Source organism: Dendropsophus ebraccatus, chromosome 1 (assembly GCF_027789765.1).
Source record: "Dendropsophus ebraccatus isolate aDenEbr1 chromosome 1, aDenEbr1.pat, whole genome shotgun sequence".
In the NCBI taxonomy this organism is placed as follows: Eukaryota; Metazoa; Chordata; class Amphibia; order Anura; family Hylidae; genus Dendropsophus; species Dendropsophus ebraccatus.
Genome location: NC_091454.1, coordinates 43,635,934 through 43,708,022, shown reverse-complemented (window position 1 = coordinate 43,708,022; position 72,089 = coordinate 43,635,934).

Below are 72,089 nucleotides of genomic sequence, written 5' to 3'. Positions count from 1 at the left end.
CTATATACTATGGGGGAGCACAGGGGAGCTTTATACTATGGGGGAGCACAGGGGGCTATATACTATGTGGGAGCACAGGGGGCTATATACTATGGGGGAGCACAGGGGAGCTATATACTATAGGGGAGCTATATACTATGGGGTAGCACAGCGGGCTATATACTATGGGGGAGCACAGGGGAGCTATATACTATGGGGGTGCACAGAGGAGCTATATACTATGGGGGAGCACAGGGGGCTATATACTATGGGGGAGCACAGGGGGCTATATACTATGGGGGAGCACAGGGGAGCTATATACTATGGGGGAGCACAGGGGAGCTATATACTATGGGGGAGCACAGGGGGCTATATACTATGGGGGAGCACAGGGGAGCTATATACTATAGGGGAGCTATATACTATGGGGGAGCACAGGGGGCTATATACTATGGGGGAGCACAGGGGAGCTATCTACTATGGGGGAGCACAGGGGAGCTATATACTATGTGGGAGCACAGGGGAGCTATATACACTATGGGGGAGCACAGGGGAGCTATATACTACTGGGGAGCACAGGGGAGCTATATACTACTGGGGAGCACAGGGGAGCTATATACTATGGGGGAGCACAAGGGGCTATATACTATGGGGAGCACAGGGGGCTATATACTATGGGGGAGAAAAGGGGGCTATATACTATGGGGGAGCACAGGGGGCTGTATACTATGGGGGAGCACAGGGGAGCTATATACTATGGGGGAGCACAGGGGAGCTATATACTACTGGGAGCACAGGGGGCTATATACTACTGGGGAGCACAGGGGGCTATATAGTATGGGGGAGCACAGGGGGCTATATACTATGGGGGAGCACAGGGGAGCTATATACTACTGGGGAGCACAGGGGGCTATATACTATGGGGGAGCACAGGGGGCTATATACTATGGGGGAGCACAGGGGAGCTATATACTACTGGGGAGCATGGGGGCTATATACTACTGTGGAGCACAGGGGGCTATATACTATGGTGAGCACAGGGGGCTATATACTATGGGGGAGCACAGGGGGCTATATACTATTGGGGAGCACAGGGATCTATATACTATGGGGGAGAGCACAGGGGGGCTATATACTATTGGGGGGAGAGCACAGGGGGGCTATATACTATTGTGGGAGTGCACGGGGGGCCATATACTACTGGGGAGAGTGCACAGGGGGGCTATATACTAATGGGGGAGCGCACAGGAGGGCTGTATATAACTGGAGGAGCACATGAGGGTCTATATACTACAGGGACACCTTAAAACTATGGAGGCACAGAGGGGTGTAACTATGAAGGGGTACAGAGGGGTGTAACTACTGAATAGGGGTACAAGGGACCTAACTACTGTATGTGTTGGAGCCTAAAATATTTGTCTGGCAGATTCTGGAGAGAAGATTCACAGCCAGGAGAAGACTTCAAGGTGGCCCAGGCTGGATGGAGAGAAAAAGAAAAGGTGACAGACTCTGATCGGAGAAGACGCCCCCGGTGAGTCACTGGATGTAACTGCACTCTGTTATAGGGTTGTAGTGTTAGGGGTCATGATATGGCGGTATTATGTAATGGTATCATTGGTGATACTGTATCTTTCTGTTTTGTTTAGTGCAGTTTTAATGTAATATGTAATCACTGTATGGTGGAAATAGTGTTATAAGGTAACTACTGTATGTATTGGGGCTCTTGATACAGTGTGGGGGCAAATTCAGTACATTATACAATGTGCCGAAAGGGAAGTGGGGGGGCCCACTCTTGAGGGCTGTGCACTGGGCCCACCAATGTATTAAAACGGCCCTGGACTGGAGGTGCTGCGGATGAGTACAGCGGGGGACGGTACGGTACGGGTGACTGGGGTGGCTGCTGTTAGAGAGGGAGACAGTGACAGCTGCTGCACTGATCACTATCTCCCTCTCTAACTGCAGCCTCCGCCGACAGTGTCCTCATTCACTTCAGTTTGGCTGCGTTAGAAGCGCTAACCCAGCCCATTGAAGAGAAGGAGGACACGTGATGCCGTCTCGGAGGGTGCAGGCCAGGAGCAGGGAGCGTGTCGGGTTGGACTGGGATTTGATGATTCTATGCAATGCGAGGGGGTGAGTGCACCTAGATAAACAGCAAAACTGTGCAGAATCCATAATAAATTGATATTGGAAGGATGCAAAGCTACAGGTGGGCAACGTATTAATGCAAAAATAATTTGGGGGGGAATACCCCTTTAAGCAATTATTTATTTTTGGTGTAAATTATTTTTTTTTTCATTGGGAGGATGAAAAGCGATGCGTATGACTGTGACTTGATGTATTTCTTGGAGTTAGTGTCTAAATGAAATTTACATGTATGGTATTATAATATGTCATATATCTGTTTGCTAGAATGCTTAGATTCTGTCCCGGTTGTTTAAATGTCTCCAATTTTATATATGTGTTCTTAATGGCTCTTTCCTTGCTAAGTTCTGACTACCAAGTTAGTCCTGATCTCTATTTATGATGAAGCTAAATGTGCATTATTGATTTTGCCACCACCTATTGGCCTGTGTGACTATTTTTGTCACCATACATCACTCATAGTAGTGAACTTCACAAGGAATGTGTGTAATTCCTATGGCTTGGCCATCAGGGGGCGCTATAAATCGTGCAACAAATGGCTTTGTGTTTGGCTATGTGTCTGTGTTAGAAAGAATGCAATGTATATTTAATTTAGGCCAATGTCACGCACATTATGTTTTCATCGCTATGTTTGGGTAATAGCTAGTCCAGAAATTGCCATTAGCCTAGCACAGAACACACAATTGTTCCCCCCGCTACGCCCAGTGATGAGGTGGCGATCCTACAGAGAGGAGGCGTGTCGCTATCCGATACCATCCTCCCGCGGCGGATTGTGGGGTTGAATTCCCTAGTACTCTAATCACTAATATTTGTGTCTTAGACTATCACCACATGATGGGAGTAGTTGTACTGTGTATCCGACATCATGGAGGGAGGAGGGAGGGAGTTAGCTGCACGGGAAGCTCGAGAACCCACCCACATTAGTGACGTACTATTTTGTCATCAACATGGCCTCTAACAAGGACAATTCCTCGACTAGCTATTAACTTAATAAGCGATCAGTGTTTGCAAGAGCTTACTGTATTTTTCTTTTTTCTTTCAAAGGTCCATGCTCGGCCACTGCTATGGGACGGCCCTGCGCCTGGGTACACAAGCCCGCTAAGCCGGAGTGCCGCATGGAGGGAGGTTTCCCGGCTTGTGTACCCAGGTTGGGACAAGCATAGTAGATTACAGAAGTTAATCATTGTGTAAGATTGTGCAGTTATTTGCTATGTGTCATATATTCTGCAGTAAATACTTTGGTCAGTAGGTGGCAGCGAACTAGTAAACTGCCCATACACTGTATATATGTAGTACTGTATGTGAATGTAAATATTGTTTTCAGTTGCAAAGTATGAATATATGTAATTTCTGGGATGTTTTGGACTCCTACAAGCCTATCAGTATGCTGAAATTGCCGTTTTGATATCTTATATGAAAGATAAGTTATTGCATCATCACTAGCAGGAAGTGGCTGTGGTTGTCATGGAGATGCCTCCGGTCAGTTGGTGCCTATGCTGTGGATGAGAGAGGAAGAAATCCTGGAGCTGATGTTAAGGCTGCGATTGGGGAAAAAGAGACAGAAATAAGTAATGTTTCCCCTGAGGTTCAGAAAGAGGGGATTCTGAATGAAAGAAAGACCTCAAGGACTTGTGAGTAAATCTGTGCTGCATCCAAGTACATCACACAGTGCTGATATAGAGACTGACACCTCATCATTAAAGAGATTTATCTGCATAACAAGTGTTTCACTCTGGGAGCTGGATCTTTATAAAGGAAAGACTGCATTTACCTTAGGATTACAAGTTCACTGTTGGATTACAAATAGTATTGCGCAATACTTAGGGTGCACCCCAACAAGAGATCTGTCTGGAAGAGATTGTTATAAGAAGACTTGCTTTGGTTATCTGTTTAAGAGACTTTAGGAACATAAGGGTAAAATTGTTTGTTTGTTTGTTTGTTTGTTCTTATATGCAGTGTTATATTATTGTGCAGTTGTTTCTATTATCACTGTATTGCATAGATTCCCAGTCTTTTCTTATCACTTTACTTATTAAATCTTTTTACTGGGAACAAAAACGCTGTTGGTGTCTGTGTGGCATCGTGTACCTGCTGAACCTCGGTCCTCTTTCATTTGGCGCTGCGAGCAGGGTACATTGATCGCCATGCAGAACCCAACAGGGTCTGGGGAGGCTCCGCCAGTCACTCCTCCGGCCGTAGGAGTAGCTCCGATCGTGTGTCTACCTGCAGGAGCAATCTTGAATCAACTAGCAAGATTTGATGGACAAAATATGCTACTAGAAGACTGGGCCACACATCTTAAGAGCACTTTAGGTTATATAATTTGGGCCCTGACCTTCAATCAGATGTGGCACTGAACGCCTTGGAGGGGGATGCCAGACGCACTGTAATGCTGCGTCCTGAGGGGGAAAAAAAGACATTGGAATCTATCATCTTAATTCTTGAGTCCATTTATGGAGAAACATCCAGTACTGGTAGCCTTCGATCCCGCTTTTCACTCGCTTCCAGCATGACGATGAGACTATTCCCCAATTTGCCCTCCAGGAGATATGGTCACATGTGCAGAAAAGAGAGGCCAGTGGTGCTAATGTACTTGGAAATGGAGATCAGATCCTCCGGGACCAGTTCATTCTCAGATTGCGAAGTCTTCCTCTCCGTCAGGCCCTCAAGGAACGTATCCTGGTGGATGCTACTTTACAGTTCGTAAAGATACAGGCTGAGGCTGTGGCTAGAGATAAAGAAGAGGAATATGGAACTTACACTGTAAGGATGCAAGCTGCTGGAGGTCAGAAGACTTCTGATGGAGAAGTTCTGCTGGAGGCAGTGAAGGCACTTCGTGTATCAGTGGAAGAAATTCAGAGACAGTTAGCACGGGTACAGGCCCCAGTTCACTCTGTCCCCTGGGAAAGGGGTGCTTCTCCTGTAGCTTTCACACCATATCGAGCCCCTGTGGAGACTGTAACAGGAAACTTCCACACGCATCGACCCGGTCCATCTCCACATACAGTTGGACAAAGTGTGAGTCCTACTACTAATCAAAGGATAAGGAGTCCCCAATGTTGGATTTGCCGAAAAAGAGGTCACGTCTCCTGGCAGTGTCCAAGCAAGGACTCAAATCAAGAACCATTAAACAGGAACTTCCCGTGGTAGTGGGGCATACCGCGGGGGAGGTAAGGTGCTGGGATGCCCCTAATCACTCTTGGGATCTGATGGCTGAAAGCCCCTACTTAGAGGTGCTGATTGAAGGACAGTTGGTGAAATGTCTCATAGACACAGGATCGGAAGTAACTACAATGCCCGTGAACTTCTTTGAGAGAAACTTCGGCCATTTGATGAAACCTGACAAGGACACTTTGATCAAACTGACAGCAGTAAACCAGACTGCTATACCTGTGTTTGGAGTGGCTTGGATGAAGATCAAACTTTGCAGACAAGATGTCGGCAAGAAGGGAGTTATACTTGTAGAGAAGCCAGCTCGAGATGGAGCCCCAGTTGTATTGGGAATGAATAAATTAATCTAGTGAATAAGAACTAGATCGACTCATGTTTACAAAAGAGGGCCCAGGTTATTGGAGGAAGACAACTTCCCATAAGCCTACCCAGAGAGCATTCCAGCGGTTGATCAGAACATGTGGTATCCATAAAAGCATCCCTGCGGGAAAGCCCATTGGGTCAGTCTATGCTTCTTATGGAACTACCTGCACTGTACCTCCCCGTCAGGAAAAGATGATGCGTATGCCTATTGGAGGGCACCGGAAGTTAAATGGGATAGATGTGCTAGTGGAACCCCTGGGCCTGTCAGAAGCCAGCCGAAGTCCTGTGGTCGCCAGAACAATTGTGACAGTGGCAGATGGACAAGTGTTAGTCCGGCGTATCAATGTACACGATCACGAAGTTACTTTCCATGCTGGAGAGAAGGTGGCTCAGCTGTACATGTTGCAAGGAGAGACACTTGCAGGTAATCAGTTAGCCCTACGGGCAGTAAAAGGTGAAACCTGGACCTTGGCAGTGGACCAAAATTCGGAAGAGGAACCTACGCCTGGGTGGAATGGCAGACAGATTTTAGAGCAAATGGAGATTGATGCAAGCCAATTTACCACTGATCAAATGGAAAAGATTGAAGCAGTGCTGTGGGAATTTCAATCCACTTTCTCTCGGAGTGAGGAAGACTTTGGGTGCACAATGGCTATTGAGCATGAAATACCTACTGGGGATACTCCCCCGATTCGAGAAAGATATCGACAGATCCCACCTACTCTTTACCAAGAGGTAAAAACCATGCTGTCTCAGATGATAGACAGTGGGGTGGTGAAGGAAAGTCAAAGCCCGTGGGCTGCACCGGTGGTTTTGGTGAGAAAAAAAGATGGGTCTTTAAGGTTTTGTGTGGACTACCGGAAGTTGAATGCAGCCACAGTAAAGGACGCCTTTCCTCTGCCAAGGATTGAAGAGTCATTGAGAGCCCTACAGCGTGCCAAGTATTTCTCGACTCTAGACCTAGCGAGTGGCTACTGGCAAGTACCTGTTGCAGAGAAGGATAGGCAGCCTTTATTCTACCAATGGGACTATATGAATTCAACAGGATGACCTTTGGGCTGACAAATGCTCCGGGAACATTTCAACGTCTGATAAAACACTGCCTCGGTGAATTGAACTTTGAGTCTATTCTGATCTACCTGGATGCACCAACATTTGAAGAACATTTGAGGAGACTACGGCAAGTGCTTAGTAGGCTCCATAGCCATGGCCTTAAGATCAAACCAAGAAAGTGCCATCTCTTCCAAACTAGTATAGAATATCTGGGACATGTGGTATCAGCTGAAGGAGTTCGTCCTGCCGATAGTAAGGTGGACGCTGTGAGCAAGTGGCCACAGCCTAAGACACTTCGGGAAGTAAGAGCGTTTCTGGGGCTGTCCGGTTACTACAGAGGATTTATAAAAGGATTTGCGAAGATTGCTGGACCACTACATGAACACTTGAGAGGGACGTCACAGGGTCCGAAGACATGCCCTATATCATGGGAACTGCCACAGCAACAAGCATTTGAGAAACTGAAACAATCCCTGATTAGTACCCCCATCTTGGCATTCGCTCAATATGACAAACCATTCATATTACATACTGATGGAAGTTTGCATGGGTTGGGAGCTGTGCTAGCCCAAGAACAGGAAGGTCAGGAAGGAGTTATTGCGTATGCTAGTCGGTCCTTACGGGACTCGGAACGAAATCCGGAGAATTATAGCTCCTTCAAGCTCGAGTTGTTGGCTCTGGTCTGGGCTATGACAGAGAAATTCTCAGGATATCTGACTGGGGCACATATCCTAGTAAAAACAGACAATAATCCATTGGCCCACCTGCAGAACGCAAAACTTGGTGCCCTGGAACAGAGGTGGATGGCTAGACTGGCGAAGTATAACTTTACCAGCAAATACCGTGTCGGTAAAGACAATGCCAATACTGACGCACTATCCAGAGTTGCCTGTGATATCCCCATTGGAGAAGTTGAAGAAGAGGATGAAGGGACTGAAATACCTGATCTTGGTCGAGTGCCTTGACAGTCACCTGTGGCAAGCTCAAGTGGGGTGGCTACTGGTAGCACAGTGCTACTAGGGAAGACTAAAGAAGAATGGGCCCAAGTGCAGAATGATGATCCGGACTTACAGAAGATTAAACATTGGGTTGAAACTGAGACCTGGCCCAGAAGCTATTGCATCAATGGGATCGGCTGAGAATCCGAAATGGGGATATGTACCGAAGGGTGTTCCTGCCTACGGATCTTGAAGAGAGGTGGCAGATAGTAATACCTAGCGCTCTGGCCCAAAGAGTGGTCCTCGAAGGACATGAGAAGGGTGCCCACTTTGGAGCAGAAAAAACATACAAGTGGGTGCAGAGACTTGTATACTGTCCCCAGTTGGAGCAGATTGTCCGTGATGTATGCCAAAAGTGTAGAGCATGTGAACTGGCAAAACCTCCGGAGCAGAGCACCAATTCAAGTGATTCAAACATCTGCGCCATTAGAGATTCTGATGATTGATTACATCTTGATCGGACAGTCGGTGAGTGGACATCAATACTGCCTTGTGATGACTGACCACTTTACAAAGTTCTCTGTGGCAGTACCCACCCGAGACCAGACTGCAGAGTCAGCCGCCCGTGCCATATGTAGACACTTCATCCAGGTGTACAGATGCCCAAAGCGAATTCATTCTGACCAAGGAGCTTGCTTTCAAGGAAAACTGATGGAAGAGCTGTGTCGATTGTATGGGATTAAGAAGTCACGGACAACACCATACCATCCACAGGGCAATGGAGCCTGCGAGAGGTTCAACAGAACACTTCTACAGATGCTCTGCACTCTGGAGGCTGAACGTAAGAGACGTTGGCCTGAATATCTGCCTGAGTTGCTCTGGGCATACAATAATTGTGTTCATAACACTACAGGCTATACTCCGTACATGCTGTTGTTCGGTCGTCCAGGACAAGAAGTTGCTGAAATGAACCTCAACCCTCCTTACAATGAAGTGTCTAGAACAGCTGACTCTTGGGTGCAGGAGCACCGAGACAAACTGCGGACCATTCAACGGGTGGTCATTGAAAAGTTGCAAAAGCAAGTCCCTAAAGATCATACACCTGTGCAGACGGTACCATTGTTACCAGGTGACAAAGTACTGGTTCGTGCAAAGCGTCCCACTGAGAAACTGGATAACCGCTGGGAATCACAGCCCTACATTGTGAAACGACAAGTGTTTTCAGAAGACTCTGATGGACCGACTAGATTACACAGATGGACCGAAGTAGAAGACTCTGATGGACCGACTAGATTACACAGAAACATGCTCAAACCATGTCTTTCAGAAGGTCGGTCCTCACTTGATAACATAGGAGATGTTCAGCAAAGTCATTCAGACCCAGTGCGTCCAAAGGACACAGAGTGGTGGCTGTTCACTATGCCTCCTGTGCAGACTGAGGAGACACGTCCTGTGATGAACGGTATCCCACAAAGTGCGTTACCGCCCCGGGAGGAGATGGATGCAATTCCTACACCAGTACTGCAAGACACAGGCATTCGCCGATCGGAGCGCTCCACGGCAGGTATTCCCCCTCAACGATATGCAGCAGACGAGCTTATTTGGTAGAGTTGTCGGGACGCCAACCGTTTAGTGGGGTGGCATGTAAGATTGTGCAGTTATTTGCTGTGTCATATATTCTGCAGTAAATACTTTGGTCAGTAGGAGGCAGCGAACTAGTAAACTGCCCATACACTGTATATATGTAGTACTGTATGTGAATGTAAATATTGTTTTCAGTTGCAAAGTATGAATATATGTAATTTCTGGGATGTTTTGGACTCCTACAAGCCTATCAGTATGCTGAAATTGCCGTTTTGATATCTTATATGAAAGATAAGTTATTGCATCATCACTTTAGCAGGAAGTGGCTGTGGTTGTCATGGAGATGCCTCCGGTCAGTTGGTGCCTATGCTGTGGATGAGAGAGGAAGAAATCCTGGAGCTGATGTTAAGGCTGCGATTGGGGAAAAAGAGACAGAAATAAGTAATGTTTCCCCTGAGGTTCAGAAAGAGGGGATTCTGAATGAAAGAAAGACCCCAAGGACTTGTGAGTAAATCTGTGCTGCATCCAAGTACATCACACAGTGCTGATATAGAGACTGACACCTCATCATTAAAGAGATTTATCTGCATAACAAGTGTTTCACTCTGGGAGCTGGATCTTTATAAAGGAAAGACTGCATTTACCTTAGGATTACAAGTTTACTGTTGGATTACAAATAGTATTGCGCAATACTTAGGGTGCGCCCCAACAAGAGATCTGTCTGGAAGAGATTGTTATAAGAAGACTTGCTTTGGTTATCTGTTTAAGAGACTTTGGGAACATAAGGGTAAAATTGTTTGTTTGTTTGTTTGTTCTTATATGCAGTGTTATATTACTGTGCAGTTGTTTCTATTATCACTGTATTGCATAGATTCCCAGTCTTTTCTTATCACTTTACTTATTAAATCTTTTTACTGGGAACAAAAACGCTGTTGGTGTCTGTGTGGCATTGTGTACCTGCTGAACCTGTAAGCCCAGTCCTCGGTCCTCTTTCAATTGGTAAGTTAGTTAACCACTATGGCAAACAACAAACTCGACTCGTATGGTGACAAGACGCTCATATCTTACAAATGTCTGTACCTTTTTTGCTTTCAGCCAAACATGTGGAGACCAGGTGGTCCAGTGTGAGGGATAGATTCATCAGGGAGCGACGTGAGCTGATGAGGCGTGGGGCCTCACAAGAAGAACTTGGCTCTTTGCGTTTTGCAGGAATGCAGCGTTTCATTTTGAATTCCAGTAGATGGCGCCAGTAAGCGTGTGTCTAAATTGAATCTGTCCATGCTAGGATGAGATGATGGGAGTAGTAGTTCAGTGTCTTATCTGTGCAGACATAGACATGTGTTACGTATACCTAGATTATATACATCGAGCGTCCTGCAGGGGGAGCACTATATTTCTGTAACTGGCTACTAATAGACTTTTGTAAGATCATGCGCCCCCTGCTGGACACTCAATATTCTTTAGAAATGCAGCGTGGCATAACCGTATTTTGAAAGGATTTTGCTCAGTCCATGATCTAAGACATAATTGGACTTTGTAAAAGTTGTAAAAGTTCTCATAAATGATTACATATGACCTAACAATGTTCCACCCAGTTTGTAATTTTTCAGTAGGTAGGCAACGACAAATTAGCACCAGATGTGACTATTCAGATTATTGTATTTCAAGCCAACATTTTTTTTAAGGGCAACATTTTTGGGGAGCAGTGTGTGAATGTTGCTCAAATACTGTAGCTTCAGAGATAAGTTAAGGCTGACACATTGGACATATTGAATACAATATTCCCAAAACAGCCTGAGTAAGCTACTGCATTGGATGCATATTGGTTATGGCAACTTACAACCAATGTGACAAACATGTTTGGAATAACAGATTGTGTCCACTGTTCCTTTGTCAGCTGAGCTGAAGAAGCACCACAACCAGCAGAGGCCTCATCGGATAAAGATAATGAAGAACCTCATCTGGCGGAGGGCCGCCCCATGACTCCACCACCAAGAGGCCAAGAGGGTCCTGTGGAGCCTGGCGAGGGAGACGAACATCTGGCTTGACCTTACTAAATAATTTGTAGCCGGCCCGCAGTCCCTCTCCTCACCACCACCAACACCACCCCTTGTCTGCTACACTGTAGGGCCCTGGTGGCAACGTAGGATTGATAGGATGAATATTTTCTGCCAAGGTCTGCGACCCCGGCCCACATCAACCCCAGACTCTTACTATGTCTGCCATCCCATTGGCCACGGATGCAAGAAAGAGCTTGGGGGGATGTGGCTGTCCTTTTTCTGGGTGTGTTGGCAGCCTACAGTCAGGCTGGCTGTGGGCAGCTGCTGTGACACAGATGTGGGGTTGACATAAAGCGAACACTCCAGCATCTGCACACTGTTCCACCTCCTGTCACGTTGTGACAAGATCTTCAAAGGTTGTTGTCATAAATGATCGTGATCAGTGGTCACACCCCCTCTGCCCCACCCCCCCTCAACCACTATCTTCTGCTGTTGATTTATTTGATCATGTAATAAAGATAGTTTGAGATATATCTGTGTTTGACTATTTTTAATTTTTGTTAGTTACATTTATTCACCCCAAAAAATATGTATTTTTTAGGGTTGCGAGGTAAAAACAACACCCCCCCCCAAAAAAAAATAAAAAAAAATAAAAAATACATTGTTAGCATAAGAATACGTGTAACTTTTTTTGGTATGTTAAAGTCTGACAGTGCTCTCTGCTGACATCTGTGACCGAGGCAGGAAGTGGGCAGAGCAGGAGAGGGTTTGGATGGTCTCTATTATTTAGATTCTAAAGATTTCCGATGTGGACACACAAATTTCTACAGAAAGCAATGTGTGACTCAGAGATTGTCTAAAAAAATGTCCTGCATGACATACAGCAGCTGTGAAATTGCTTTCACTGTCGATAATTGGTAAAGTTACACACAATCAGCTACATAACTAGCCCATATCCATCCCTCCATCCACGTGACGCACCTGGGTCATGGCTGTAGGGATGTATGTGGTGTGTTAATGGTGATGGCTAAAGTAAGATGCTCTGTGTCCCTAGGAGAAATCTCATCCAAGACACTCCATAGACTTCTACATATAGTGCGCACCCTGCTGGACACTCCAAAGGAAATACACATGTTTGGGTGACATCACAGTTTCTGCACACTACTTTGAGATCACAATACAAATGGAACATTAGCAGGATCTGTGCTTGCTCGCTAATTAATGGCCATTAGTAGATAATAGGGAGCTTATGTGTATTTTAACACACAACAACAATCTTGCCAGGCACTACATGGTTTACATACATTGCAAGCCGAGACACATTGTTTGTGAATAACTAATTTTTATAAGCTTTTTCGAAATAAATGGTGCAAATATATTGTAAGGCAACCCCCCCCCCAAAAAAAATAAAATAAATTTTTACAAAAACAAAAACAAAAAAAAGAGCCGACACATCCCAGAGACAGGTGACACAGACGCAGAAATCCATCAGTCCTGTGGTCGTGGCTCATAACAGAGGCTGTGAAAGGGGCACGGGCACGGCACCTTCAGGAGTCATGAAGTAGTCAGCAAAGAGGTTCCTCACCACTATCCCGCGGTTGGGTTGTCTACCTTGGCCAAAGTTGACACGGGCACTAAAAGCTGCCAGTGTCTCCACGTCCACATCCGGGGGGGCATAGTCCCGTAGGTAGTTGTGGAGAACACAGGCAGCTTTAATGACCATGTCAACTGTGGCCAAGTTCAACTGCAGGGCAGTGGTAAAAACTCTCCACTGACTACTTATGATCCCGAAGGCGCACTCCACAAAGTTATGTGCCCGGCTTAGTCTCTGGTTAAAGACTCTCCCCCGTTCATCCAGCCCTCTCCGTGGGTAGGGGCGCAGCAGGTTGGTCATTAACCCCTTCACGTCAGCCATCTGTATATATACGTTCCTATTGCACATGCCCCGTGCAGTAGGAATGTACATATACGTTCCTGCTTTGACTGGGGTTTGTGATGAGAACGGGATCGCTGCAGGGACAGCGATCCCGCTCTCATCTGAGTGAGGCACCGGAGATAATGAGAATCAGCTGCGATCCCGCAGCTGACCCCCATTAACCCCTTAGTGACCGCAGAAACGGCGGTCACTAATGGGCCGGTGCCGCCGCTATATTTCATCTCCCCCCACCGTGAATCCACGGTGGGGGGAGATGAAATAGTTAAAATCAGACCCCAGACCAGCCCCCCTAGTGCCCCGGTATCTAACCCCCCCTCCCCGCGGCGGCCATCAGATCCAAGACTAATGTCTGTTCACAGTGATCTCTTTGTAAAAATGAATGAAAACCCCATGCTCTCCGCCACCGGAGGTAGCGGAGAGCATGGGGCAGTCATCGGGGACCCCCCCTGTGGGGTCCCGGTACAAGCGATCAGCGGTATATACTATATACCGCTGATCGCTTGTGCCATGTGCCGCCGGAACATTTTATCCCCTGTCACCATGAATGATTGGTGACAGGGGATAAAAAGTGATGTCCCCCCACCCCCCCAGTCGCCCCCCACCCCCCCAGTCACCCCCGTCCCCGAGTCACCCTCCCCTACCCCATATACTCACCTGATCCTGGAGCTCCTTCCTCCTCGGTGTCCTGGCTGGTTATGAAGTGCGCATGCGCTCCACAACCAGCCAGCTCTGAAAATTTAAAGTGACAGAAACCAATTTGGTCTCTGTCACTAAACTATGATTACTGTGATAGAAAATATCACAGTATTAAGTTTAAATGTTCGTGGACTTAACTCTCCTTACAAAAGATCACTAACTTGGAAAGAGGCTATTTCATCTAACTGTGACATTCTCTTCTTACAAGAGACGCATTTATGCAGAGATGACAATTTTCGACTAAAACATATTAAATTTCCTCAAATTATCTACTCAAATAACACAAAAAAAAAAGCAGGGGTTGCTATAGCAATCAGAGACACAGTGGCTTTCAAAGAAACAGATCATATCTCTGACACACAAGGAAGGTTTATTATACTTACCTGTGAAATTAACTCAATACCATACACTCTTGTTACAATTTACGCTCCCAATAAGAGACAAATCCCATTTATCAAAAAAATCATACAAAAGGCAAAATCCATGCAAAAAGGAAATTTAATAATATGTGGTGATTTTAATATAGTAATTAATAAATTAATAGATCGTTCCCTTCCCCCACCACACTACCACCCCGATCTTCAATCCTTGCTTCTAGAAGAAAATTTACATGACATCTGGAGATACCTACACCCAAATGAGAGAGACTACTCATTCTTTTCCCACCCCCACATGGCTCATTCTAGAATAGACTTCTTTCTAGTAGATACTCCCCTTTTACACAATATACCAGAGGCCAAAATAGGATTAATCACATGGTCTGACCATGCCCCAATCAGTTTAGAAATTACAGACCACTTTACTCTCAAACATACAATTCCCTGGAGGTTAAATACTTTTTTACTCAAATCACCGCAAAATGTAAAATACATATCTGAGCAGTTATCAGAATATTTTCAATTTAATACCCACTCAGTAACCTCACCTGAAACTCTATGGTGCGCTCATAAAGCATTCGTTAGGGGAATCTTCATACAACTTAATGCTAGAGCTAAAAAAGAAAAAGATAAAGAAATAAATTCCATTCTTTCCTCACTCCGTAAATTAGAAGAACAATTGGAAAATTCTCCCACACCAACTCTAACAAAACAAGTCTCAGAGTGTAAAAACTCACTACAGACAGCATTGCTTTACCAATATGAACGAACGCTAAAACGTCTTAACTGGAATTTTTACATAAGTGGAGATAAAGCTAGTAAAACTTTAGCAAGAAGAGTAAAAATTAAACAAGCAAAACAAAAGATTCCCTATATTAAAACACTGGATAACAAAAAATTTTTCGACCCCCAGCAAATATCCAACGAATTCGCCAAATATTATGAAAATTTATATAACCTAAATAAAAACCCTTCTACCCATGTCCCTAATAAAACAGAAATAGAGGCCTTTTTTCAAAAAATAAAACTACCTTCTCTCACTCAATCCCAAATTATATCTCTAAATTCCCCAATAACAGAAACCGAGGTCAGAAATGCAATTCATTCATCAAAAATAAATAAATCCCCTGGACCTGATGGTCTATCTAATGAATACTATAAGTTCTTCATATCACAACTCTCGTCTACACTCACGCAAACCTTCAACCACATTATCTCCAATAAATCCCCTCCCCCAGAAATGTTACAAGCTATAATAACCACTTTACCGAAACCAGGGAAATCATTAGACCAAACAACCAATTTTCGCCCAATTTCACTACTAAACTCAGATATTAAATTTTATGCAAAAATATTAGCCTCTAGAGTAAACTTAGTACTTCCATCCCTTATAGCACAAGACCAGGTTGGTTTTGTTCAGGGACGACAATCCAGAGATGGCACTAGACGCATTTTAGACTTGATAGAAATAGCTTCTAAATCCAAAACACCAACAGTTCTATTGTCTCTCGATGCTGAAAAAGCATTCGATAGAGTAAATTGGACATACTTAGAAAAAACTCTAGAAGAATTCGGTTTTTGTGCCTCAATAAAAGATGCAATTTTATCCTTATACACTTTTCCCTCCGCCAAAGTCTTTGTGTCAGGTTTCTTATCTCAACCATTCAATATTTCAAACGGAACCCGCCAGGGATGTCCCCTTTCTCCCCTTATCTTCACCCTATGTATGGAACCACTAGCAGAATTAATTAGAATCTCACCCAAAATAAAAGGAATAAAGATTAATAAGCAAGAACATAAAATTGGTCTTTATGCAGATGATGTTATACTCATTTGTCAATCTCCTATCATCTCATTAAACTCAATTATGGAAATAATACAGGTTTTTTCTAATATCTCGTACTATAAATTAAACGTAAGCAAATCATCTATCCTACCACTTAACATACCCACATCAATGCGTTCTAAAATCCTTAAATATAACTTTACCTGGGCGCCAAACGGAATCAAATACCTAGGTATCCAATTAACACCTTCCCCAATAACTACATTAAACCTAAATTACAATGAGCTTATTACCTATCTACAAAAAGAATGTGCCAGACTTTCCAATTTTCCATTATCTTGGATTGCAAAAATAAACATAGTAAAAATGATATTACTCCCTAAATTCCTTTACTTAAGCAGAACGATTCCATATCTAATACCACAAACATTAGTAAATAAAATCCAAGCTACTATACTAAAATTCATATGGGGAGGAAAAAGAGCTAGGGTAGCAAAACAATTATTGTACAAAAAACTAAGAAATGGAGGAATGGGAGTTCCAAACCTCTCAGCCTGCAATACAGCAGCAATATTGGACCAACTTGCTATATGTTGGAACTCTCCAAATGCACATAGATGGTCAAACATGGAAGATAATATAATATCAGATCACAATATGAAAATTCTTATGTTGCTACATTTATTTAAAATCCCTTCTCCTGAAATACCTTTAAAATCTATGTCTGATTCGCTAACACTATGGAATAAATTCATAATTAAAAAACAGTGGATTTATATAACAAAAGAAGACATTCCACTAAAACTATTAAAAACAGTCATACCAGATTTGCAACTAGACACCTGGCTTGCAGCAGGATACCACTCATTGGCAGACTTCAACAACCCTAATCAAACCGTATCTGTATCAGACCCTCCACCTTCCATCTCCCATAATTCAATTTTACTAGCACACTATAAAAAGATAATACAGTTTATTAAAAAACATAAATGGTCCCCAAAACCCAAAAAACTGACAAATGCTCACAAATTTTTCTTTAATTGGAGTGGCTTTTACAAAGGCTACACACATCTCTATGACTTACTAACAGATAACACAGAATTAGAATCTAACAAAAAGATTATGTATATGAAGAAATGGGAAGAGGAAATGGGCACTTCCTTTACATGTGAACAATGGATGTCAGCCATTAGACAAATCTCTCAAAACACCAATTGTATAAATCATATAGAACTTATGCGTAAAATCCACCTTAGGTGGTACCTCACTCCAGCAAGACTATCCCATATTATCCCTAATCATTCTAAATTGTGCTGGAGAGGCTGCAATCAAGTCGCCAATCATCTTCATATGTGGTGGTCATGCCCCAAAATAAAACAATACTGGAATAAAGTCTTTGACTTGATATCAAAAATCTCCTCCCACACACATAAAAATGATCCAGCACTTGCCATACTAGATATTAATTTATCTACATTTCCTACTCACACCAGAACAATCATTCACCACATTTTAATTGCAGCTAGACTATCATTGGCACATGGATGGAAGTCCCCTGATCCTCCAACAATCTCGGAGGTAATTAGTAAACGCTCAATGCTCACATGAAACCTATTTATCCTCAGTGTCCATACACAATGCAAAAAAGATAAAACTTTGGAAACGTTGGACTCTATTAACCTTTGCAAGTTAAGAAAATGACCCTGCTACATTTTTCTCATCTAGAGTGTTATTAAGTCCACCAAATGTTTATTACTGGCTGTAATGTATGCAAAGATAATATTATTGATGTTTATTGAATTTGTTTAATATATGGGCTCAGTACAGGCCCTTTGTTGTTAAAAACTGTTAAAATACAATAAAAATTTAAATTAAAAAAAAAAGAAAATATCACAGTAATCATAGTAATACAGTGAAAAAGAATGTGAAAAGTACAAAAAGTGACAAACATACAAAAAAATAAAACACACACTTTCTATTATAGTAATAATTGCAGTTTACTCCCAAATTACCCCTAACCCCCCCAGATTACCCGTAACTACCGCAGCTAGCCCGTAACCACCCCAGGTTGTCCGTAATCACGTCAGATTGCACGTAACCCCCCAGATTACCCGTAACCACCGCACGTTGACCGCAACCACCGCACGTTGCCCGTAACCACCGTACGTTGCCCGTAACCACCGCACGTTGCCCGTAACCACCGCACGTTGCCAGTGACCCCCTCCAGATTGTCCGTAATCACCCCAGATTGCCTGTAACCACCCCAAATTACATGTACCCACTCCAGATTACCTATAAGCACTTCAGTCTATCCGTAACAATTCTAGATTGTCTGTAACCCCTCCAGGTTGCGCATAACCACCCCAGGTTGCCCGTAATCATGCCAGATTACATGTAACCCCCCAGATTGCACGCAACCACCGTAGGTCGCGTCTGACCACCGCACGTCGCGTCTGACCACCGCACGTCGCCTCTGACCACCGCACGTCGCCTCTGACCACCGCAGGTCGCCTCTGGACACTGCACCTTGCCTCTGACCACCGCACCTTGCCTCTAACCACCCCAAATTGCCAGTGACCCCCTCCAGATTGTCTGTAACCACCCCAGATTGTCTGTAACCACCCCAGACTGTCTGTAACCACCCCAGACTGTCTGTAACCACCCCACGTTGCCTGTAACCACAGCAGGTTGCCTGTAACCACCCTAGATTGTCTGTAACCACAGCAGGTTGTCCGTAACCACAGCAGGTTGTCCGTATTCACCCCAGGTTGCCTGTAACCACCCCAGGTTGCCTGTAACCACCCCAGGTTGCCTGTAACCACCCCAGGTTGCCGTAACCACAGCAGGTTGCCCGTGACCTCCCCATGTTGACGGTAACCACCCCAGATTACCCGTAACCACCCCAGACTGCCCGTAACCACCCCAGACTGCCCGTAACCACCTTCAAATTACCCGGAACCACCCCACATTACCTGTAATCTAATTTTTTTATTTTTATTTTAGTAACTGCGCTATTCTAATAACTATTACTAGCTACTGTTTTGCTCCAGTAAATTGGCACTCCTTCCCTTCTGAGCCCTGCTGTGTGCCCATACAGTGGTTTATGCCCACATATGGGGTACCGTTGTACTCGGGAGAACCTGCTTTACAGATTTTGGGGTACATTTTCTCTCATGTTCCTTGTGAAATTTAGAAATTTCAAACTAAACCAACATATTATTGGAAAAATTCAAGTTTTTCATTTTTACTGGCCAATTTTGAATACTTTCCTCTAATACCTGTGGGGCCAAAATGCTCATCCTACCCCAAGATGAATTCTTTGAGGGGTGTACTTTCCAAAATGGGGTGACTTTTGGGGGGGGTCTATTCTGTAGACATTACAGGGGCGCTGCAAATGCACCTGGCGCTCAGAAACTTCTTCAGAAAAATCTGCACGGAAAATGCTAATTGGCGCTCCTTCCCTTCTGAGCCCGGCTGTGTGCCCATACAGTGGTTTATACCCACATATGCGGTACCGTTCTACTCAGGAGAACCTGCGTTACAGATTTTGGGGTGAATTTTCTCTCCTGTTCCTTGTGAAATTGAGAAATTTCAAACTAAAGGAACAAATTATTGGAAAAATTCGAGTTTTTCATTTTTACTGTCTACTTTTGAATACTTTCCTCTTATACCGGTGGGGTCAAAATGCTCACCACACCCCAAAATGAATTCTTTAAGGGGTGCACTTTCCAAAATGGGGTGACTTATGGCGAGATTTTACTCCGCTGGCACTACAGGGGCTCTGCAAACGCACCTGGCACTCAGAAACTTCTGCAGCAAAATCTGCATTGAAAAAGCTAATTGGCGCTCCTTCCCTTCTGAGCCCGGCTGTGTGCCCATACAGTGGTTTATACCGACATATGAGGTACCTTTTTACTCAGGAGAACCTGTGTTACAAATTTTGGGGTACTTTTTTTTTCTCTTGTTCCTCGTGAAATTGAGAAATTTTAAACTAAAGGAACATATTATTGGATAAATTCGAGTTTTTCATTTTTACTGTCTACTTTTGAATACTTTCCTCTAATACCTGTGGGGTCAAAATGCTCACCACACCCCAAAATGAATTATTTGAGGGGTGTACTTTCCAAAATGGGGTGACTATGGGCGAGATTTTACTCCGCTGGCACTACAGGGGCACTGCAAACGCACCTGGCGCTCAGAGACTTCTTCAGCAAAATCTGCATTGAAAAAGCTAATTGCCGCTCCTTTCCCTTCTGAGCCCCGCTGTGTGCCCATACAGTGGTTTATGCCCACATATGAGGTACCTTTTTACTCAGGAGAACCTGCGTTACAGATTTTGGGGTGAATTTTCTCTCCTGTTCCTCGTGAAATGGTGAAAATTCAAACTAAAGGAACATATTATTGGAAAAATTCGAGTTTTTCATTTTTACTGTCTAATTTTGAATACTTTCCTCTAACACCTGTGGGGTCAAAATGCTCATCCTACCCCAAGATGAATTCTATGAGGGGTGTTATTTCCAAAATGGGGTGACTTATGGGGGGTTTTCTCTCTGCTGACACTACAGGGGCACTGCAAATGCACCTGGCGCTCGGAAACTTCTTCAGCAAAATCTGCAATGGAAAAGCTAGATGGCGCTCCCTTCCTTCTGAGCCCCGCTGTGTGCCCATACAGTGGTTTACGCCCACATATGGGGTACCGTAGTACTCAAGAGAACCTGCGTTACAAATTTTGGGGTGCGTTTTCTCTCAAGTTCCTTTTGAAAATGAGAAACTTTAATCTAAACGTATATATTATTGGAAAATTGTAATTTTTCATTTTTTTACGGCCTAATGGTGAATACTTTCCTCCAGCCCCTGTAGGGTTAAAATGCTCATTATACCCCTAGATTAATTCTTTAAGGTGTCTAGTTTCCAAAATGGGGTCACTTATGGGGGTTTCCAGTATACAAGCCTCCTAAATCAACTTAAGAAAAAAACTGGTCCCTAAAAAAAATCAGTTTTACGAAAATGTGGTAATTTGCTGATAAATTTCTATGCCCCGTAACACCCTAAAAAAGTAAAATATGTTTATGAAATGAAGCCAGAATAAAGAGGACATATCGGTAATGTGACTTAGTAACTAATTTATGTGATACGACTTTCTTTTTTAGAAGCAGAGAATTTCAAAGTTTATAAAATGCTAATTTTTTCAATTTTTCATGATATTTTGATGTTTTTCACAAAAAACACACAAAGTAGTGACCAAATTTTGCCACTAATATAAAGTGCCATATGTGACAAAAAAACAATCTCAGAATCGCTAGCATACGTTAAAGCATCACTGAGCTATAAGAGCATAAAGTGAGACAGGTCAGATTTTGAAAAATGAGCCTGGTCTTTTAGGTGCAAATAGGCTTGGTCTTGAAGGGGTTAAAGGAAAGGCTTGATCCCCTACCATGACGAATGGAGCGGGATGCGTGGTACCCGGAAGAGGAGTGGGAGGAGGTAGAGTCACGCGATCTAACAGTATTCGCCTCCCAAACTCTGATCTCAGTAGCGCCCGGGAGTCCCCAGTACTGCCATAGGAGCCGACGTCGATGACAAGGAAATGATACGTGGCATCAACAACCGCGATCAGGACCACAGAAAAGAACTTCTTATAATTGTAATACAGTGATCCTGATCGCTGTGGTTGCTGCACACGTATGTGCTTACCATCAATCGCCCCTATACAGTTGGGGAAATTGGCCACAGACTGAAAGCCTGCTGCTGACCGCAACCAAATCTCCCAGGTCGGACTGGGCATCACGATGGGCTGCAAATGCTCCCAGATCACGCCGCACGTGCACCTCACAATTCCAGAGATGGTCGACTTACCAACCCAGAATTGGAGGTGCAACGATGCATAACTCTCCCCTGTCGCCAAGAATCTGGAAAAGAAGAAAGAAAAATAATTAGTTTTAATAACAGTGAGATTACTTTTCTGAGCCCAAAGTTAAAAAAAAGGGTCCTCACCTCAACGTTATGAGCAGACGGGCCACAGGAGGGATGGATTTCCGCAGGTGGGTGTCCTGTCTCTGGAGATGTGGGCTCAAAAGGTCGAGGAGCCGGTCAAACGCCTCTATAGGCATCCTCACAAAGGCCATGAATTTCTCTGGATGCCTCTGGAACAAATGTGGCAATATTAATGTAAGAAAAAACACATACACACACATCATAGGAAGGTGTGAGAGGGAAACAAAGGCAGAAAATGAAATAAGATTGTAAGGCAAAAGCTAACATTAATGGCATTATCTATAAAGATCAGATTATTAAAGAGCTAAGTAAACATAAAAAAATAACAAAAGAAAAAACAAAAACAGACCAACTGTCACGGCCGCGGCGGCGGCCCGCGTTCCGGGCCGCCGCCGCGACCGCCTCCTGCCCCATGCAGCAGCCGGTGTCCATAGTCAGGGACCCGGCGCTGCTGTTACTTCGGCCCCGGGGGGCGCCTCACCTCTCCATGCTCCTGACCGTCGCTGTGCCGGCCGGCGCGCGCGTCCCCGCCGCCTAGGGCGCGCGCGCGCCGGCTGTCTCAGATTTAAAGGGGCAGTGCGCTCCTAATTGGTTAGTTGCACCAATCACTCCCCTATAAATCCCAGCATGCCCTGTCCCTTGTGTTGGAGCCTCTACATGCTTCCCATAGCGTTTGGCCCAGCCCCCTGTTGTTCCTGATTCCTATCCGCCACCTGGTCCCTAGTCCCCGTTCCTGATTCCTATCCGCTACCTGGTCCCTAGTCCTTGTTCCTGGTTCCTGTTCCCCTGTTACACTATTGCTCCTGAGTTCAGCCTGTCACCTGCGGTTACACTTACAGACCTCTGGTAGCACCATCTCCTGCCTACTGCTCCTTCCACGCCTCGCCTGCCGTCACTAGCAACCAAGCCAGGGGTAGCGACCTGGGGGTCGCCTGCCGCAGCAAGTCCATCCCGCCTTGCGGCGGGCTCTGGTGAAAACCAGCGGCCCCTTAGACTCCGCTCCCTGGTGAGGTTAGTGCCATCTCTGGTGACGGTCCAGTGGATCCACTACTCCAGGCGTTACACCAACGCAGCTCCTCGTAGAGGCAATCAATATGGCCACGGTTCTCCCTTCGGGTATTGATTGGGTGGACCCAATAGCGGCGCCCAGCCTGACGCCGCCGCAGTATGTTTTGTCTCCTCTTCTAACATAAACAAAAAAAACATTAAAGGGGTAGTGCGGCGGTAAAGAATTATTGACAGAATAACACACATTACAAAGTTATACAACTTTGTAATGTATGTTATGTCTGTGAATGGCCCCCTTCCCCGTGTCCCACCACCGCCACTCGTGTACCCGGAAGTGTGGTGCGCTATACATATCTGTCACGTGCCGACTCGTCTCTGATCTTCAGTCTGCGATGTCATCTTCGGGCGGCAGGGCCGAATCCCTCCGAGCGTCCTGAGTGCTGGCCGCCCTCTTCAGCGTCATGGGCTGATCAGCCGTGATTGGCTGAGCATAACTGTGCTCAGCCAATCACGGCTGAGTATCTGATGACGCTGAAGAGGGCGGCCGGGACCCAGGATGCCCGGAGGGATTCGGCCTGGCCGCCAGAAGACGACATCGCAGACTGAAGATCGGCGACGAGTCGGCACGTGACAGGTATGTATAACGCACCACACTTCCGGGTACACGGGTGGGGGTGGTGGGACACGGGGAAGGGGGCCATTCACAGACATAACATACATTACAAAGTTGTATAACTTTGTAATGTGTGTTATTCTGTCAATAATTCTTTACCGCCACACTACCCCTTTAATTGAAACACATGTAAATTACTCACAAAGGTATTCAACATTAGCATTTAAGGACCTTTTACTGTAAACCGTACTTGAGTTCACACCTACAGGATCTGCAGCCGATTTGATGGTGCAGGTTTGATGCAGATCCGCTGTGGAAAATCAGCTGCGGATCCGGTAAGTGTGAACGTACCCTAGGGGAATTTGCAAAAAACATACATGAATACAAGGTGAAAATATTCCAATAATAAATGTTTTTACTAGGTTTTAAGAACTTGTCTACAAAGCTTCACGATTTTGTAAAACATATAAAGCATTTTGAAAATAGCACTTACACACATGAGTTTGTAACGATGGCGTATGTCCCCAAGTACAAGGGGCACATGTCTTCTTAAGAAACGCATTCTTGGCCCATGAGGCCGTGTATGGTGATTCTCCACGTCCGCCATGTTTTGGCAACAAAACAAAAGCAGATGGGTTAACTTCGCATGTGGGCGTACTTTTTATAGGGATGTGGGTGTGCTTATTTTGGCCGGGGGCTGATTGCTAAATAAATTACGTGCTTCACGCAGCATCGAACCAAGCCGGAAATCCACATGACACTACGGACGTGCTCTTACGATTCGACCATAAGGCAGGCAAACTACGGACTGACGAGCAGCCGTACAGGTATGGACTGAAAAAATATACGGCCGTAAATATACAGTGTGAACATAGCCTCAGAGCGCGAAAAAAAAACCCCAATCACTGCAAACTGCTGCTCTTTTGTGCAAATCATGAGTGGGGCAGCCATTTTTTTTTGCACTGCAGTCATAAAAGTGCAGCCACTTCTGAGAGAATTTTTTTTCTTCAAATAAACGGGTGGACGAAAGTTATACAGATTTGTAAATTACCTGAAAAAAAAAAACAACTCAAGCCTTCCAGTACTTATCAGTCGCTGTATGACCTGCAGGACGCAGTGTTGCTGCTGATCTGTTGCCATTCCTGTCCATGAAAATGATTTACAAATCTGCATAACTTAATGACATGAGTTGATGAATACATTTCAGCAATACATTTTAGAACACATTGATTTTCTTTTTAACTCTAGATATCACCAGCGCTATTTGCAGCAGAAAATTTTGCTTATATATCTATTTTTTTTAAACATCGTCACAAGACACAAGCCCTGGAAACATATGTGATCTCAAAGGGTAACACAGAAGCCCGAAAAGCATACTCAGGGGTCATTCACACATCTGTAGAATTCCTCCCATACATGGGCGGTGATCAGCGGACTGGACCTGGAAGCTCCCAGCATTATGATTTATTATGATGTAGGGAGCGCCTACATAGTTTGAGTTTGCGCTAATGTACTGACACAGCAGTGCAGATGCAAGCGCTTACAGAAACCGTAAATAAGAGGACATAGGATGACCCTTTTGTACTTTCGACATTGGACAGTGCATAGCTTATGAAGCTGGCGTGGTGGGAATATAAGGTGTACGACAGTCTGTGGCATTATTGCTGTCTTGGGTAAAGGCCATTTATCAGAGTTGCAAAAGGAGATGATCATTAGCTTTTAGACCAAGGGTGGCAGTATTCTGAAACTGCGCAATTTGTAATCTGTCCAGGTGCTGCTGTAGTAAAAATGGATTGTGAGTGCACAAATGGCACCATTGTATATAAGTGATGTGCAAACTGTGGAGCATGTTTGATGTGACAGCCATTGATGTGAGAGTTGCATGACTGCAATGAAAGTGCATAAGGGCAGAATGGCGCACTACAGTGGATGAACCAGGGGGCTACCACACATGTTTAAGACAACATGAAAAAAAGTTAATTGACTCCCACCGCGTATGGGTCTTTAAAGCAGACATGGTCACTGCACCTCTGCTTACAAAATTGCAATTCCATTGACAGAAAAATATTTGTAATCAAGCAGCCGTTAGGCTGTGTGAGCAGGCTACAGCTGTTTTGCCGGATTGTTGCCAGCGAAAACAGCTGCTTGATTCCCAGTGTTTCTGTACATGCCTTCTATTTTGGAATAAAAAATATCGATCACCACCAGTGAGTACCGCATTTGACTTATTCATCTTTTGCAAGTTTGGGATTTATAGCTGGTTCTATTTTTTCTATTGCTGAGCACCACAGAGATTGACCTATTTGCATTGATCCAACACATTCACCTATTTGCATTAATTTATTACTCTCCAGTAAAAGAACTGTGGGGAATATTTACCAAACTGGTGTAAAGTAGAATTGTCTTATGGTGCGTCTACACAGACAGATTTATCTGACAGATTCTTGAAGCCAAAGCCAGGAATGGATCTGAATAGAGGAGAAATCAGTCTTTCCTTTATTATCTGTTCTCTGTTTATAGTCTGTTCCTGGTTTTGGCTTCAAAAATCTGTCAGATAAATCTGCACCATTAGTTGCTCCTAGCAACCAATCAGAATACACTTTTCCTCACAGATTCTTTGAAAAATGAAAGGTGGAATCAATCTGATTGGTTGCTAGGGGCAACTAAGGCATTTCTACTTTACACCAATTTGATAACTCTCCCCCCCCCCCCCCCCGTGTCTTTTTAGCGATGGCTGCAGCACTGAGAACTAGCTATAAATTCCAAACTTGCAAAGGTGAATAAGTGAAATGCAGTACCCACTGGTGGTGATCGTTTTTCTTTATTTCAAAATAGAAGACATGCACAGAAACACAGGGAAGCAAGCAGCTCATTGTCTCCTCAAACTTTGTGTAAGTTCATACAACAAGCCTGCCATTTAACCCTCTTACGTTTACTTTTTAATTAGATCAGATTAAGAGCACACAGTTTTTTTAAATTGTAACTTGGTTTAAGAGCTCCCCGTACAGGGTGGCAGGGAAGTGTGGGAGGGGCATGGTCTGCACATAGTGGTAAACAGCACAGTACTCTGACCCAGGAAGTCTCCCTCGCCTTCCAAACTTATAGCAGATCCACTTTAGGCTGGGGCATCAGGGGACTGGATGGTGGATGTAATCTCTTAGCTATAACCCCTTTCTCCCCGGACAAAGTGCTGCATTTATGTGCCCCCATATGCCCTGCTTATTCCTTCATATTTCCTGTGGTCTCTGTCAGTCCTTGTGTTTCCCATCCTCTCCATGTTTCCTATATTGTACCTGCACTTACACTCAGCTCTCACACTGCTGCTATAATGTGCCTGCACTCAAACTCATCCATTCACACTGCTGCTATAATGTGCCTGCACTCACAATCAGCTATACACACTGCTGCTATAATGTACCTGCACTTACACTCAGCTATACACACTGCTGTATAGAAAAGTTTCTGTCACTGTCCTCCTGCACAGCTATGTGATTCTCACTTTCTGATTGGTTCATGCTGAACACACACCCCTTCCCCATTGTTGTCTTGTGACAACACAGACCTCTGACAGCAGCCCTCCTTCTCTATTCTAGCCTGTTGTACTACGCTACTGCATTATGGGGATCTGCAGTTCCATCCTGTATCTATAAACTGCTGCTGTTTTTTCAGGTTTATGCACTTACTTTACATTATACTTCACATGCCGATTGCTATACTGTACTGTAACTTATAATATCACATATTCAGCTGTTTCTCATTGCTTGTTTCATCTGTTTTCAGAATTTAAATTCATATTTTTGGGGTGTGGAACCAATTGTCTGCATTTCAGTGATTTCTTATGGGAAAATTTGCTTTGGTTTAAGAGTGGATTTGGATTACAAGAACGGTCCCAGAACGAATTATTTTCATAATCCAAGGCACCACTGTATATTTATTTATTTTTACATCAATCTTTGGATTTGATATACTGTTCAATGCTATGCCATTACATAGCATTGATCAGTATTACTGGTGCTCTTCTCATAGAGTATGTCTATGAGAAGATAGACGATCGAACCGCAAAGAAGTAAGTATTCTTCCTCCTGCAGGCAGTCAAAATGATCGGGACCCCTGTGGAGGGCCCAATCGGTGAGTGTCAGGAGCTGTCACAAAAGCTGCAACGCATTAATGCTGAGGGCCCAGCTGCTGATATCAGCTGTTCCTCACCCGCTATGAAGCAAGCTTAGCCCCTGTACTTGCTTCATAGCTCTGTAGCAAATAATAACATACGGGTATGGCATGGGTTGTCTAGGGGTTAAAGGGAAAAAATTAGCACGATTGCTCATATGGTTCCCAGCTGCCTACTAAAAGATCTACTATGCATTATCATGAGCATACCAGCCGCGTCTACTATGGTAGCTTTACATTGGGGGAAAAGGTGCTCTATTCTGGCGCGTGAAGCCGGGAGAGGAGTGGCAACTACTCATCTGGAATGGAATGGGAGGACAACAGTACCCAGAAAGACAAAAATCACAATTAGGGTTATTTTGTTTAGAAAAAAAGGCGTCTGAGAAGTCACCTAATAACTATGTATAATTATTTTATTATTTATCCCGCACAGTGAATGCTGTAAAAAAAAAAAAAGAAAAAAAAAAGCTTGGATTGCTGTATTTTGTTTGTCTGTCTTTTACAAATCTCATTGTTTCAAGGTGTTTTTTTTTTTTATTTTATGTGTATTACCGCCACAACTTACTGTAATGTACAATATTTTGTATTCAAATTCCTCACAGTTTTCAAATCCATGTTTGCTGTGAGTGAACAGGAATATCTGTGTTTATATCCAGAGGCTGAAAATCTGCATAGATCTAATACTTGTCACAAGACAATGAAAACACCTTGCACACTGGTTTATGGAGTTATACCATATACCAGGCAGGTACACTCCTGATCAAATGCAGTCTCAACAAAAAAATCTAAAGATGATACAGTGGTTTGCAATAAATGAAACAGTGGCGATGTGCTAGATCGCCGCTCGTTTACTGGGCCTATTCCATGGCCCGATGATCGTTGAGCGAGGGCTGCAAGGACATAGTTACCAATGACCTTGCAGCATCATACATTACCTGTCCAGGCTTTTTCTCTGTGCTGTCTTCATCCCTGGGTCCCACGCTCTCTATCTTCAGAATGGCCGGTCAGCTGACAGGCCACACTCAGCCAATCACAGGCTGCGGCAGTCCCGGCCTATGATTGGCTGAGCGCTCCATCAGCTGACCGGCCATTCTGAAGATAGAGCGAGCGGGACCCGGGGATGAAGACAGCACGGAGAAGAAGCCTGGACAGGTAATGTATGGTGCTGCTGCTTGTCAAATCGTCGGTCGCCCGCCACGCACCGCTATTCAACCGTAGCGATGCGCTGTGGGGGAACGATGATTTTAGGTCTGGCCCTAAATGAACGATCAGCCGATGACACGATCATCGGCTGATCGTTCTCTCTATTTAACCAAACGATAATCGGCCGAATCGGGCCAAATGGGGCCGATCCGGCCGATTATCGTTACTGTGGAATAGGGCCCTTAGTCTGGTTCAGTATGCAACACAATCATGGGGAAGACTGCTGACTTGACAGATGTCCAGAAGGCAGTCAAGCCTCAAAAGTTTATTGCTAAAGAAGCTGGCTGTTCTTAGAGTGCTGTATCAAAGCATATTAATGGAAAGTTGAGTGGAAGGAAAAGGGTGGTAGAAAAAGGTGCACAAGCAACCGGGAGAACCGCAGTCTTAACAGAATTGTAAAGAAAATGCCATTTAAAAATTTGGGAGAGATTCACAAAGAGTGAACTGCTGCTGGAGTCGGTTCTTTAAAAGCCACTACATACAGACGTTTGCAGGACGTGGGCTACAAGTGTTGCATTCCATGTGTCAAGCCACTCCTGACCAAGAAACAATGCCAGAAGCATCTTATCTTGGCCAAGGAAAAGTAGAACTGGACTGTTGATCAGTGGTCCAAGGTGCTAATTTCAGATGAAAGTAAATTTAGCATTTAATTTGGAAATCAAGGTCCCAGAGTCTGGAGGAAGAGTGGAGAGGCACACAATCCAAGCTGCTTGAGGTCTAGTATGAAGTTTCCACAATCAGTGATGGTTTGGGGAGCCATGTCATCTGCTGGTGTAGGTTCACTGTGTTTCATCAACACCAAAGTCAACACTGCCGTCTACCAGGAAATTTTAGAGCACTTCATGCTTCCTGGTGCTGAAAAGATTTTTGGAGATGGAATGTTCATCTTTCAGCATGATTTGGCACCTGTCCACACTGCCAAAAGTACCAATACCTGGTTTACTAACCACAGCATCACCTGGCTGGCACACCTGGCTGGCACACCTATTTGTGGAAATGGATAGTACTAATGCTATTGCATCATGTGAATTGGACTCTATGCCTGCAACACAGAATGTTGTGTTCACTGAGGATGACACTGATAGAATTTATGCTGACATAGAGGAGGATGACGCCTTCCTGGAAATGCCTTCAGCGATTGATTTACAATGCAATCTTGAATATCTGTCAAAACGTAAAATCAACTTATAATTACACATCAGCACTTTGGGGAAATACCACAAACAGCATCGGATCCCCAGAGGTATGCGGTCACGATTGAAACCAAACATACCATTAGAAGATGCGGAATCTAAGAGGAAATATGAACTTTTATCTGATAAATATGCACTGGACCTTATACTAGTGCATATGGAGAGCATGCAAAAGCAGCTGAAAACTGTTCATCTCAAGATTAGCCAGGCTGATGCTGCTTTAAAAGGTTTGGTTGCTGGTGATATTTATCAAAGTTTCTCTGAAAAACAAAATTCCTTTTTTGAGAAATACAAAAAGGATTTACAAGAAAAGAATTGTCAGAAATGGCACAGAGATGCGCAAGATTATCAAGATGGAAAAATTTATACATGGACTGCACCTGAGAATTCTCCATCGTTCCAACGAAAGAAAAAGAAGGATTCAGTTAGAGCACGTTCAGACCAGGAACAGGAAGTTTTTTTAGAGAAGGGAAAAGAAGGAACTCCAAGAAGAGAAGGGGAGGAAAGAAGAGACGTAGAACCTGGAAAAAACAAATCGCAGAGGGGAAGCCACACACAAACTCCTCGGTCAACAACCAGGAAGAACAAGCAAATGTGGTAAATATCTCTTCTGTTGAACTTACATCTGAACAAATCATGTTATTGGGTAAAGGTCTTAAATTTTGTCCCAGTCAGCCTATAAATTGGTTTAAGTTGGATCTGGACATTGCACAATACATCAGACGTTTAAATCTTAAAGTGTGGTTTGATTGTAATAAGCCTAGTACTGCTAAGGATAATCAATGCTCTGTTCCTGGTAAAAAAATTTCTTTACAGGCTCTGAGTATTAGAGTTGAAAGTGATTTTAACCCTACGAATGTCTCCTCTGCCATAGATGCCTATAGTCAACTAATTAGGACAGAAGTGAAAAAACTATAGACCTTATATGATAAGGGTGACGTGATTTTCCCAAACATGACTTCAGCAGACATGACAGCACTGAGCTCCCTGATCCATGACCACAGGATCGTCATTAAACCAGCCGACAAGGGTGGGGCTATTGTGGTCATGGACAGGGAGCTATATATGAAAGAGGCCATGCGACAATTAGAGGACAGTAATGTGTATAGACTGTTATCTAATGATCCAAAATTCAAGATAGCTAAACTTCTGGGCAATCTGGTGAATGAAGCATTGAGTAACAACATTATTGATGAAAAACTTGGTGATTATTTGATTGTTGATTTTCCAAAAATGCCACATTTGTATTTTTTGCCGAAAATACATAAAAATTTATCTAATCCTCCAGGGCGTCCAATAGTGTCGGGACGTCCATCCTAAGCCATTGTTCCATATTCTTGGATAAGGTAATGAGACCATTGGTAGAGACAGCAAAATCATACGTTCGAGATACCACACAATTTTTGCGTGACAAAGATCTCACTGTTCCAGAAGCGGCCATATTGGTCACGATGGATATAGTGAGTCTTTGTACGTCAATAGAGCAAAGTATGGGACTTAGAGTGGTCAATGAGGCCCTCAATGATCTGAACTTGAGTGACAAAGAAAAGGACTTTATTCTCAGACTTCTAGAAACTGTCCTATCTAACAATTACTTTAAATTTGATGACAAGATATATCTGCAGACGCGTGGAGTTGCCATGGGTGCTAATGTGGCACCCACGTTCGCAAATATAGTTGTCACGCAACTGGAAGAGAAATGTATCTATGGGTCTCGGTACTTCCGCCATGTTTTAACATGGAGGAGGTACATAGACGATATATTCATGATCTGGGTGGGAGATGACACTACACTACAAGGATTTGAGACCTTCTTAAACACCATAGATGATACAATTAAATTCACCATGACCACCATGATTCACCAGGTCATAGGGAACGAGACCTGAAATGCATGCTTGTGGATAGAATACCACCACTGACTAGAGGTGGTCACAGGCATTCTCTCTTAAAGAAACGTGAGTTGAAATGGATATTTGACACAGAAGCTTTAGGCCCATTCGGCCTTAATGTGGAGTATAAGACATCAAAACATATCAGGAGGTGATTTCCTAGTTATGTCACATAATTGATCAGTGTATCTACAGTAAACTGTTGTTGTATATGATTACTCCTGTATCTTACCTGTATATTCATACAAGTTTTTCCTGTAATTTCCCTAGAATTATGAGTCTTCGGATGGATGAACTCACCGCAGTAGCGACGGGATAATGGACTTCAACTTCTTTGGCACAGTTTACACAGACCTATGGGACGTTCTTTTGTTCAGCTGTATGTATATGCCGTTTTTGTCCTGAGCCTGGAGAGGCTTACATCGGCTGTATTGCTGGGAGAGGTGGTCAGCTTGAGAGGTCAGGAGTGTATGCAGTGTTACTGTATGCACATGATCAATCGCTGTCTGCTAATCCCCTATTTTCATTGTTTACCAAGTTGCCAACATGCCCCCAAGATGGTCTAAGTACAACTCAGTGAGGAGCTCTCTCCTGTGAAACCTGATACCTGGAAGCTCATTTGCAGTCCAGGCTGGAGCTACACAAGCAGTGAGTTCAGATCTCCGGAGGATTAACTCTTTTTTTGCCTTCTAGTGGACTTTAAAGCTTTTTCCAAGCGGATGGACATTCTTTACACTGTTCTTATGGACACTGTTTTCACATATGGACACTTGTTATATGGACACAATGTGTTTATACATATATATTGTGAGAGTATAGTAACATCACTGGATGACATAGATAATTATTGCCATCATTAGACACTGTTTTTTGATTCGAGAATCTACTTGAGTGACATCTCGATCTTCCTATCACTGTTCACTGTTGTTTTGCACACCTGTATATAGGGGAGTAGTTGAGTACATGTGGGTATGCTTGAGAAAGGCGGCGGAGGCCGCAGAAACGTTGCATCAGACTCACCTTGCTGTGTTGCACTGGTTACCTTGTTATATCTATCTATCTATCTATCTATCTATCTATGCAAAAAAGGGGTCCGTGGAGCCTCAGTTATGAGTCTCAAAACATATTATTACCCCCCCTGTAGCCCCCCACATAGTATAGGTCCCTGTGTAGTCAGCCCCCACGTAGTATAGCCCCCGACATATTATCCCCCCATGCAGCCCCCCACATAGTATAGGTCCCTGTGTAGTCAGCCCCCAACATATTATTACCCCCCCTGTAGCCCCCCACATAGTATAGGTCCCTGTGTAGTCAGCCCCCACATAGTATAGCCCCAAACATATTATTACCCCCCCCTGTAGCCCCCCACATAGTATAGGTCTCTGTGTAGTCAGCCCCCACATAGTATAGCCCCCAACATATTATCCCCCCCATGCAGCCCCCCACATAGTAAATGTGGCCCTCTGGACTTCCGGTTCCGGCGCGTATGGGATGGCAGCAGTGTGAGTGAGCTCCTCCACCCTCCGCTCATAATATCGCTCCCCGCTCTGACTCCTGACATTACCGGCCCTGCCGGACCACATCTCTGACTTCTCTAAGTGCCGAGGAGTCGGAGGCACCACTTCATTAAGCGGGGAACCAGTTATACACCTCCCCATAAGCCCTCCTTCATTTACCTCACAGCTCTGTCACAGGGACACCTAAGATGGCGCCGACACGAGGTGCTGCTGCTGAGGCACACACAGAGGAAACACATACCTCACAAACCCCAGTGCCGGACCTCTGTGACACCATAATACCAGGACTAAATATGTCTTGCAAGGCACTGGCAATTCAAGTGTCCAAAATGATATTAAATGACATAAAATCCTCTCTTGAGGCCACTATAGTTTCCTCCCTAGCAACCATACAGAGAGATATAGCAACGCACACCTCACAGATTACTGAACTTCAGGAGAGAGTCAGCCTGTTAGAAGATGAAATACATTCTACAAAAATAAAACTACAACAGAATATGAATGTCACAGCTTCATTGCAAACAAAGACTGATGATCTAGAGAACCGCTCTAGGCGCAACAATTTACGTATTATAGGTTTACCTGAATCCATTCCAGCCATGCAATTACATGCTATATGTTCTCTAGAAATTCCCCAAGCCTTGGGTATCCCAGGTCACATTACTGTGGAAAGAGCTCACCGTGTGGGACCCCCACCAGCCAAACAAAAGCAAGATGCAAATAAAAAAGAACAGAAAGCCAGACAAGTGATTGTCAAGTATCTGAATTATAATGATAAAAACAACATTTTACAAAGCTTTAAAAAATCTACAGTTGATGTTGCAATTCGTGCCCACAAAATCCTCATGTTTAATGACTACTCCGCAGCAGTGGTTCAAAAACGTAAAGCTTTTGCACACATTTGCTCGACATTGGTAAAAAATCAAATACGATTTGCTCTTCTTTATCCTGCCATACTGAAAGTTTTCAAATCGGATGGTTCAGCCTCTCTTTACAGTTCTCCTGAGGAAGCCATTTCTTCCCTTAAGGCCAGGTTCAGACTATGTAACTGTGCGGCTGTATTTGCGGCTGTAATTGTGCGGCGGTATTTTTGGTGGTTCATGCGTAGGCTGGAAAGTATAGGATATACGGCTGCACAGTGCACACTATGTATGAATCTACGGCCCGATCGTAAATGGACCCGTAAAAAAATGAACAAGACCATTGTTTGCGGCTGGACATGCGGCCGAGGATTGACAGGCGATCCGTACGGAGTACTTCAAAAATAGCCGGCAATGATGCCGAATGCCGATGCCTCTAATAGTTAATATATTAAATTAATAAAACACATTCTCTTTGTAATAAAGTCCCTTTCGTTGGTCAATAATTTAATTCTAACGAATCCATCATTTTGCAATTAAATATACTGTTAAAATAAATAGATATATAAATAAATGTATATTTATATATATTTATTTTTTGACAGTATATTTAATTGCACAATGATGGATTCGTTAGAATTAAATTATTGACCAACGAAACTGAATTTATTTCAACGAAAATGTGTTTTATTAATTAAATATTAATTAGTACAGGAAGCTCCATAAGCCGTTAATTCATATGCCGGCAATAGAGCTTTCTGTACTAATCATCACTTTACTTTAATGAAAACATCAAATGTTTCTTCTAATTATGTTATCACAATAGCATTATTAGAAGAAACATTTAGAAAGATATGTGCGCTCAGCTGATTGGCTGATCGGCTCAGCGCACGTATAATTAGCGGGTCCGCAGCACAGTGACTTCATTGTGCTGCGGACCAGCGAAGAGGACACATCGGGGTGAGTATAGAGCTCTCCCCACCCCCTCCCCAGCACTGCACCCCTCCCAGCAAGGAAGGGGGGGGGGGTCAGTTAACCCCTTCCTTGCTGGGATGGGTGCAGTCTGACATCAGTCTGGCCCCCAAGGGGTTAAGGGGGATGCAATACATCCTCCCTTAACCCCTTGGGGGCCAGACTGTAAGCAGCGATCTGTAAAGATGCTGCATACTGTAAGGAGCACAACACCGCTCACAATGATGGGTGTTGTGCTCCTGTTTGCGTGTTTTTTGTGTGTTTCTCCCTTTTTGTTTTTCAGATATCGGTATCCTGTGGATTACGTCGGATTCCGTGGACTACGTCGATGACCAGCGTTTTTTTTATGTTTTTTTTTAATAAAATGGTCAATGAGGGGTGTGGGGGTGTTTTTATTTGAATAAAAATTTTTTTTAACTTGTGTCTTGTCTTTATTTCTTTACTTTATAGACTTAGTAGTGGAAGCCGTCTAATAGACGGAATCCATTACTAAGTTGGGGCCTAGTGTTAGCCGGTATAAAATGGCTAACACTAACCCCCCATTATTACCCCAGTACCCAATGCCACCAGGGGTACTGGGAAGAGCCGGGTGCCAGTGGTCCCGGAGCGTCAAAATTGGCGCTCCTGGACCGGGCGGCAGCAGGCTGGTAAGATTTAGGCTGGGGAGGGCCTAAACCAATGGCTCTTCCCACCCTGGTGTTACCAGGCTGCTGTAGTTTGGTTTTTAACCCGGCTGGTTATAAAAATAGGGGGGACCCTATGCGTTTTTTTTAAATTATTTATTTATTTAAAAAAAAAAAAACGCATAGGGTCCGCCAATTTTGACGCTCCGGGACCACTGGCACCCGGCTCTTCCCAGTACCCCTGGTGGCATTGGGTACTGGGGTAATAATGGGGGGTTAGTGTTAGCCATTTTATACCGGCTAACACTAGGCCCCAACTTAGTAATGGATTCCGTCTATTAGACGGCTTCCACTACTAAGTCTATAAAGTAAAGAAATAAAGACAAGACACAAGTTAAAATTTTTTTTTATTCAAATAAAAACACCCCCACACCCCTCATTGACCATTTTATTAAAAAAAACATTAAAAAAACGCTGGTCATCGACGTAGTCCACGGAATCCGACGTAATCCACAGGATACCGATATCTGAAAAACAAAAAGGGAGAAACACACAAAAAACACACAAACAGGAGCACAACACCCATCATTGTGAGCGGTGTTGTGCACCTTACAGTATGCAGCATCTTTACAGATCGCTGCTTACAGTCTGGCCCCCAAGGGGTTAAGGGAGGATGTATTGCATCCCCCTTAACCCCTTGGGGGCCAGACTGATGTCAGACTGCACCCATCCCAGCAAGGAAGGGGTTAACTGACCCCCCCTTCCTTGCTGGGAGGGGTGCAGTGCTGGGGAGGGGGTGGGGAGAGCTCTATACTCACCCCGATGTGTCCTCTTCGCTGGTCCGCAGCACAATGAAGTCACTGTGCTGCGGACCCGCTAATTATACGTGCGCTGAGCCGATCAGCCAATCAGCTGAGCGCACATATAATTCTAAATGTTTCTTCTAATAATGCTATTGTGATAACATAATTAGAAGAAACATTTGATGTTTTCATTAAAGTAAAGTGATGATTAGTACAGAAAGCTCTATTGACGGCATATGAATTAACGGCTTATGGAGCTTCCTGTACTAATTAATATTTAATTAATAAAACACAATTTCGTTGAAATAAATTCAGTTTCGTTGGTCAATAATTTAATTCTAACGAATCCATCATTGTGCAATTAAATATACTGTCAAAAAATAAATATATATATAAATATACATTTATTTATATATCTATTTATTTTAACAGTATATTTAATTGCAAAATGATGGATTAGTTTAAATTTAATTATTGAACAACGAAAGGCACTTTATTACAACGAAAATGTGTTTTATTATTTTAACCCCTTGCCTCTAAAGCCTGTTTTGGCCTTAATGACCAGGCTCATTTTTCAAAATCTGACCTATCTCACTTTATGCGCTTATAGCTCAGTGATGCTGTAACGTATGCTAGCGATTCTGAGATTGTTTTTTCGTCACATATGGCACTTTATATTAGTAGCAAAATTTGGTCACTACTTTGTGTATTTTTTGTGAAAAACATCAAAATATCATGAAAAATTTGAAAATTTTGCATTTTATGAACTTCTGAAATTCTCTGCTTCTAAAAAAGCAAGTCATAGCACATAAATTAGTTGCTAAATCACATTACCAATATGTCCTCTTTATTCTGGCATAATTTTGGAAACATATTTTACTTTTTTAGGGTGTTACTGGGCTTAGAAATTTATTAGCAAATTATCACATTTTGTGAAAATTTCCAAAACTGATTTTTTTTAGGGACCAGTTCTTTTTTTAAATGGATTTAGAAGGCTTGTATACTGGAAACCCCCATAAGTGACCCCATTTTGGAAACTAGACACCTTAAAGAATTAATCTAGGGGGATAATGAGCATTTTAACCCTACAGGGGCTGGAGGAAAGTATTCACAATTATGCCGTAAAAAAATCGAAAATTTAAATTTTCAAATAATATAAACGTTTAGATTAAAGTTTCTCATTTTCAAAAGGAACATGAGAAAAAAAGCATGCCAAAATTTGTAACGCAGGTTTTCCTGAATACAACGGTACCCCATATGTGGGCGTAAACCACTGTATGGGCACACAGCAGGGCTCAGAAGGAAGGGAGCGACAATTGGCTTTTTTAATGCAGATTTTGCTGAAGAAGTTTCTGAGCGCCAGGTGCGTTTGCAGAGCCCCTGTAGTGTCCGCAGAATAGAATCCCCCCAAAAGTCACCCCATTTTCGAAACTACACCCCTCAAAGAATTCATCTTTGGGTAGGATGAGCACTTTGACCCCACAGGTATTAGAGGAAAGTATTCAGAATTAGACAGTAAAAAGGAAAAACACGAAATTTTCCAATAATATGTTTGTTTAGTTTGAAATTTCTCAATTTCACGAGGAACAAGAGAAAAAAAGTACCCCAAAATTTGTAACGCAGGTTCTCCTGAATACAACGGTACCCCATATGTGGGCGTAAACCACTTTATGGCCACACAGCTGGGCTCAGAAGGGAAGGAGCGCCTATTAGCTTTTTCAATGCAGATTTTTCTGAAGAAGTTTCTGAGCGCCAGGTGCGTTTGCAGCTCCCCTGTAGTGTCCGCAGACGAGAAACCCCCCATAAGTCACCCCATTTTGGAAAGTACACCCCTCAAGGAATTCATCTTTGGGTGTGTTGACCATTTTGACCCCACAGGTATTAGAGGAAAGTATTCAAAATAAGACAGTAAAATTGAAAAAACTAGAATTTTTCCAATAATATGTTCGTTTAGTTGGAAATTTCTCAATTTCACGAGGAACAGGGGAGAAGCTGCATGCCAAAATCTGTAACGCAGGTTCTCCTGAGTAGAATGGTACCCCATATGTGGGCATAAACCCCTGTATGGGCACCCAGCTGGGCTCAGAAGGGAAGGAGCGCCAATTAGCATTTTCAGTGCAGATTTTTCCGAAGAAGTTTCTGAGCGCCAGGTGCGTTTGCAGCGCCCCTGTAGTGTCAGCAGAATAGAACCCCCCCAAAAGTCACCCCATTTAGGAAAGTACACCCCTCAAAGAATTCATCTTGGGGTGTGGTGACCATTTTGACCCCACAGGTATTAGAGGAAAGTATTTAAAAGTAGAGAGTAAAAAAGAAAAACTCAAATTTTTCCAATAATATGTTTGTTTAGTTTGAAATTTCTCAATTTCATGAGGAACAGGAGAGAAAATGTACCCAAAAATTTATAACGCAGGTTCTCGTGAGTAGAACGGTACCGCATATGTGGGTATAAACCACTGTATGGGCACACAGCAGGGATCAGAAGGAAAAGAGCGCCAATTAGCATTTTCAGTGCAGATTTTGCTGAAGAAGTTTCTGAGCGCCAGGTGCATTTTTTAGTGCACCTGTAGTGCCAGCGTAGTAAAATCTCACCATAAGTCACCCCATTTTGGAAAGTACACCCCTCAAAGAATTTATCTTGGGGTGTGGTGACCATTTTGACCCCACAGGTATTAGAGGAAAGTATTCAAAAGTAGACAGTAAAAATGAAAAACTCGAATTTTTCCAGTAATATGTTCCTTTAGTTGGAAATTTCTAAATTTCACGAGGAACAGGAAAGAAAACGTACCCCAAAATCTGTAACGCAGGTTCTCCTGAGTAGAACAGTACCCCATATGTGGGCATAAACCACTGTATGGGCACACAGACGGGCTCAGAAGGCAAGGAGCGCCAATTTGCTGGAGCAAAACCGCAGCTAGAAACAGTTATTAGAATAGCGCAGTTACTAAAATACAATAAAAAAATTAGATTACAGGTAATGTGGGGTGGTTACGGGTAATCTGGAGGTGGTTACGGGTAATCTGGAGGTGGTTATGGGTAATCTGCGGTGGTTACAGACAATCTAGGGTGGTTACAGGTAACCTGCTGTGGTTACGGCCAACGTGGGGTGGTTACGGACAATCTGGGTTGGTTACGGATAAACTGAAGTGCTTATATGTAATTTGGGTTGGTTACGGCAATCTGGAGGGGGTCTTTGGCAATTTGGGGTGGTTAGAGGCAACGTGCGGCCGTCAGTGGCAACATGCGGCCGTCAGTGGCAACGTGCGGCCGTCAGTGGCAACGTGCGGCCGTCAGTGGCAACGTGCGGTGGTTACGTGTAATCTGGCGTGATTACGGGCAACCTGGGGCGATTAGGGGCAACGTGCAGTGGCTACGGGTAATCTGGTGTGATTACAGGCAACCTGGGGCGGTTAGGGGCAACGTGCGGTGGTTACGTGCAATCTGGCGTGATTACGGGCAACGTGCGGTGGTTACGGACAATGTGCGGTGGTTATCGGCAACGTGCGGTGGTTACGGGCAACATGCGGTGGTTAAGTGTAATCTGGCGTGATTATGGGCAACCTGGGGTGGTTACGGGTAATCTGTTGTGATTACATGCAACCTGGGGTGGTTAGAGGCAACGTGTGGTTGTTACGGGCAATCTGGCATGATTACGGGCAACGTGAGGTGGTTACGGGCAACGTGCGGTGGTTACGGGCAACGTGCGGTGGTTATGGGCAACGTGCGGTTGTTACGGGCAACGTGCGGTTGTTAGGGGCAACGTGCGGTGGTTATGGGCAATGTGCGGTTGTTAGGGGCAACGTGCGGTGGTTATGGGCAATGTGCGGTTGTTACGGGCAATGTGCGGTGGTTAAGTGTAATCTGGCGTGATTACGGGCAACCTGGGGTGGTTACGGGTAATCTGTTGTGATTACATGCAACCTGGAGTGGTTAGGGGCAACGTGCGGTGGTTAGGGGCAACGTGTGGTTGTTACGGGCAATCTGGCATGATTACGGGCAACGTGCGGTGGTTACGGGCAACGTGCGGTGGTTACGGGCAATGTGCGGTGGTTACGGGCAACGTGCGGTGGTTACGGGGAATGTGCGGTGGTTACGGGCAACATGCGGTGGTTACGTGCAATCTGGCGTGATTTCGGCCAACCTGGGGCGGTTATGGGCAACGTGCGGTGGTTACGGGCAATGTGCGGTTGTTACGGGCAACGTGCGGTGGTTACGGGCAATGTGCGGTTGTTACAGGCAATGTGTGGTGGTTACGTGCAATCTGGCGTGATTTCGGCCAACCTGGGGCGGTTATGGGCAACGTGCGGTGGTTACGGGTAATCTGGGGGGGGTTAGGGGTAATTTGGGAGTAAACTGCAATTATTACTATAATAAAAAGTGTGTGTGTTTTTTTTTTGTGTGTTTTTCACTTTTTGTACTTTATCCATTCATTTTCACTGTATTACTATGATTACTGTGATATTTTCTATCACAGTAATCATAGTTTAGTGACAGAGACCAAATTGGTCTCTGTCACTTTAAATTTTCAGAGCTGGATGCTTCTGGCGCACATGCGCACATCAGAAGCAGCCAGGACACCGAAGAGGAAGGAGCTCCAGGATCAGGTAACGTATAATGGGAAGGGCGGGTGACTGGGGGACGGGGGTGACTGGGGGGGTGGGGGGCGACTTGGGGGGGGGCACGGTGACACTTTTTATCCCCTGTCACCAATGATTTATGGTGACAGGGGATAAAAAGTGCCGGCAGCACTGGGAACAGGCGATCGGCGGTATATAGTATATACCGCCGATCGCCTGTTCCGGGACCCCACAGGGGGGTCCCCGATCACTTTGATCATTCTTTCATTTCCATCCCTGCGAACAAACATCGTTTATTCGCAGGGATGGGGGCGGCCATCTTGGATCTGATGGCCGCCCGGGGAGGGAGCGGGTTAGAGATCGGGGCACTAGGGGGGCTGATCTGGGGTCTGATTATTACATTTTCATCTCCCCCCACCGTGAATCCACGGTGGGGGGAGATGAAAGCTGTCGGCGGCGCCGGTACCGGAGATTGCCGGTATAATGTTGATATCGGCGATCTCCGGTACCGGCGGCAGGGGAAGGGGGGCCAGGGGACACTGTGACAGTGGCGGCGGGAGGAGGCAACGTCCTGCAGCCTCCTCCCGCCACCCGATCAGCGGCGAACACCACATCTCCCCCATAGACGCTGCGGTCGCATCGACCGCGGCGTTTATGGGGTTAACTGCCCGGGGGGAGCGCGGCTCCCCTCCGGGCAGAGGCAGCGGGAGGATGTGGTGTGATACTGCCTCCTCCCGCTGCCCGATCTCACTTACGGGCTGCGGGGGGAGGCAGGAACAACATGACGTTTGGGGAACGTCATGTTGCATTAAGTACCTACTTTACATGACGTTCCCCAAACGTCATTTTGCGGCAAGGGGTTAATAGATTAACCATGAGAGACATCGGCATACTGCAGAGGATCGCAAACCCCGGTAATAGCAATTCATGTAAACTGTGTTCCCTGGTTTCCCAGATGCATCCAGAGGTGTTTGCATCACTTTCTTAAGATTTTATTTGTTATTTTTAGTTGAACCAGATTTCTAAGTAAATGACCGTATGTTTTGAGCCGCATGTCTATTTTTTCCCACGGCCGGAGTTTCATCCGCACATTTACAGCCTCATAAAAAATACAGCCGCACAGTTACATAGTGTGAACCTAGCCTAAGGCTCGCATAATTGATCAATGCGTAACGCCCCTTGAGTTTAAAAGGCCCAAGTGAATGGGCTTCAATAGGTGACCATCCTTTTAGGTGTCCCGATCTGGAGCTATGGCACGACGAGTAGCGGAGCATGGTGGTGCTGGTCGTGGGCGACGTGGTTCCTGGCAGAGGGACATTGATGTTCCCCGCCTGATCGCAGAGGTAAATTTTCTCGAAGAATTAGACTAATATTTCTCTAATGATTTTTGTTGAAAAATAGGATGTATACTCTCTCTCTCTCTGTGTTTCTCTGTATCTATTTATCCCTCTATATATATATATATGTATAATATCTAATCTATGTTTTAAAAAAATAGATATATATGTTTATATATTTATCTGATGTTGGAAAATTGTTTTATTTTACTTAGCAATTCACACGGTGGTCTCGGCCAAGAAAGCCGCACCTAAGCCACATGTAAGACACATATGAATATCATGACTATTAGTCGTGTTTAATATCAGCGGTTTTGTAATGCGAGACGGGCGTGTGAATGTGGCGTTAAAAAAAATAAGAAAATTCCTTTAACTAATAATTTCGCAAACAATCAGCATATTGTAGCGTGATGTGTTTCCTTATATGCTATAGTATTAATTTAGAGTGCAGTTCAAATATTAACCCCTTAACGACATCGGGCGTAAACTTACGCCCTGGCGCCCTGGTACTTAGCGCATCAGGGCGTAAATTTACGCCCGATGTTTCCCCGATCGCTGCGTGTTCACACACAGCGGTCGGGGAAGATGGCCTGCTATAAATCATAGCAGGCCATCATAGCTTCTCGGCACGGGGGGTGGTTAACACCCCCCGTGCTTACGATCGCTGCTATAGGCTGATCAATTCAGATCAGCCAATAGCGGCGATCGGAACCTTTCCGGGTCATCGGTGACCCGATGACCCGGAAAAAAAATGGCGGTCGGTGCTGTCCGAGGACGGCACCGACCGCCATTACTGTAAAAAGTAATGTTGATCGCCGTGCCACCGGCTCGATCGCCGTGAACGGCCGGCCGGCCGTTCACGGCGATCGGGCCGGTGGCACGGCGATCAGAGTCCCACAAAATAGTAAATACCTGCCCTGGACCCCTCAGCTAGGTAGCGGAGGGGTCCAGAGCAGGTATTTGTACATTACTCACCTGTCCCGGGCTCCTGATCGGCGGCTTCCGGGTTCGCGGCGTCCTCCGTCATTCCGTTCGGTCTTCGGGTCTTTCCGGCGGTCCTCGTCGTCTTCTTTCGGCTATTTTCGGCTCCAGCCTCGTCATTTTCCGGATTTTGCGCTCTGCTGCCCCCTAGCGGCTGATAAGTGTAATACACTTATCAGCAGCTACAGGGATATTCAGAATATAAAAAAATCCTTTTTTTTTTTCCCAAATTTTTTTTTTCTATTTTCCGCACCCTATCGCCGCTGAGTGTTGATCAGCATCGCACGAAAGTGCGCTGCTAATCAGCAACTCCTCCTTTTTGGCGTAGGGTGTTTTTTTTCTATATTCTACTGCCACGGTCTGCTTATAAGTGCCGCACATAAGTGCGGCATTTATCAGCAACTCCTTTGTTGGCATAGGTTTTTTTTATACTTACTGTAAAAAAAACACGTAAAAAACACTACATTACACCACACTACATTGAATAAAGTTTGACACTACACCACTACATACCCCATATACTAGTCCCCATATAAAGATGGCCCCCAGGGTGTTTTCGGTGTCAGAGGGATACGTTATTATTGCCTCCGACACCGAAACAGCCAGTGAGGATGAATGGGGGGGATCGTTCTTTCCTCCATTCATCCTCATCATCCAGTGACGTGTCTGGGGGTAGCGTAGCGTACAATGCCCCCCAGACACGTCTTTTCCGCCAGTACCGTCCCAATAAGAGATGACGGTATGGTGTGAAATTCTACAAACTCTGTGAGCGTACCTCAGGGTTCACTTACAGATTTAGGGTACATGCACACTGCGGAATGGCGAAGGATAACCCTTTGTGCATTCCGCAGCTGGCACCCGCCGGCGGACTGATGAAGGCGCGCGTCTCCACCCGTGTCATAGACTCCATGTTATGCACGGGCGGATTCCGTCGTCCATCCAAAGAATGAACACGTTGGACGGAGAGCGGAATCCGCCTGTGCATAGAATGGAGTCTATGACACGGACGGAGACGTGCGCCTGCATCAGTCCGCCGGCGGGTGCCAACTGCGGAATGCACGAAGGGTTATCTGTCGCGATTCCGCAGTGTGCACGTACCCTTAGAGTGTATGTAGGAAGGAACACCCGAATCCAGCCCCCAGATGCCCCCTCCCCTCCCATCCTCGGAACAAGTGGGGACATCGTCCGGGAACTGATCTTCCCACTGCTGGATAAAGGTTACCACCTGTACGGGGATAACTTTTATACCAGCACCCCCTCTTCCAGTCCCTCGCTGCCCTGTAGCTTGCGGCACGATCCGAACATATCAGAAGTAGTAATAGCGCCCTAATATTTAGCAGCCATGGAGCGGACCCAGCGCTTCTGGATATGAAGGATCCCGTATCACACCAGGACAACATTTTCCAGGTGACGTCCCCCACACTGGAGAACGGGAGACCCCAGAAGAAGTGCAGAGTGTGGCGTAACAGGGGGATCAGGAAGGACACCATTTCCAGTGTGACGCCTGTCCTGATCACCCTGGCCTCTGCATACTGGATCGCTCCAAGGCGCACCACACGTCACTGGGGTTCTACATTATCTAAATTCTGTCCCTTATTCCTATTTCAGGGGTCACGTTGATCCAGGGATTATTCTGATCGCCATTATGGAGTCGGGAAGGAATTTTCCCCTGTGATGAGGCTACTGTCGTCTGCCTCACGAGGGTTTTTTTGCCTTCCTCTGGATCAACACAGGTTGAATTTGATGGACACCTGTCATTTCCAACCTTATAAACTAATAATTGGCCTAATACCCCCAAATAAATTAGAATTGTCCTTTTTTCCCAGCTAAATAGGTATGGCCGCCATTCCCATTAGAGGATGCCATGATGCAATTACAAAGCCTCTGTGCGGCCAGGACAGTAGAAACCCCCCACAAGTGACCCCATTCTGGAAACTACACCCCATAAGGAATCTAACAAGGGGGGCAGCGGGGATATGGCCCCCTGGTGACGGCCACATTTGGGACGTGAAAATGAAAAAAATGGTATTTTTTATTTTCTCTGCACATGTTCTACGTAAGTGCCTGTCACCAGTGGGGTCCATATGCTCACTGCACCCCTTGTTAGATTCCTTATGGGGTGTAGTTTCCAGAATGGGGTCACTTGTCGGGGGTTTCTACTGACCTGGCAGCACAGGAGCTTTGTAATTGCGACATGGCCTCCATCCTCCATTCCAGCCTCTAAATGGCGCTCTATCCCTTTGGTGGCTTGCCCTGTGCCCATATGGCACATTATGCCCACATATGGGGTATTTTCGTAATCAGGGGAAACTACCCTACACGTTTTGTGTTAATTTTCTTTTTTAACCCCTTGTGGAAATGGAAAAAATCAAGGCTAGACCAACATTTAGTGTAATTTTTGTAAAATTTTTACTCTAAATCATTAATCTTGTCATGATTTTTTCATTTTCACAAGGGGCTAAAAGATAAAAAAAACCACTAAATGTGTAGAGCAATTTCCCCTGAGTACGGAAATACCCCACTTGTGTACATAAAGCGCCATTCGGGTGCAGGGTAAGCCTTCGAAGGGAAGGAGCGCCATTTCGTTTTTGAAGGCTGGATTTGGATGGAATGGATTTTAAGGGGCCATGTTGCATTCAAAAGGCCTCTGTGTTGCCAAGACAGTTGAACCCCCCCACAAGTGACCCCATTATGGAAACTACACCCCTCAAGGAATGTAACAAGGGGTGTAGTGAGCATATGGACCCCACTGGTGACGGGCACAAATGTGGAACAATGTGGCGTGAAAATGAAATATTACATTTTTTACACTATAATGTTGGTTTAGCCTTGAATTTATCATTTTCACAAGGGGTTAAAAGAGAAAAAAACACACAATATGTGTAGAGCTATTTCCCCCGAGTCCGTAAATACCCCACATGTGGACATAAAGTGCCATGTGGGCGCAGGGCAAGCCTCCAAAGGGAAGGAGCGCCATTTGGATTTTGGAGGTTGGATTTGGCTAGAATGGATGATGAACGCCATGTCGCATTTACAGAGCCCTCGTGCTGCCAAAACACTGGAAACCCCCCACAAGTGACCCCATTCTGGAAACTGCACCCCTCAAGGAATCTAACAAGGGGTGCAGTGAGGATATGGACCCCTTGATGACGGGCACATTTGTGCCATGAAAGTGAAAAAATGAAATTTTTTACTTTTACGTCACATTGTTCCACATTTGTGCCCGTCACCAGTGGGGTCCATATGCTCACTGTGCCCCTTGTTAGATTCCTTGAGGGGTGTAGTTTCCAGAATGGGGTCACTTGTGGGGGGTTTCCAGTGTCTTGGCAGCACGAGGGCTCTGTAAATGCGACATGGCCCTTGAAATCCTTTCCAGTGAAATTCAGCTTCCAAAAGCCAATTGGCGCTCCTTCCCTTTGGAGGCTCGTCCTGCGCCCCCTTGGCACTTTATCGCCACATGTGGGGTATTTCCGTACTCGGGAGAAACTGCGCTACACATTTTGTGTCTTTTTTTTCCTCTTATCCCTTTACGAAAATGAAAAATTGAAGGCTAGAACAACGTTTTAGTGTAAAAAATACATTTTTCTTTTTTCACGCCATATTGTTCGGAAAATCTGTGAAGCACCTGTGGGGTCCAAATGCTCACCGCACCCCTTGTTACATTCCTTGAGGGGTGTAGTTTTCTAAATGGTGTCCCTTTAGGGGTGTTTTTTAGGTTTTGGCACCCCAGAGCCTCTGCCAACCTGAAGTGGTACAGTCAGAAATGACCAAATATAACGGAGGCGTTGAAATTCACTAGGCGCTCCTTTGTATCTGAGGCTTGTGGTTGCGTCAAATAGCGCAATAGGGCCACATATGGGGTATTTCTATAAACTGCAGAAACGGGGCAATAATTATTGGGGTGCATTTCTCTGGTAATAGGTTTATAATTATGAAAAATATTGGATTACAATAAAATCTCTGCACAGAAAATTAAAATTTTCAAATTTCTTACACACTTAGCTTTTATTTCTGTGACTCCCCTAAAGGGTTAAAACACTTTATGGATATGCTTTTGCAGAGTGTGGGGGGTGCAGTTTCTGAAATGGGGTGCTTTGTGGGGCTTTCTAACATACAGGCCCCTCAAATACACTTTAAACCTGAACAGGTCCCTAAAAATATCTGATTTTGAAATTTTACTGAAAATTTGGAAATTTGCTGCTAATGTTTTAAGCTTCCTATTGTCTAAAAAAAATTAAAGATCGTTTAATAAATGCCGCCAACATAAAGTAGACATGTTGCTAATGCTATTTAATATATAATTTATGTGGTATAACCACTTTCTGTATACGCAAAGAAGTTTCAAAGTTGGAAAAATGCAGTTTTTCACATTTTTTCACATTATTTGGGTTTTTTTCATAAAGATTTGTTATGATTATCGACTCCAATTTACCAGAAATGTAAAGTACAATATGTCACGAGAAAACAATCTCAGAATCAGCCGGATAGGTAAAAGCATCCCGAAGTTATTAATGAATAAAGTGACACTGGTCATATTCATAAAATTTGTCTCTGTCATTAAGGCCATTTCAGGCTCTGTCCTTAAGGGGTTAATGAACTACTTACATATGTCTAATTTGTGATCCGTTGTGACTGTACCGTTGGTTTAGTTCTTCGAGTGTATATTTTTGTAACAGTTACATGGGTTAAATGTAATATTTTTTTTTGGTTGGTCACAATTATGTACCTAGCGTTTTTGATGCGTTTTTTCAGGGATATTGTGAATGTCAATATTAATAAGCGTTCGCAATCTATTGTTTAGTCAAGCAATTTTTGGGTAATGGTTATGAAATATTTTTTAGAAAGGTTGCGTTTTTGATGCGTTTTTTCTGGGATATTGTGAATGTCAATATGAGTAAGCGTTCGCAATCTATTGTTTAGTAAAGGAATGTTTGGTGAATGGTTATGAAATATTGTTTAGAAAGGTTGCGTTTTTGATGCGTTTTTTCTGGGATATTGTGAATGTCAATATGAGTAAGCGTTCGCAATCTATTGTTTAGTAAAGGAATGTTTGGTGAATGGTTATGAAATATTGTTTAGAAAGTTTGCGTTTTTTATGCGTTTTTTCTGGGATATTGTGAATGTCAATATGAGTAAACGTTCGCAATCTCTTGTTTAGTAAAGGAATGTTTGGTGAATGGTTATGAAATATTGTTTAGAAAGGTTGCGTTTTTGATGCGTTTTTTTCTGAGATATTGTGAATGTCAATATTATTAGTCGTTATAAATGTACTGTTTATTAAACCTCTGGTTTGGTAATGGCTTTTTTAATGGTGGAGGATATGTTAGTGTAACTTTTGCCTGATCTTTCAGGTAGTATCCTAAATGGATGCGTTTTTGATGCGTTTTTCATGTAGCTTTCTTTTCCACGTTGTTGAATGTTATTGTCTGTCCCTCATTGAATCTTCTACTTAATGCAATACCTAACCTTCCATGTATTTAATTAGCAATATATTTTTTAAAAAATATATCAACTACTGTTTTATTGATAAATGTTGACCATAGTTAAGCCAAAATTTCGAGATCTATCACCATAGTCGTTGGGACATGTTTTAGCCACACACTACTGATAGCAAAACACCACACACCCCAGAACAACCACCGCAGTAGTGAAATAGTTAGCTTCACTCGTTTGCACATGTGTTGATGTATTTTCGAACCAATGTTGATTTGCTTTATCATCAGGTGTGAATGCAAAGCTGTCATTGAGCTGGTCTTGTGGACTACTAATTAGTGCTAGTTAAGATACAAAGGCTTTCCTAAATGAAATAATTGCACACCAATCTTGGTATCTTTTCCTAAGTGTGTTCAAAGAGTTCTGGCATTCCTTTGTGTTGTGAGTCTTGGCTCAGTGGTTATTAGGCTGTGTTCATTACATTACACAGGTGGTCTGTTGGAATCCCAACACCACTCTATGTAATGTAATTATGGAAAACATGTTATTCTTCAAATCGATGTAGACACACAGAGAGGTGAAGTCAGATGGAGATGTCTATTGATTTCTGTGTTCATATCTTATTTTTCAGGTGCGGTCCCGTCCACATTTGTGTGACTTGACTGTGCGTGGCTACCACGACCGCGTCCTGCGTCGCGAGACGTGGGAGAGTATAGCGGCTGTGGTAGTCCCACAGTGGGGCGATGTGACGGACGCTGAGCAGCTGCGGATGGGTATGTCGTGTTGTAAAATAATGTATGACATAAAATCTTTACAAGAATGGGCGATATTCATAATAAGCCCTCGAAATAGAATCAAATTATTATTATATATATTTTTCATATCCATTTTTGTATTTTCTCAGTCCGAGCATTGGAGACCCGCTGGTCAAGTGTGAGGGACCAGTACCAACGGGCGATACGCACGGAGGAGAGGGGTGGGGAGCCGACCTCCATGCGCTATGCGCCTTTGTTGGATTTTCTCCCGAGCCGGAGTCAACGGCTGTAAGGATATTTTGCTTATTAGCTAATGTATATAGTATCATAGTGTCCAGTATCTAATACATGATATAAAATCTTCTATGGGAGGAATTTATAAAAAGTCTGCCTTTGGATATTCAGCTGAACCTGCTCAATACTCACTGGCAGATGATATAATCCAATTTCAAGCACATTCTGCTTTATGTATATATTTGATATGAATGGCCAGACAATTATCTGAAATGTATACATATAATTTCACAACATACACTATTGCCATTATTTATAAGGCCCTAGTTGTGTCATGTTTATTAGCCTTCATGATGGTGTATGTGACTGTCCAGAGAGGGTTAATGTATCCTGATCAATCACAATAGTCCCCTTTGCTCACACTCAACAAAATGCTTACACACAACTCTGACTCATGCTTGAACATCCTGTAATTTCACTCAAATATATTACTTTCTGTCATGGCGCTAGACCAACATATAGTGATTTTTGAAGATCACGGTCACTCCCTCAGTTGTTTAGCGTGTGCTGTAGGTGGCAGAGTCGCTAAGCATGGTGAATTAAATGGCCTTTTCCATGCAGCGGATAAGGTTTAATCTTTTGTGTACTACTGTACAAAGCAGTCAGAGAGCTGTTGGTCGCCTCACACTATTCACTTCATGAATACTCAATGCTGGCCGGCCTGCTGCTCTGTCACTGTCAGTGTGGCCTGCGGGGATCAATGACAGGTACAGAGCCCTGTTACTGGACGCTTGTGTCTCTGGTCACATGACTAACTCAGGCCCCTCTCCATGACGTGCGACATGAAAAAACACTTGTTATTGTGTTGTCACCAGAATGCTTCCATGGCCACAACATGCCATGAAGATGATAGCATTGTTGCCACAGTGAGAAAGGGGAAAATATTGCCACAATATGCATATTATTTTTTGGATTACACACTAATGTGAAGGAGTTAGAATAAATAGTTGTATGTCCTGACCTAGGATGCTGATAGTACTACATAATGTATTCCTGTTACCAAAGAACACATTTCAACATACTGTATGTTATCAAAACAAAAAAATTCTATATATTAAGTGACTTTATGAATGTGTCTAGATTATCTAACCTTTCTGTCTCTCCACAGAACCAGTGGCAATTTCTCTGAACCACCGGGAGGAGAGGATGCTGGTGGTGCTGACGTTGCAGCATCCCAGCAGGAGGGGGAGAGTGCCACGCCACCGCCATTACAGGAGCCTGGCAGTCCGACTCTTTCTGAGGGCACGGAGCAGATGCCAGGACCTTCTGGCTCTACTTCCATGCACGAAGAGGAGGAGGCTGCAGCACCATCAACATCTGGTGCAGGTCCCAGTGGTGTGCCCCTGGCAGCTAGGCCAAGTCAGCCACTGACGAGGCCCACCACCACCACCAGGAGGCGCCGGGACCAAGAAGAACCTGAGTCAGCATTGACTGAGGTGGATCATTCGGTTATCGACTTTGTCAGGCGGTTTGATGGAGGAGATGACCAGAATGACTTCTTCTGCAACTATCTGGGAGCCCGTTTACGGAATCTCCCTACTAATCTGGCACGTAGTGCGAGGCTCGTAACTGACTTCGTAGTGTCGTGCCACAAGCAGATTGACCCGGATACTTTCCCCGACCCTTCCTACATGGGCTTCCTTCTACAGACGGTGTATGGGTTACACTTACGGAGGCCACGTATCCCGCCGGAGGTCAACCTTTTCCCCGAGACCACTGAGCCCCCACCTGTGCCCCCACCTCTGTCCCCCCTTGTCCCCCCATCAGTTTCCCCAGAGCCACCTGGTGCCATGCCACCTCCATCTGAGGGTACTAGGGCCATTCCTAGGCGCCAGCCACGGTGTGGACGGCGCTCTCGGGCATCTCGTAACCCACCACGTTTATGATTTATAGTATGTGATGTATGAGGCAATACATCATATTTGTTATTTTATATTTATTTTAAAGTTTTTCTATTTTTATTTGTTTAATATTTTTTTTTTGTTGGTTTATGGCAAGTGGTCTGCTTTTTCTGGCCCAGAGAGGTCATTTTGTGTTAGGGTAAAGTAGGGTCCATGTCCCTGAGGACACCTTACCGTGGTGACATGGTACACTCTGTTTGAAAAAAACTGTTTGCTAAGATCCTCATTTAGAAAAAAAATTAGAAAGAAGTACAATCATAACTCTTTCCTTTTGCGATCTCCAGGGCGCGTGTTTCTTGTGTGTAGGGGACCTTGGGAGCAGAAACAATATGTATGAACATTTTAACGGCAAGGCCAGAAATGTACTGTAATAAAAAAATAGATCAGGTCATAAATGAAAGTCTCAGATGTGTCCTCTTTTTGGATCGATTCCTGCCTTTTGATGTATATGTTTGACTGATAATCTTGCACCTAATGTTTGTGTGTAAAATGGTCTATTTTATTTAAGTCTTTCTACACAATAATCACTTGCATCTGATATTTCATAGAGAACATCAAGAATTTTTTCGATTATTATTCAAATCTAGATTATATTTTCACCCACATTATAACTAGGTTCATGATCCCAAAGAAAATCCATACTAGATTTGGACATGAAAAAACACTGATACATTGTGTGGGAAAGTTGAATAGTTTACATTCTTCAACACACATCTGCGTTCTTGTCTCTCGATTGTGATGTGGAAAGTTGTGCTTTTGCTCAAGGTTAGAAGTAACTCGAGCTGACTGAATCTTGCCTATCCTATAATAAACTGCCCATTTGCAATATGGAGAGGCCTAAAGCCTTTACAATGAGACATCAAGGATATGTTCACATGTTTGAAGAGACTTAAAGTGACACTGTCACCCCCTTAGTGCATTCTGACATCTCTACACAGGTGTAAAGGGTAAATTTTGTGTTTTTCATATCTTATTTCATATCATACGTCATGGTGCTTGTTCAAGTAAAAAGTGTCCTTTTATCAACTGCAGATTGTATTAAGTGGGCGTGGCCTCGCGGCACTAGCGCCACATAACCCCGCCCACAACGGCACGGTTGGCCCCGCCCCCTTGACGCCCATTGGTTGTCCAACGTAAAGGGGGTGGAGTCTAGACCTTTTGGCCAGCCTGTTCCAATGGCCGGCGAGGGGGCGGGGCCAATTGTGCCGTTGTGGGCGGGGTTATGTGGCGCTAGTGCCGCGAGGCCACGCCCACTTAATACAATCTGCAGATGATAAAAGGACACTTTTTACTTGAACAAGCACCATGACATATGATATGAAATAAGGTATGAAAAACACTAAATTTACCCTTTACACCTGTGTAGAGATGTCAAAATGAACAAAGGGGGTGACAGTGTCACTTTAACCTTTTTATTTAGATTCTTATGCAGATGATTGTTTGGCTTGGCGCATAGTGCAGTTGATGGATGTGTGTTCACGATGTATATGTAACATTTCCCACTAGTCTCAGCCTTTTATAAACATCTTCTGGCACTACGCTAATCCGTGACTAAGACTTTTTTCCTGGTGTGTATTGGAGGAATATATGATAGTCTGCTCCTAGACTGGGCCACGAGATTGCCCTTTGTGAGACTGCAGCAGAATACAATGATCTGTACGCAGTAAGCTGGAGCTTCCTGTGCCCTTCCCCCTCTGTCCTAATCTAACTTTTACTTTACTGTTGTGACATCATATTACTTGACAAGTCTGACAATGTTTAGGAATACAATTTTTTTGATTGAAAATATCTTTATTACAATCAGTCGTCGTCAGGCATACATAAACTGTGACGCAGCACAGTTCAATAAATAAGACACTACATACTCAGCACCATGGTACAACATACAGCACAGGCTCCCTGCGCTATACATCATACCACCCGCTACACTAACATTCCCGCATACCTTAACAATCCTAAAACAACAAACAATAAAGCAATACAGACAAGTGATGGGGTAAGGGGGGTGGGAAAGAGGGGGGTAGGGAGGGGAAATCACAGGCCCGAAGCTTTATTGAAAGACGACACAACACAAGGGGAGAGGGGGAAGGAGAGGGGTATCAATCCTCTTCTTCCTGGTCCGATCTGTCCACGATGGAATAGTCTCTGAGCAGGCTGTGGACCAGCCTGCGGCAGTCCAGAAAGGACATCCTCTCCTTCTTCAGAATGAGGCGGTTCCTGGCAAGCCATATAGCGTCCTTAAAACAGTTCATAAGGCGCCAGGCCTCCCGGGTTGCCTCATCGCCGAAATTCCCAGGGAACAGGCCGTACAGCACCGCGCAGTGCGTTAGCCTGTTCCTGGGCACACAGTCACTGAGTTCAAGTTCCAGGGCGTCCAACAGGCCCTGAGCAAACGGACACTGCCAAAAGAGGTGCAAAGATGTTTCCTCCACGAAGGGGCACCGGGGGCAGTACCGAGTTTTGCACAGGTTGCGGGCATGCATGAATGACCTCAAGGGCAGTCCCCCCTGAATGGCCATCCAAGACAAGTCCTTGTGCCCGTTGGTCAACTTCGCCGAAGCCACATTAGTCCATACAGTCTCTGCGGTGGCCGCAGTGAGCCCTGGAACGAGCTCCATAGGGTCCTGTGCTCTGATGAGCTTGTGGACAGTTTTTGGCTTCCACAAGTCTGGCTTGAGTCCCTCCAGTTGGTGTTCCCTCACAAACTTGACGACGCCCCCGTAGAACCAGGGAGTGTGCCAGTTGTAAGGGATGGAGCTGTCCCACTTGTCCCAGCTCAGACCCCTCCAGAGGGGGAGGAGGAACAGGCGAGACATGGACCTGCCCGCAGAGCCATTTTTCTGTTGCAGAGTCCTCCGCACACAGTCACATACGAAGGCTGCCCGCAGCAAGGTAGGGATATCCGGAACACCTTTTCCGCCCTTGCGGGGTTCCTTGTACATCACGGAGCGCTTCACTCTGTCCATTTTGGAGCCCCAGATGAAACGAAACACGGTCCTGGTGATGGCCCTGCAGACGGTGACATGGGGGGGCCAGGCCTGTGCGGTGTACTGGAGCACAGGCAGAACTTCGTTCCTCAGGACCAATGCTTTGCCCTCAATGGTGAGGTGTCTGAGGCTCCACAGCCCGATCTTCGTATTGACCTTAGCCAATCGCTCTTCCCAGGACTTGAGGGCCGCGCCTTCCTTTCCGAACCAGACTCCAAGGATCTTGATGAAGTCCGGTTTGATGGTAAACGGGAAGGGGGCGGAGGAAGCCAGGTGCCACTCCCCGAAGAGCATAGCCTCCGACTTCCCGCAGTTGACCTTTGCCCCTGAAGCCTTTCCGAACTTCTCGCAGGTCTGGACGAGTGCGGTCACCGAACGCTGGTCAGCGCAGAAGACCGTCACGTCGTCCATGTACAGCGAGCACTTGACCTCGTGTCGATCGGGTCCGGGTACGGTGATCCCTCTGATCTCTCCGTTCTGCCGTATAGCCTCCGCGAAGGATTCTATAACACAAACAAAAAGGAGAGGTGAGAGAGGGCAGCCTTGTCTGACCCCAGAAAGAACCGGAAAGGGGTCAGTCTTCCAGCCGTTCACCAGTACCCTGCTGAAAATATCAAAATACATCACGTTAACAAAACGACAAAACATATCACCAAGTCCTAACCTACGCAGTGCCCTGCCCATGAACTCGTGAGAGACCCGGTCGAAAGCCTTCTCCTGATCAAGGCTGACCAGGGCCGCGTGTGCACGGCGGCTTTGGATGTAATGGACCGTGTCCCTCACTAGGGCGAGGCTGTCTGCGATCCTGCGGCCGGGAATGCCACAGGTCTGGTCCAGATGGACGACCTGACCGATGACCTTCTTCAGCCGGTTGGCCAGCACCTTGGCGAGGATCTTGTAGTCCACGTTCAAGAGAGAGATGGGACGCCAATTTTTCAAGTCACATCTCTCCCCCTTCCGCTTATACAGGATCGTGATCATACCCTCCCTCAAACGACGGAGGCATTCTGCCCTCCACCACCATCTCCTCGTACAGCTCCAACAGGTCCGGGCAAATGAGATCCCCCAGCGCTACATAGAGCTCCGCTGGGAGACCATCACTGCCCGGGGTCCTGCCAGGCCTAAAGGATTTAGCGGCAGAGAGCAGCTCCCCCACCGTCAAGGGGGCGTCCATGGCCGACGCACCTGCGGGATCAACAACGTTAGTGATACCTGACAGGAACTCGTCGGCCACTTCGGAGTCGGTGGTCTTCGGGGCGTAGAGGCTGCGGTAGAAGCTAGTGACAACCCCCATCACGTCCTCTTTGCCCTTCCGCAAACTTCCGGTCTCATCCCGCAGCTCAGTCAGGGGCGTGTGGCCGGCGTGGAGTTTCCTGAAAAAGAACGAGTTACATTTCTCACCCTTCTCCAGGTTCTCCACCTTGGAACGGAAGACGATTCGCTTGGATTCCTCCTCAAAGTGCCTTTGCAAGCTCTTTTTGGTCTCCTCCAGCTCCTCCTTCACGTCCCAGCCGCACCGGAGAAGGTCTTGCAGTGACCGCAGCTCGCGCTGCAGCCTCCTGAAGTCCCTCTTTCTTCCGCACGCCTGTTGACGACTCTTGGCCTGAAAGAAACTGCGAAATTGAACCTTAACAAATTCCCACCAATCACTAACACGCTCAAACATACATTTATCGTTGCGCCATACGATGTAGGCCTCTCTAAGCTCCTCCAGAGCCTCCTCCTGAGCCAGTAGAGCACAATTCAGCTTCCAAGAGCCTGGGCCAGATGGGAAACCATGGCCCAGAACCCCTTGAAACAGAATGGCCCTGTGGTCAGAGAAGAAGCAGGGAACCATAGAGTGCCTAGTCTGCCTGACTGCTCGAGAGGCAAACACAAAGTCAATCCGAGAACGGAGCGAGCCATCGGGGCGGCTCCATGTATAATTAACAGAGCCGTTCCCGATGGACCCAACAACGTCCTGCAAGGATGCTTCAGTCACCATCTCGATGAGCAGTTTGGATGTGACATCCAACTTGACAGATTTCCCAGAGCTGCGTCCGTCCGCTTCAATGGGGCAGTTGAAGTCCCCACCCAACACTACAGCCCTGGAGGTTGCGAGCTGGGCCCGCAGGGCCTGGAATAGTTCCAGACGCGCACCCTTCTCAGGAGAGGCATACACATTGATGAGCCTTACGGGCTCCCCCGCCCAAGAGCCGTCTGCAATTAGCAATCTGCCACAGACAAGCTCCTGAACAGAATCAAGTGTAAAGTTGCCTCCCCTGATCAGGATGACGACCCCTGCGGACTTACAGTCGCCCCCGCCGGACCAGTTTAGGAATACAATTCCTTGTGTATTTCTATAATGTCTCCATTTTTCACATCTCCTGGAAAAAGCTTAGCTGGTTGTGCACTTTGTTTAGCTTTATCATTTGCATTAATGCGACATCAGGATTATCCATGTATCCAGATTACAACACTTTTTCTCTATGAATACATAGCCTCTATTTCATATGCTAATCACAAATGTGTTAACCCTGTCAGTAACAAAGCTGAAAGCTAGCGCAGATTTCAAATCAACATTGGTCTTTGGCGCAAAGGGCTTGTTATTTGCATATGTAAATCATTGTGCTCGCTCACATATGGCCATAGTGGCTGATCCACAGGTTCGGTAGCTTCAATATAGAAAGGATCCGTGAAATAGTGGGGCCCAAGCGGCAAGCAGCTACGACATGGTGCAAACAAAGGGGTGTAATGAATGAATCTAGGAATAACACACCTGTTGTTCGCTTCTCGGCCTTTTGGCTAAGATCAAGTGTAGTACCGCTCGTGAGAGAGCAGGGAACCACACGGAGGGAATAAGGGTTGAGCAGGTGGCTGGCGCGGCAAGTCAGCCGGTGCAAGATGCCATGACCCTCCGGATCTGTGCCAGGGGCTCGAGGGGGCTGAGAGCCGAGGTGCCAGAAGTACCCTGGGAGTGGTGACCCCAGGGTGCCGTAACTCACTGGGGATGGGATCCCACTGAGTGAAAGCACTTTGCACGGTACTTCACTATCACCCCTTGAGCACACTCACCTTTAGCTTTCCGGTCTCCCGCTGTTGAGAGCTATGGGTAATTTTTATAGATCCGGCCGGATGTCCGGGCTGTATCACACAGCACACATCTTTATTTATTTAATTTTTGTCACTGTGTGTTCACTTTTCACGTGTGTTTTGTCACAAGGATTTTCTAGGTTGCGGTCGCCCTTCTGGGTGTCCCCCTAGAGGTCTAGGGGAGGCATGTGTGGCCATCAGGTTCCTTGCCTCCCTGCACCCCTGGGTCTCCTTCGGGAGATAGCCAAACCGTTTGGTACTGCTGCTCAATGGCGAACACCTTAGCTAACGCTCGGGTGGTTGCTGTGAGCGGCATTGGTCCTCTCTCTGCTTCGGCAGTGAGAGGATATTTGTCCTGAACCTTTGCAGGTGCCTTCTGGCCCGGAAGGGGAGGGAATGTGGTTGGTTGGGGGCCCATCTCTTTTTAGAGTGGGCTTGCGATAGACCGCATCCTTGTTGCACTTTTTTGTGTGGCACGTCTGCACCTTTTTGTGCACTTGGATGAGAGCACGCTCCTCGGACTCTCGGAAAAAAAAAAAAATAACACACCTGTTGTTCTGTGGTAATTTCATGGCTGTGCACCAGTTTTCTTCTTCTGGAGATTACACCTTTGTTTGCGATTAACTGACGACCAGTGACTGCCTGGCCTGAGGGCTGGGTATGAGGTATCGTTGGTACAGGTCTGCTCTCGGCCTTGTCTGAGAGTGGACATGTGTCCTGGACCTTTGCAGGTGCCTTTTGGCCCGGAAAGGAAAGGAATGCTGTGTGTTTGTGGGCCATTTATTGTCGAAGTGGCCTAATGTTAGATAGCATTGGTAGTGCATGTTGCTGAGTGCCACCCTGCACTCTCACTAGTTGCACCTATGTGATGAGAGCAGGATTGCCAGTTTGCATTGACATAGGATGGTAGAAGAAAGTATTTACTTTATCGAAGCTTACACATGCTAGAAATACTGTTTTCGAAACATTCCTCACGGTGTTATGTTTTTTGTTCTTTGTTTAGTTTGAAACATAACATAAACTACAGGGATGAATGTAACAAGTCTGTGTGGCCAGGCTTCACCTAGGCCGTGGTGTTAGTGGATGGAGATAAAAAATGTATCATTTTTTGTTCCTATGGGTAGAAGCCAAGGTTATTTCTCATGTGTCTGTATTTGACCATCTGCACATTTGAAACAGGACCTGGATGAATAAGTTTCTTTTACAGTAAAGGCTGAGTGATCCATGGAGCCAGAGATGGATATTGATCGCTCGATAATAGACGTCGTCCAGCTAATCGGTGAAGTAAGTTTTTTTTAATGAGGTGTTGGGAGTCATTTCTACATAGATAAGATCGTCGATCGACACATATTTATATTCTCCTTTTGAGTCTGAGAAGATAGTTGTGTGGGTGTGACTTCATGTATGATTTTCATTTGTTGTGTCACTCACATTTACATGCATGGAATTTAGAATGATTATATTTTATGTAGGTTTATTTAATGTCCAAAAGTAAAATCTGTTATTCCAGCCTGTTTAAGGGAGAAATAATTTAAGAATAAAAAATCGATAATGTAATGAGCACTAGATGCTATATAATATTTATTTTATCTGTCCGATTGTCCATAGTGATTTAGTGGCACGATACATCGCTCATAGTAGTTAATGTAAGTACGATTGTGTGTAATTGTTATGTCTTTAGCATCAGGGGGCGCTTAAAATAGATCAATGACTGCATTTGTCTTTTCATATGTGTGTGTCTCCTCAAAATCTGTGAATGTGTTAGCTATTTTGGCCATGTTACGCACATCATATTTTCGCAGAGATTTCTAAGTAATGGCTAGTCGAGGAATTTTCCTTGTAATAGCGCATGTTGCTGGGCAATCAGGGCGTGACTTATGTTTGCTGTTAGCGAGATGGCCGTGCACCGAACTCACTCCCCCCTCCCTCCTCCCTCCATGATGGTTGTTGGCGGCACATACACAGGAGAAATCCGCCCATAATGTGCTGATAGTGTCATCATAAGGAGCTCGCTTTAATAGGACGCAAATCACGCACAACATCCGGCGCAGGGTGATGGTATAGGCTAGCGACACAGCGTGGACACGCCTCCTCTCTGTAGTCCATGCACGTCATCAGTGTGCGTAGCGGGGGGGGGGGGGTTTACCCGGACTGTTTGGTGTGCTGTGCTAATTGTGTTCAGTGCTCGGCTAATGGCTACTTATGCTTTTCCCGCTGCTCTGCTTTCTACTTTGTCATCCGTTGTAACATCGGAAGCACACACAATACGCAGCAGCCACGTTCAAAGAGGCGTGCCCGCCCATTATGGCACTTGTAGTGCAGCTGCTTACGACGTGACAAGGGCGGAGAAATGTGTAAGCTGAGCAGCGTTACATGGTCTCACATAGCAATTCGCCTAGCACAGGACACACAATTGTCAACCACCCCCCCCGCTACGCACAATGCTGAGGTGCCGATACTACAGAGAGGAGGCGTGTCCCCCCCGGGTCGCTATCCGATACCAGCCCCCCGCGCCGGATTGTGGGGTGCCATTCCCTAGTAGTAAGCCGAGGTATTTTAGCCTTATACTATGAGGACATGATGTGAGTAGTAGTGTACTGTGTATATGATATGTGCCGGCAGCAGACAGCATGGAGGGAGGGAGGGAGTTAGCTGCAGGTGAAGCTGGAGACCCCACCCACATAAGTGACGTACTATTTAGAATTAAACATGGCGTGTAGCATGGAGAATCGGTGTACTAGCTGTGACCTTAATCTATAATTGTTTCCAAGACCTTACTGTAATTGTTTCTTATTTTCAGGTCCATGCTCGCCCACTGCTATGGGACGGCCCTGCGCCTGGGTACAGAAGCCGGCTAACGCGGAGTGCCGCATGGAAGGAGGTTTGCCGGATTGTATACCCAGATTGGGACAAGCATACTAGATTACAGAAATGGATAATTGGTAAGTTGTTTAGCCACTCTGGCAAACAAGAAACTCTAGTGTTATGGTCACCTGACGCTCATATATTCCTAATGTCTGTACGCTTTTTGGTTTAGCAAACTATGTGGAGACCAGGTCGTCCAGTGTGAGGGACAGATTCATCAGGGAGCGACGGCAGCTGATGAGGCGTGGGGCCTCACAAGAAGAACTGGCCTCTTTGCGTTTTGCCCCAATGCTGCGTTTCATTTTGAATTCCAGCAGACGCCGCAAGTAAGTGTGTGTGTTAATTGCATGTGTCCATGATAGGATCAGATGATGACAGAAGTAGGTCAGTGTCTTATGTGTGCAGACATAGACATGTGTTATATTTATAGAGATTATATACATTGAGTGTCCTGCAGGGGGAGCACTATATTTAGGGAATACTTTAGAGTAATATATACTTAGGTAAGATGATGCGCCCCCTTCTGGACACAAGATAACTAACAAATGCAGCGTGGCCTAACCGCCTTTGGAACAGCTTTGGATCACTCCAGAATATAATACATAACAGGAACTAAAATTTATGCCAATAGCATGGACTCTAGTAATTATGTTTAAACAATGGACGCAATGTGTCCATAGGGCCGAACAATGTTCCACTCGGGTCGGTTTGTGAAGACCAGCATTATGGAGGACCAGTGTGTGAATATAGTGATAAAAGTTCAAGTGTGACACCTCGTACATAGAAAAGAATCGTAAAGCAGGCAGAGTAAAATCCTGCATTGGATGCATAGAGTTGATTTTGAATTCCAAAAATGTCCTTAAACAAATGTGCCATCTTAGATTGTGACCAGTGTTGTTTTCTCCTCAGACCAGAACTAGTTCAGCAACCAGCAGAGGCCTCATCGGATGAAGAGAATGAAGAACCTCATCTGCCAGAGGCACTGCCCATGACTCCACCACCAAGATGGCAAGAGGGTCCTGTGGAGCCTGGCGAGGGAGAGTGACATCTGGCTTGACCGTCCAACCACATTTGTGTGCGTTCCGCACTCCCTCTCCTCTCCTCTCCTCACCTCCACCAACACCACCCCTTGTCTGCTACACTGTAGGGCCTTTGTGCCAACCTCGGATTACTAGCATTAATCTTTTCATAACATTTGTGCGCACCAGGACCACATCAACAACAGACTCTTTACAAGGTCTGGCATCCCATTAGCTACGGATGACAGTAAGAGCTTGGGGGGATGGGGATATCCCTGTTAGGTTTGTGTTGCCAGACTACAGTCAGGCTGGCTGTGGCCTTCACATAATGGGCAGACTACTGCCTCTGCACACTATTCTAACTCCTGTCAACATGGTCCAAAGTAGTGGGCACACACCCTCTGCCACATCCACCCAGACACACTATGATGTGATCTGTGTTTTGGTTTTAGATGTAATAAATCCATTTAGAGATATCTTATTGTTGCCCTAATTTTTGTGTTTTACTTGTTTATGTTTGAGTGGTTAAGGGTTAAAAACACATTAATCATTACTGACTGCCACTGAGGAACAACGAAATACGACCAAAAACACATTTTGTACTTTGTTTGCATACGAAGATGTATTGAATGTTGGTATTCTGTGTTTTTAAATTTTGTAGCTAATTAGCACATGCTGGATGTCCTTCAGGAGGATAGTTCCAATAATATCTGACACATTGCTGTATGTGGAAATGAGTGTGTCATGATAATAAAGATTAATGTAGTAAACTATTTTATTGATCATCCCAACCCTCTCCTGCTCTGGCCACTTCCTGCCTTGGCCACAGATGTCAGCAGAGAGCAGTGTCAGACCTTAAAAACACTGAATAGCAACATTAACTACATCTTCGTAGTGGGTTCACAATACCTGTATTTGAGTCAGTATATTTCTGTCAGTATTGCTAACAAAACCAGGAGTGGATTCAAAACACAGAAAGGCTCTGTTCACACAATGTAGAAATTGAGCTGGATGGGCGCCATTTAATGTGAAATTTCTGCTGTTTTTTTCTAAGAACGGATGGTATTTAGAAAGAATGTCCGTTATTTAGTGTTTTATGGCGCACATCCACTACATTAAAACATTGTGTGAATAGATCCTTTCTGTGTTTTGAATCCACTCCTGGTTTTGTTAGCAATACTGACAGAAAAATACTGAGTGAAATACAAGTAGTGTCAACCCACTACCGAAGATGTAGTGAATGTTGCTATTCAGTGTTTTTAAGGTCTGACACTGCTCTCTGCTGACATCTGTGGCCAAGGCAGGAAGTGGCCAGAGCAGGAGAGGGTTGGGATGAACAATAAAATAGTTTCCTACATTAATCCTTATCATCATGACACACTCATTTCCACATAGAGCAATATGTCAGATCTGAGTCGAAATCTCCTCCTGCAGGACATCCAGCATGTGCTAATTATGTACAAAGTGGAGGATATATAAACGTACACACAACAAACTACATAATGTTGCGTTTACACAGGCAGATTGATGTGATAGATTTGTGAAAAAAATACCAGGACCCCAGACTGTAGACAGGGAACAGGTGATAAAGTAAAGAGCGAGATTTCGCAGCTTTTAATATACAATTCTGGCTTTGGCTTCAAAACTCTTAATCATAAATATGTGTCTGGAAACGCTACATAAGTAGACCACATCCACCTGCCGCACCTGGGTGATGTGTGGAGGGATATATGTGGTGTGTTAATGGTGATTGCTAATAAGTGAGATGGGCTGTGTCCCTAGAAACTCTCAGATCCTGTTACATATCCCAGACTAGAAAGTTAGACATATAGTGCGCACCCTGCTGGTCACTCCATAGGAAATACACATGTTTTGATCACATCAATGTTTGTGCACACTAGGTTGAAAGGACTATCCAATTATTAACATTAGCAGTATGTGACCATGCTCGCTAATTACTGGCCAGTAGTATATCTAGTGAGGTTATGTGTATTTTCGAACACTACAACTATGTGGGAACACACAACATGGTTGACATACATTGAAAAGCCAGACACATTGTTTAGGACAAAATCAAAATATATATTTTTTGGTAACTAAATATAACGCAAATTAAATATAACCAAATACATATGGCTCCCAAAAAAAATTAAAGAGCTGACACATCCCAGAGACAGGTGACATACATGCGGAAAAACATCAGTCCTGTGGCCGTGGCTCATAACGGAGGCTGTGAAAGGGGCACGGGCACGGCGCCTTCAGGAGTCATGAAGTAGTCAGCAAAGAGGTTCCTGACCACTATCCCGCGGTTGAGTTGTCTCCCTTGGCCATTGTTGAGAGGGGCACTAAAAGCTGGCAGTGTCTCCACGTCCACATCCGGGTGGGGGGCATAGTCCCGAAGGTAGTTGTGGAGAACACAGGCAGCTTTAATGACCATGTCAACTGTGCCCAAGTTCAACTGCAGGGCAGTGATAAACACTCTCCACTGACTAGTCATGATTCCGAAGGCGCACTCCACGAAGTTACGTGCCCGGCTCAGCCTCCGGTTAAATCCTCTCCCCCGTTCATCCAGCCCTCTCCGTGGGTAAGGGCGCAGCAGGTTGTTGAGTAAAGGGAAGGCTTGATCCCCTACCATGACGAATGGAGCGGGATGCGTGGTACCCGGAAGAGGAGTGGGAGGAGGTAGAGTCACGTGATCTAACAGTATGCGCCTCCCAAACTCTGATCTCAGTAGCGCCCGGGAGTCCCCAGTACTGCCATAGGAGCCGACGTCGATGGCAAGGAAACGATACGTGGAATCAACAACCGCGATCAGGACCACAGAAAAAAATTTCTTATAATTGAAATACTGTGATCCTGATCGCGGTGGTTGCTTCACACGTATGTGCTTCCCATCAACCGCCCCTATACAGTTGGGGAAATTGGCCACAGACTGAAAGCCTGCTGCTGACTGCAACCAAATCTCCCGGGTCGGACTGGGCATCACGATGGGCTGCAAATGCTCCCAGATCACGGCGCACGTGCACCTCACAATTCCAGAGATGGTGGACTTACCAACCCGGAATTCGAGGTGCAACGATGCATAACTCTCCCCTGTCGCCAAGAATCTGGAAAAAAAAATAAAAAATTTAATAAATATTTTTACATTCATAACTAAATTCGATCATTACATCTTTTAAGACAATATTAGATTTACATTAAAATACAAGAACAAATAGTCAAACTTCAACAAAAGCCTCTTCACCTTAACGTTATGAGCAGACGGGCCACAGGAGGGATGGATTTCCGCATGTAGGTGTCCTGTCTCTGGAGATGTGGCCTCAAAATCGAAAGTAAATGATCAAAGGCCTCCATAGGCAGGCGGACGAAGGCCTGGAACTTGTCAGGATGACTGCAACAAATGAAGAAAAATATTGCTCAGAAATATTACACAGAAACACAGATAATAGGAAGATGTCATAGGGTTTACAAATGCTGAAATTGACATCAAACGTTGTAAGGCAAAACAAAAAAATAAATATGCACATTATGGACTTTGTAAAAAAAATTTGGGGACAGTAAAGTTTACATTAGGATATTACATTCAAATATTATACACCATTTATACATTAAATCAACATACCGGCGCAAATCATCATACAGGCAACCAATGTGGCCACGGGTCTCCCTCCGCAGGTTTATGGGGTGCACCCAATAGCGCCGTCCCACCTGCTGACGACGGCGCAGCTCTGCGTTTTTTCACCTCTGAGAGGAATAAAAAAATAAATAAATAAATAAAAATAAAATTTTTTACACATGTCACTTAGTCTCAAAGGTATTCAACTGTTGCATTTAAGGACCTTTAGACAACAGTACTTAAGGGAGCTTGCATAAACAATACATTAAAGACATGTTTTACGGATTATAATCCTAAACAGTTTGTAAGGCTATTTCGAAAAAAAGGTCCATAAAGCTTTAACACAAAAAAAAAAAAAAAAAAAAAGGTTAACAAATAATACTTACACACAACCGCAGGTAATAATGGCGAAGATTCCACAACACCCCAAGCACCAGGGGCTGGTGTTTTCTACGAAGCCTCATTCGGCGTGCTGGCCCATATGGGACATTATTTTCGTCAGACATGGTGACAAATTTTTGGCTTGGGTCCAAACACAAAAAGCATATGGGCGCACTTCGCGAGTGGGCGTAGATTTTATAGGGATGTGGGTGTGCTTATTTGGGCCGGGGGCAGATTCATGAATAAATTACATGCTTTCGACCGGGTCGAAACAAGCCAGGAAACATCATAACACTACGGCCGGACTCTTACGATAAGACCGTAAGTGCTTTTCAAATACAGCCGCAAGACCACCCGGATATGTACGGACCAAAAATTTTTACGGCCGCACAGTTACAGCGTGTGGACCTAGCCATAGGCCGTAAAAAAATGGAAAATTAAAATTTGACAATAATATATAAGTTTAGATTAAAGTTTCTCATTTTCAAAAGGAACATGAGAGAAATTTGTAAAGCAGGTTCTCTTGACTACAGCAGTACCCCATATGTGGGCGTAAAACACTGTATGGGCACACAGCGGGGCTCAGAAGGGAAGGAGCGCCAATTAGCTTTTCCAAAGAAGTTTCTGAGCACCAGGTGCGTTTGCAGTGCACCTGTAGTGTCAGCAGAATAACCCCCCCCCAAAAGTCACCCTATTTTGGAAAGTACACCCCTCAAAGAATACATCTTGGGGTGTGGTGACCATTTTGACCCCACAGGTATTAGAGAAAATTATTCAAAACTGGCCAGTAAAAATGAAAAACTCGAATTTTTCCAATAATATGTTGGTTTAGTTTGAAATTTCAAAATTTCACAAGGAACAGGAGGAAAAACCTGGTGCGGTTACGTGCAACCTGGGGTGAATACGGACAACCTGCTGTGGTTACAGAGAATCTAGGGTGGTTACAGGCAACTGGGGTGGTTACGGGTAATCTGGGGTGGTTACAGTCAACATGGGGTGGTCACGGGCAACCTGCTGTGGTTACAGGCAACCTGGGGTGGTTACGGGAAACGTGGGGTGGTTACGGGAAACGTGGGCTGGTTACGGACAATCTGGGGTGGTTACGGACAATCTGGGGTGGTTACGGATAAACTGAAGTGCTTATAGGTAATCTGAGGTGGGTACCTGTAATCTGGCGTGGTTACGGGCAATCTGGAGGGGGTCATTGGCAATTTGGGATGGTTAGAGGCAACGTGCAGTGGTTAGAGGCAACGTGCGGTGGTCAGTGGCAACGTGCGATGCTTAGAGGCAACGTGCTGTGGTTAGAGGCAACCTGCGGTGGTCAGTGGCAAGGTGCAGTTGTCAGAGGCAACGTGCGGTGGTCAGAGGTGACGTGCGGTGGTCAGAGGCAACCTGTGGTGGTTGCGTGCAATCTGGGGGGGTTACATGTAATCTGGCATGATTACAGGCAACCTGGGGTGGTTACGGGCAACCTGGGGGGGGGGGTTACAGACAATCTGGGATTGTTACGGATAAACTGAAGTGCTTATAGGTAATCTGGGGTGGGTACATGTAATTTGGGGTGGTTACAGGCAATCTGGGGTGATTACGAACAATCTGAAGGGGGTCACTGGCAACGTGCGGTGGTTAGAGGCAACGTGCGGTGGTTACGGGCAATGTGCGGTTTTACTTGTAATCTGGGGGTTTACGTGCAATCTGGTGTGATTACGGACAACCTGCGGTGCTTACGGCAACCAGCGGTGGTTAGGGGTAATCTGGGGGGGGCTAGGGGTAATTTGGGAGTAAACTGCAATTATTACTATAATAAAAATTGTGTGTTTCATTTTTTTGTATGTTTGTCACTTTTTGTACTTTTACACATTCATTTTCACTATATTACTATGATTACTGTGATATTTTCTATCACAGTAATCATAGTTCAGTGACAGAGACCAAATTCGTCTCTGTAACTTTAAATTTTCAGATCAGCAAAAAGAAGATACATACGGCACTCGCTTCAATTCCACTGGATTTATTCAGCCATTAACATTACAGTGATGCACCATGAACAAACAGGCGACTATCGTTTCACGCTTGGTAGCGCTTCGTCACAGCCCTACGTCACTTCCTACACCTGGTCCTCTTAAACCAACCTCTTAAAGAGAAATACACCCCTTATGTGCAATTTTGGGCCGGGTTCAGACTATGTAAGTGTGCGGCTGTATATGCGGCTGTAATTGTGCGGTATTTTTGGTGGTTCGTGTGTATGCTTGGAAGTATAGGATATGCGGCTGTCAAGGGCACACTCCGCATGAGTTTCGGGCCTGATTGTATCCGGGTCCGTAAAAAATGAGCAAGACCATTATTTCCGGCCCGAAAAGGTCAAAGTCGGCCGTAGGAAGTAACATTTGTCCCAGACGGAACCTCTGATTACAGCCGGATAAATCCGGATTCTGATTAGAATAATTGATCAATGCGTAACGCCCCTTGAGTTTAAAAGGCCCAAGTGAATGGGCTTCAATAGGTGACCTCCTTTTAGATGTCCCGATCTGGAGCTATGGCACAACGAGAAGCGGAGCATGGTGGTGCCCGTCGTGGGCGACGTGGTTCTTGGCAGAGGGACATTGATATTCCCCGGCTGATCGCAGAGGTAAATGTTATAGAAAAATTATACTAATATTTATATTTGTATTTTTGTATCAAAATAGGATTTATACTCTCTCCCTGTCTCTCTATCTCTCTATCTATCTATCTATCTATCTATCTATCTCTCTCTCTATATATATAGAATATATAATATATTTTTATATTTGTGTAAAAAAATATATATATATATGTTTATATATATATTATGTTGTAAATGTAATAAATGTATATTTTTTGTTGGCAATTCGGCCAAGAAACCCGCACCTAAGCCACATGTAACACACATATGAATATAATTACGCCGAGACGGGCGTGTGAATGTGGCCTTACCAAAAAATTCAAAATTGATTATTAACTTCGCAAACAATCAGCATATTCTAGCGTGATGTATTTCCTTATATGCTCTAGTATTTATTTAGAGAAAATAAAAAATATTAATGAACAATTTATATATGTCTAATTTGTGAGCCGTTGTGACAGTACCGTTCTTCTTGTTATTCTTGTGTCGTTTTTAGTAAAAGTTAAATATTTGTGTTTTTTTTTTTTTTAAATGAGCTAACTTGCGTTTTTGATGCGTTTTGTCTGTTATATTGTGAATGTCAATATTATTTAGCGTTATAAATGTAGTGTTTTCTAAAGCTATTTTTTTGTAATGGTTTTTAATGTTGTCTGATATGTAAGTGTTATATTTTCTGCATATTTAATGTATTATAAAAACTGAAGCGTTTTTGATGCGTTTTTTCGGTTATATTGTGAATGTCAATATTATTTTGCGTTCTAAATGTTGGGTTTTCTAAAGCTCTGGTTTTGTAATGGTTTTTCATGTTGCCTGATATGTAAGTGTTATATTTTGTGCATATTTCATGTAGTATAAAAACTGATGCGTTTTTTTTTTCTTTTTTTTATCAATTCTTTATTTTCCAATTTAGTTTTACAGTTAACAAGGTACAACATTCAGAAATAAGGTAAAATAAGGCACGTTGCAAGTCAATGGTCATTTTGCATCACAATGAGGGTGCCAGAGGAGAAATCATGACATTTATAGACATCAAGAAGAGTTACAACAGTCACATAAGGCAGTGGGTGGTAAACTCAAGATCATTAGTGAGAGTGTGTTTCCTCAATTTCGTTACAGCGTGTTTATCTATAAACTAGAGTAATATGGGTACCGTATTTTGTGAGATGGCATATAAATCACATATAACATGTAGGACTAGGAGACACAGAGACCAGACAAGACACAGTAGGGGGGGGGGGGGGGGGGAGGGGAAGGGTCCTAGGGAGAAATATGCATGTGAGAAAATGGTAGGTAATATCATAATCCCTTTAAATATTATATAAATGTCATGTCCAGTGTAAGTGTCTATATATTACAGTTGACTATCTAGGTCTAGGGTGATATTCGCTGGAGGTTAAATCCATGACTGTTACTTCAGTTGCGATCCAGGTGCCTCAGGTTGGGGGCAGTTTCGAGTCTCTGTGTGAGATCCAAGGTTCCCACGTGGATAGAAAATCATTTTGTGTGCAAGAGATGATGCAGGTTAATTCTTCCAATCTGCTTATTTGGTTCACTTTTTCATGCCATTGTTTTATCGTGGGTACCGTCTGACTCAGCCAGTGGAGTGGCACTAATAGTTTTGCTGCAGAGATTAAATGCGCAAATAAGGAGTAGTTGGACATTTTAATGTGTTTAGGAGCCCCATTCGGGCGTAATCCCAAAGCTATGGTGTCTAAAGTGAGTGTTATTTTTGATGAGCAAATCGTGTTTATTTCATTTGCTATTTCTGCCCAATATGTAGCAATTTGTGGGCATGACCACCATATATGAGCTATTGATCCAACTTCTTTTTGGCACCTCCAACAGGTGTTAGAGTCAGACACTCCCATACGATATAGGTGTTCAGGCGTCTTGTACCAACGAGTTAACAATTTATAGTGATTTTCCTTTATCTTTATACATCTAGAGAAACCGTGTGCATTACGCAAAATCTGTTTTCTTTCTTCATCTGAGAATTTCCTTTTTAAATCAGTTTCCCATGACATAAGATAGATAGGGTATCCGTTGATTCTGTTTCGTAACAGTTGGCTAGTATAAGCAGCCAATTTATGTTTTGTTTTGGGTCTGGTGACGAAGAGCCGCTCAAGCCATGTTAGTTCTCTCCATTTGCTAGTTTTACGTATGAACTTGTCACATGTTTGTTGGATCGAATGTAAATGTAAAAAGTGCAGTGTGTTGTTAGGTGTCAAGGCCTGTATAGTGGAGGCTTCTGGTGTTTGCATGTTGGGGAATAGGTCTATTAGGGGTATTTTATTTAGGCAGGACCAAAATGGGTTCACATACTGTGTGTGAGGATCAAGGGCATAAGGGAGGACAGAGCTTGGTGCTATGTATGCCACAGAATCGGGTGTTTTTAAGTCTTTATAGTGTCCAAAGACTATTCTTAACATGCCTTTTAGGAGTGGGTTTTTGGTGTTGGTTATGTCTAGCTTGGTTACGTGCCACAACGTATTGATACCTTTATTCCCTAGTTGTTTTAATTCTAGTTCCTGTCCTGCTAGCAAACTTGTCCCGGACGTTACCTCGACCCATCTCTGAAGTTGTATTGCTTTATAATAGAGTGTTATGTCGGGGAGGCCAAGTCCACCGTCTTGTTTCTTCTGAATAAGGAGATTGTATGAGAGTCTAGGTCGTCTCTGAGCCCAAAGGAAGCTACAGAATAGTTTTTCCCAATTCGTGAGATATGGTCCAGGTAAGTCTATCGGGAGCATTTGCATCATGTATAGGATAGACGGTACTATATACGTTTGAAGTAGGTTTTTCCTGCCCATCCACGAGAGGAATGGGATTTTATAGGTGGATAGTTGTGTTTTTAGCTTGTTATAAAGGGTTAGATAGTTAAGCTCGAATAATCGTTTTAAATCTTTGGGTAAGTTAATTCCTAAGTATTTTATGTGACTTCCCTGCCAGTGGAAGGGGGATGTAGCCTGGAGAGGGGTTGCTTGTGAAGTCGGGACAGAAACGTTCAGTATTTCGGATTTGCTATAATTCACCTTGAAATTGGAAAGGGAGCCGAAGTAGTCTAAAATCTGTTGTATGCAGGGGAAGGGTTGTGCTGGGTTTGTGATCATGAGTAGCAGATCATCTGCGAATGCCGCTGCAAGGTGTGTGTGCCCCTCTACGGTTAGCTCATGGATCTCACTGTCCTTCCTCAACGCCTGTGTTAGGAATGTGACTTTGCGCTCCTCAGTCCATGTCGGGCGGCCAAGGAAGCGCTGAGTTTATGTCTGCTGTTGCACTGGTTTTGTGTCTGAATTGTGTTTCACTTCTCAGCCACACCTGCCTGGCCTGTCAGACTTCTGGCAGTGTAGGGGTTACTGC